General features: G+C 43.9%; 1 protein-coding gene and 2 long non-coding RNA genes across 4 annotated transcripts; all 3 read right to left on the bottom strand.

Moving 5' to 3' along the window:
• Positions 1 to 23,286: 23,286 nt before the first annotated feature.
• On the bottom strand, positions 23,287 to 58,099 carry LOC123069775 (ubiquitin-like-specific protease ESD4). 2 transcript variants are annotated; one of them, XM_044492717.1, is made up of 9 exons: positions 57,216 to 58,099; positions 55,357 to 55,433; positions 55,164 to 55,257; positions 54,957 to 55,055; positions 54,437 to 54,523; positions 54,242 to 54,361; positions 54,049 to 54,152; positions 53,716 to 53,788; positions 23,287 to 23,418 (listed from the first exon to the last, which is right to left on the bottom strand). In XM_044492717.1, the coding sequence occupies exons 1-9, from the start codon at positions 57,954 to 57,956 to the stop codon at positions 23,356 to 23,358; spliced, it is 1,458 nt and encodes a 485-aa protein (XP_044348652.1). In that variant the 5' UTR covers positions 57,957 to 58,099; the 3' UTR covers positions 23,287 to 23,355. The 2 variants fall into 2 exon arrangements, with proteins under 2 accessions (XP_044348652.1, XP_044348651.1); XM_044492716.1 differs by lacking the exon at positions 23,287 to 23,418 and adding an exon at positions 52,969 to 53,574 and having other exon boundaries at positions 57,216 to 58,092.
• LOC123069778 (uncharacterized) lies at positions 36,758 to 38,196 on the bottom strand. The gene is made up of 2 exons (XR_006432956.1): positions 37,440 to 38,196; positions 36,758 to 37,344 (listed from the first exon to the last, which is right to left on the bottom strand). It is a non-coding gene; the product is annotated as an uncharacterized lncRNA (long non-coding RNA).
• Positions 38,776 to 40,255, bottom strand: LOC123069777 (uncharacterized). Its single transcript, XR_006432955.1, has 4 exons — positions 39,908 to 40,255; positions 39,645 to 39,765; positions 39,414 to 39,562; positions 38,776 to 39,207 (listed from the first exon to the last, which is right to left on the bottom strand). It is a non-coding gene; the product is annotated as an uncharacterized lncRNA (long non-coding RNA).
• Positions 58,100 to 72,089: the final 13,990 nt, after the last annotated feature.

Below are 72,089 nucleotides of genomic sequence, written 5' to 3'. Positions count from 1 at the left end.
GGCTTTAATCCAGGGCCATGGAACCCTCATCCCGGCCTCTCCATTTGGTGTGTACCAGGAAAACGATTTGCAACTTACTATGCCATATTCCTTTCGGAAAACATGTGACAGTATAGGAAGGAATGAATGGAAATGTGATTTGTTTCACGATGACACGGAAGTCAAATAATCTGGCATAAGACTGGCATGTCACAACACTGCCATCTTACCCATCCTCATGCCAACATATGGCTATGCAAATATGTATCCAACAACATAATGCTTTCCGAAACTTACTTTCCGCTTATGTGCATGAAATATAACATTCAAAGTGATGTTCATAAACATGCCATGACTATACAAAAATGCAAACATGCAACAACACTCATCATATCAAGAGTTCAAACATGCTTGCCTGGTTCGGAGTAGTCGGAGTTTAACTGTGTGAAATTTGCAGCTCCGTCACCTCCTCCGGTATCTACGGTATAAAAAAATACGTACGCAACGTAAATACCGTGAGTGTACAGAAAAGTGTTCCAAATATTTTTCAAATAAATATAAAAAACTAGACAGAAAAACAAAGATGACAGAAAAGGAATCAATCAAAAATCATTTTATGTTTAAAAGTTATAGGAGTTTTGGTCCAAGGACCCATCTGTAATGAAACAGAAAGTTTCCAGGGGGCTCTGTGGAAAAGTCCAGGATAACGTTTCGTTTAAAAGAAACGGCTGTGAGGCTGACAGGCGGGCTCCACCTGTCGGGTTTGAAATTTCAAACGGAGAAACAAAGCGCGACGGCGCCCGAGAGGTGCGGTGGTCGCCGCCGGCGATCCACGGCGAGGCAAGGTGATCGGGGGTTACCTTCGAGATCAGTGCACTGTTCCGCGTCTGTGGGTGGTGGTGGTGGTCGCCGGCGAGCACTGTGTCGACGGTGGCACTTGTCCGGCGGACGGCGGTTCGGGCAGTCGTGGATCTCGCCGGAGGGAGCTGCGGGGATCAAATAGGAGTGGGGGTTAGTCTCCTAGTTGCTCGAGAGGGTTGCTGACGAAGTTAGGGCGTTGGAGATGGCCTCACCGGAGGGAATCGAGGTGGAGGCCGAGGCGGAACGGGGCGGCCGGAGTCGGGGAAGAAGGGCCCCTCGAGGCTCTCCCAGTGGCTGGGCGGGGTCTAGTGAGGTGGTGGAGTCGTGCGGGGGCGAGAGCAGGCTCGGGGGTGCTATATATAGCCGGCCTGAGTCAGTTGCCGTGAACGGATAAGTCCGGCGAGTTGATTACGGTGGTGTTATGGCTGGACGGTCGGCTTAGGGGCTTGAGCATCGCCTAAGTGGAGTAGTGGTGCCATTTTAGGGTCCAGCTCAGCACGGGAGGGAGGTTTACGGCCTGCCCTCGACGGAACGGCCGCACGGCCCGTCGACGGCAGAGAGCGCGCTCTGCGCGTGCCAAGCCACGGCGACGGTGCTGCATGCGTGCGCTGGCAAGGAGATGGCCACGCGGAGCCACCAGGAGGTTTGGGCGGCGCCGAACGGCGTTGAGCCGCCGTTTTGCTCCCTGTCTGCCGTTACGGTGTTTCGGCCGCCGCAAAGCACGCCGGCGCAGGCGGGCCAGGGCGCCACCGACGCCAGGAAGGCGCCAAGCGCGCGTGTGGAGCTCCGGACAAGCAGGCCAGGCTGCGAGCATCGAGCCAAACGCACAGTGAGCATGTGACTGAAGTTCTGTCGGAGAAACGACACTGAACTTTCTGAATTTACTGAATATGAACAAAACAGTGCATGCCAGGTGTTCGACAGAATGATTCTGGTATCTAGGGATTTTTCCTTGAGCTGATTTTTGGTGGAGTGGTCTCTCATTGCAACTAGAGGTTGCCTGAATTTTGGTGGAATTTTTGGAGAAGTGTAGATATGAATTTCACCAAATTTGGAAAATCTGGTCCAAACTTTCAGTGAGTGTAATTTGAAATATTTGAAAAGAAGAAGAGTGGATCAAGATGGTTCTGGGTTGAGGGTACAAAGGACTATCCAGGGGTGTTGGGTTGAGGTCAAAAATCAAAAGCATTATGGTACTTGCTTTGCAAATCATCTAGGCTCAAAAGAAAAGACAGAATTATTTTGGGAGGAGAAATAATTGGAATAAAATCCAAAAATGGATTTTATTAGTTTGGACAGAATGTTTGGGTTGTACCAAAGTGGGAGGAGGGGTTTTTTTGGGGGGGGGGTTTACCATAGGAGGCATGGTAAACCAGAGTGGATCAAAATCAAATGAAAGACCAAAACTCAAAAGGTTTTCTTTTTAAAGGAAACTAAATTCAAGAAAAAAGATTTTTGAGAGGGCAAACTTAGAAGATGGTTTTTAGGAAGGGTTTAAATGACCTTCTTTCAAACCAAGCAAGGCTCTCTCTGAAAACAAAAATCACAAAATTTTGGAGTGTCACAGCACCTACCCCCTTAGGAAAAATCTCGTCCCCGAGATTTCAGCTGATCCTTAAACAGGTGTGGGTGCTCTGTCCGAAGAAAATCCTCGCTCTCCCAAGTTGCTTCATTCTCGGTGTGATTACTCCACTGAACTCTGAAAAACTTAATGGTTTTCTGTCGGGTCCTCCTCTCAGACTCTTCTAATATTTTTATTGGGTGCTCCCGGTAAGTGAGGTCTGGTTGCACGTCAATATTCTCATGTGAAACTTGCTTCTCTGGGTTGCTCACGTATTTTCTCAACTGTGAGATGTGAAACACGTTGTGGATACCGGATAAGTCTCCGGGTAGGTCTAGCTGGTAGGCTACTGTGCCTCTTCGGGCCACTATATGAAATGGTCCGATGAACCTTGGTGCTAGTTTCCCCTTAATCTTGAATCGTTGCAGACCCTTCATAGGAGAAACTCTCAGGTATACCAATTCTCCGGGTTCAAAACTGATTTCCCGATGCTTTCGGTCATAATAACTCTTTTGCCGACTTTGAGCTGTTTTGAGTCGTTCTCTAATTGTCTTAACTTTCTCCTCGGCCTCCTTGAGCATATCTGGGCCAAAGATATGGCTGTCTCCGGTCTCTGACCAATTTAGCGGGGTACGACATCTTCTCCCATATAGAGCTTCAAAGGGTGCCATTTGCAAGCTGGCTTGATAGCTGTTGTTGTATGCGAACTCTGCATATGGCAAACTTTCTTCCCAACTGTTCCCGTAGGTGAGGACACAGGCTCTTAGCATGTCTTCTAGGATTTGGTTTACGCGTTCCGTCTGCCCATCAGTCTGGGGATGGTATGCGGTACTGAAGGCTAGTTGGGTTCCCAGTGCCTGTTGTAGGTGATCCCAAAATATAGAGACGAACTGTGTGCCTCTATCGGACTCCATGCAGGCAGACGATACGGGCAAGATAAAGTCTGGCCAATCTCTGAGTGGTGTAAGTTGTCTTTACCGGAATAAAATGTGCCACCTTGGTTAATCTGTCGGTTATGACCCATATGGCATCGTTTCCGTGTCGTGACCGTGGCAGTCCAACGATAAACTCCATTCCAATCTCATCCCATTTCCACTCGGGTATCTTATTTGGCTGTAACAGTCCGGCTGGTTTCTGGTGCTCGGCCTTGATACGTTGACAAGAGTCACAGCATGCAATGAACGTGGCTATATCTCTCTTCATACCGTGCCACCAAAAATTTTCCTAAATGTCTTTGTACATTTTTGTACCTCCAGCATGGATTGAATACGGAGCTGTGTGACTTTCCGTCAATATCTGCTGTTTGAGGTCCTTGACATTTGGTACGCATAGCCTTTCTCTGTACCACAATGTTCCTTGCTCATCTACGTTGAATTCTGAGGCTCTTCCCAAACTCACTTTTCTTTTTATGCCCTCAATGCTGGGGTGTCCGTGGTGGGCTTCCTTGATCCTTTCCATCAGGGTAGGCTGTATTTCTATATTTGACACACTGCCTTCGGTAACCATTATTAGATTGAGTCGGGAAAATTCCTACTGAAATTCTGGCCTCAACTTTGGTATACTGTCGTCGTCCGTGCTAGGATTTCGACTAAGTGCATCTGCCACAACATTTGCTTTTCCGGGATGATAGTGGATTCCAACATCATAATCCTTCACCAACTCTAACCAGCGTCGTTGCCGTAAATTTAACTCTGGCTGTGTGAAAATATACTTAAGACTCTTATGGTCTGTGTATATCTCACAACGATTCCCAAGTAGGAAGTGTCTCCATTCCTTGAGTGCATGGATGACCGCTGCTAATTCCAAGTCATGAGTGGGATAATTTTCCTCATGCTTGCGTAGTTGTCTAGAGACATACGCAACTACCTTGCCTTCTTGCATCAATACGCATCCGAGGCCTTTCCGGGATGCGTCACAATATACCTCAAAATTTTGTGTATATCTGGCACAATTAGTACTGGTGCCGTTGTTAATTTGCTTTTTAGCTCTTGGAAGCTTTTCTCACATGCTTCTGTCCATTCAAACTTCTTGCCTTTCTTGAGCAATTGTGTCATGGGCTTTGCTATAGTGGAGAATCCTTCAATAAATCTCCGATAATAGCCTGCCATTCCCAAGAAACTCCGTACGTCCGTTACGTTAGCTGGTGGTTTCCAGCCAAGTACGGCCTTGACTTTTTCCGGGTCTACTGCAATACCTTCTTGGGTTAGCACGTGGCCCAGAAAACCCACCTGCCTTAGCCAAAATTCACATTTGCTGAATTTGGCGTACAGTTGATGTTTCCTGAGTTCTCCGAGTACAATCCTGAGATGTTCGGCGTGCTCTTCTGGTGTTTTGGAATATATCAGAATATCATCGATGAATACCACAACAAACTTGTCCATATACTTCATAAATACTTTGTTCATGAGGTGAACAAAATATGCGGGGGCGTTGGTTAGCCCGAATGGCATCACTGTGAACTCATACAGCCCATATCTGGAGGTGAAGGCGGTCTTGGGAATATCTTCTGTTCGTACTTTTAATTGGTGGTATCCTGATCTCAAGTCAATTTTTGAGAAGACTTTGGCCTGTGCGAGCTGATCGAATAAATCATTTATTCGGGGCATTGGGTATTTGTTCTTGATTGTGACCATGTTGAGAGCTCGATAATCAATACACAACCTCATTGTTCCATCCTTCTTCTTGGCAAATAAAATTGGAGAACCCCAAGGTGAGGAGCTGGCTCGTATGTATCCTTTCTCCAACAATTCTTTTATTTGCTTCTTCAACTCTACTAATTCGGATGGTGCCATTCTGTAAGGTTTCTTGTAAATAGGAGCGGTTCCGGGTGCTAGCTCAATGCTGAATTCTATCTCTCGGTCCGGTGGCATGCCTGGTAGTTCTTCTGGAAATACGTCTGGGAATTCACATACTACTGGAACCTTGTTCAGCTCAGAAACGTCCACCTTGTTTAATCTAGGTTGCCGAGGTATTTGTCTCTCTTTGGCTGAAACTTTTATTTTCTTCCCATGATGGTGTGTGAGAATCACGGTACGGTTGAAGCAGTCAATAAAACCTTTGTTGGTGGTTAACCAATCCATTCCTAGGATGACATCCAGTCCTTTGCTTTCCAATACAATAAGGTTGGCGTAAAACTTCAATCCTTCAAATTCAATAACCACACCTTGACAGTAACTCTGGGTCACTTGCTTAATTCCAGGGGACTTGATGATCATTGATTTTTCCAAGGGAAGCATCGAAAAATTATTTTGCAAAGCAAAACTTTTCGAAACGAATGAGTGAGAAGCTCCAGAATCAAACAAAACCATGGCAGGTATTGTGTTGACGGGGTATGTACCGAGTACGATATCTGGGGCGTTCTGTGCTTCCTCTCGGGTCACGTGGTTCAAGTGACCTTTCCGGTGGTTGTTGTTGGGGTTGAAATTGCTTCGCTTTGGTGCTGAATTATTGCCACCATTATTGAGCTTCGGGGTTGAGCTCCTTGGCTTGGGGCACTGCTTGGCATAGTGCCCTTCTTCTCCACAAGCATAACAGGTAACGCCTGGGCGATAGGTGAACTCTTTGTCTCTTGCATGGAAATTCTTGATTGGACGTGAATTTTCCGTCGGGGTTTTGTGTGTTCTACCCTTCTGAATTTCCGTCTTGTTTCTGGGGTTGCGAGCAAAAGTAGTCTGGTCCCTTTTGCGTTTGCGGAAATCTTCCAGGCTACGTCGCTCATTTTCCAGAGTAATGGCCTTATCCACCAGTGTTTTAAAATCTGGAAAGGTATGCACAACTAGCTGGCACTTAAGGGCGGGTGCCAGGCCTTCCAAGAATTTTTCCATCTTCTTGCTCTCGGTCATGCGTTCTTCATTGGCGTAGCGAGATAGCAGAGTGAATTGGCTGTTGTATTCTGACACTGTCATGGCCCTTTGCTTGAGTTCATCAAATTCTTTCTTCTTGATTTTCATGACGCTCTTAGGAATATGTGCCCCACGAAAACCTTCTTTGAAATTTTCCCAGGTGATTTCATTTTCGTTGGGGTGCATGTGCAGGAAGTTTTCCCACCACGATGCAGCTGCTCCTGTGAGATAATGTGGTGCATACAATACTTTTTCACGGTCTGAACACTGTGCGATAATTAATTTTCTCTCCATGTCTCGAAGCCAGTCATCGGCCTCAAGAGGCTTGTCAGTATGAGAAAATGTTGGAGGACGCGTCTTTTGTAACTCAGATAATTTGGATTGCGGTTGATACTGACCACGGTTACTTCCCATATTGATGAATTGGTTCATCATTTCCTGGTGTTGCTGCTGACTCTGTTCATACAAACGACAAACTTGTGTAAAAGCTGTTTCACTGTCCTGTTGACTTGTCTGACCCTGAGTGAAATTGTGGTTCTGCGGTGTGCCATAATTTTCTTCTGGCTGAGTTGGCATGGAGCGCGTCCAAGGACGAGACATCTTTCACTCTGGGGATATATTTTGTGAACTCGTAAGATAAGAAAGAGAGTCGCAAAAGTCAATAAAATCACACACAAAGAACATTTTTAAACTCCAGGATATTTTTGGAAACACACGATTGCGCGCGGAGAAGGACTATTACATATCTTACACGCGGGCATAATTATACATACATCACTCAGGATATGCGTACATAATCCTGACATGTTATTTAAGCTAGTGCACTCCTCCAGATCCTACATGATGCGCAAACAGGCTACTTCTCACAACCTATGTACAAATAAACATATTACACAAGTCGATACATCGCATGGCGTCTACGCGTACTCAGTCGGAGATGGTGAGGATCTCCCTTGGCCTGCCGAGGGTGAGACGCAGTGACGTTGGGGAATCAACTTCCTCCTCGCTAATAGGTTCCAGACGAGGAACGCTGCGCTGAGCTGATGGAGCAGGTGCCGTAGGCGGAGTACCCTGAATAAGAGTGGGCGGAATAGGTGGAGTAGCACGTATGGGAGTGGGTGCAAAAAGTGGTGCCGCGCGAACGGGAGTGGGTGCAATAGCCTGGTTGAATTCCTCAGTGGTAGGCAGACGACGTGCAGTAGCGAGAATAGTAGGCGAATGAGAAGCTGAGGACGAGATAAAAGTCAGCGGTGGAGCGGTGTGTAGGAGTTCCCTCCTATTAGCAGCACAGCCATGAACTGAGTCCATGCGGGCAGCTACGAGGTCGTCCACCATGCTGTCAAAGGCTGCCTCCAGGGCTCGGAGGTACTCGACAAGCATCTCAAAGGCCTCGTCTTGCTCTCCTCTGGGGCAAGAGAATGAGTAGTGACAGGTGTAAGGCACATGGCATGGAAGGTAGCGATAGCGACGGGTCTTCATTGCAGGAAGGACATCCCGAAGACGGGCTATCGCCTCGCGGGCTGCCATCTGCATAGCATGCCTCTCTGTAGGCATGGCTCTCCCCAAGAAACGGAAGCGGCGCATCTCAACACGCCCTCCCCTGAATTGCACCGCGGCTTGGTGCATGGTCAGACTGTCGTTGATCTTGTGTGGATAAAGCGTGAAGACTGGGCGCACGGATGGCCCCATCGCGACCTGAACGATGAAGGAGAGGAGTTTGACGAACCCCTCTGGCACGTTGGCGAACATTTGAGACTCGCAGTCGCTGCCGGCCATCTACAAAAGTAGGCAAAAATTCTGAGTGATCAGATCATAAATTTTTTATGCTGACTGTCAGAAAGATGACTACATTTTGTAAAAACAAGAATAAACACTGTCATGCTAATAATTAAATTAGCGATCGCACCTAGTGGCTTCCTACAGTCAGCCTGGCTCTGGTTACCAAGTCTGTCACGACCGACTTTTTCAATAAATAAATATTGAGAAAATCGATCTTTAAATCCCAGTATAGGAAAAAGTCATCCTTTCTGGTAGACAAATGCTTGATAAACAGAGAACAAGTATCATCAAATATATTACAGGGTTGAGCTGAGGCTGCTCAACAATTTATTACAAACCCGCCAATATCTTACATATGGGCGGTTATGACACAGGGGTGTGGTGGCATGCTACTAGTTCGAGGAAAAGTGGTGGATAACTTGACTCCTAACTGGCAGCTCATCGAGCGTCAGGGGAGGCTCGATGAATTTATTCGGGGTTGCGGAAGCGGATAATACAATGACCAAAACAGGATCGCACGGGACTGACTGGGACTCCTCTAGGCGTCGGACTCGCTATCAAACTCTTCATCCATGAGATCGCCTTCATCAGCATCTGGCCAAATCAACAAGCCAGGTGAGTACTTTGAAAGTACTCGCAAGACAGTTCGGACAAAAGATATAATCAATGAATGCATGAATGCGTCATGAATAAGGATGATGCTCATATAACAACGATAATATTGCAGGACTTGATAAAATAAATAACTGAAAACCGATCGGGTGTCTGGAGCGACGCCTCAAAAGGTAAATAAATAAAATGCATGCCGCAGTCGGGCGTCTAAGCGACACCACATAAAGGGCTCTAAAACAAATGCCACAGTCGGACGTCTGAGCGACATCACATAAAGGGCTTTAAAAGAAATGCCACGGTCGGATGTCTGAGCGACATCGCAGACAGGGCTTGCAACAAATGTAAATAACAGATATGCCACCATCGGACGTTTGAGTGACATCACATACAGGGCCTATAACAAAAGTAAATAACAGGTATGCCACCGTCGGACGTCTGAGCGACATCACAGACAGGGCTTGCAACAAATGTAAATAATAGATATGCCACCGTCGGACGTCTGAGCGACATCACAGACAGGGCCTATAACAAAAGTAAATAACAGGTATGCCACCGTCGGACGTTTGAGCGACATCGCAGATAGGGCTTGTAATAAATGTACATAACAAGATTAGTCCATCCACAAGAATAATGTTTTAACCGGGTTTATCACACATAAATCCCACCGGTGTTTTGTCACTGAGGCTGATACCTGACAAGATAAGATGAATATAGTACTTGAACAAAGTACAAGATAATTGAAAGATTTGAGACTCTGCAGAGTTTGGATGAACTGACCACAGCCAACGGATTTCCGTAGTCACGAAGGACTAGTTCCGTTTACGGTATTTCAGTAGAAACACATTTAACTAGTACACACCCATTTCACCTCACGATGCCAAGAATCACCCTGGACAACGTCCAAGAAAAACTTTGAGACGGGGAGGCCACAACCTCGAATAGCATGGGATCAAATTTCTATACGTGCGCTCTAAGGGGTGCCCCCCTCTCGGTCCCAAGCGGAAACACCCATGCCCCCTGACCGGATGACGGGCTTTAATCCAGGGCCATGGAACCCTCATCCCGGCCTCTCCATTTGGTGTGTACCAGGAAAAATATTTGCAACTTACTATGCCATATTCCTTTCGGAAAACATGTGACAGTATAGGAAGTAATGAATGGAAATGTGATTTGTTTCACGATGACACGGATGTCAAATAATCTGGCATAAGACTGGCATGTCACAACACTGCCATCTTACCCATCCTCATGCCAACATATGGGTATGCAAATATGTATCCAACAACATAATGCTTTCCGAAACTTACTTTCCGCTTATGTGCATGAAATATAACATTCAAAGTGATGTACATAAACATGCCATGACTATACAAAAATGCAAACATGCAACAACACTCATCATATCAAGAGTTCAAACATGCTTTCCTGGTGCAGAGTAGTCGGAGTTTAACTGTGTGAAATTTGCAGCTCCGTCACCTCCTCTGGTATCTACGGTATAAAAAAAATACGTACGCAACGTAAATACCATGAGTGTACAGAAAAGTGTTCCAAATATTTTTCAAATAAATATGACAAAAAACTAGACAGAAAAACAAAGATGACAGAAAAGGAATCAATCAAAAATCATTTTCTGTTTAAAAGTTATAGGAGTTTTGGTCCAAGGACCCATCTGTAATGAAACAGAAAGTTTCCAGGGGGCTCTGTAGAAAAGTCCAGGATAACGTTTCGTTTAAAAGAAACGGCTGTGAGGCTGACAGGCGGGCTCCACCTGTCGGGTTTGAAATTTCAAACGGAGAAACAGAGCGCGACGGCGGCCGAGAGGTGCGGTGGTCGCCGGCGGCGATCCACGGCGAGGCAAGGTGATCGGGGGTTACCTTCGAGATCACTGCACCATTCCGCGTCTGTGGGTGGGGGTGGTGGTCGCCGGCGAGCACTGTGTCGATGGCGGCCCTTGCTCCGGAGGACGACGGTTCGGGCAGTCGTGGATCTCGCCGGAGGGAGCTGCGGGGATCAAATAGGAGTGGGGGTTAGTCTCCTAGTTGCTCGAGAGGGTTGCTGACGAAGTTAGGACGTCGGAGACGGCCTCACCGGAGCGAATCAAGGTGGAGGCTGAGGCGGAACGGGGCGGCCGGAGTCGGGGAAGAAGGGCCCCTCGAGGCTCTCGCAGTGGCTGGGCGGGGTCTAGTGAGGTGGTGGAGTCGTGCGGGGGCGAGAGCAGGCTCGGGGGTGCTATATATAGCCGGCCTGAGTCGGTTGCCGTGAACGGATAAGTCCGGCGAGTTGATTACGGCGGCACTGTGGCTGGACGATCGGCTTAGGGGCTTGAGCATCGCCTAGGTGGAGTAGTGGTGCCATTTTAGGGTCCAGCTCAGCACGGGAGGGAGGTTTACGGCCTGCCCTCGACGGAACGGCCGCATGGCCCGTCGACAGCAGAGAGCGCGCTCTGCGCGTGTCAAGCCACGGCGACGGTGCTGCATGCATGCGCTGGCAAGGAGATGGCCACGCGGAGCCACCAGGAGGTTTGGGTGGCGCCGAACGGAGTTGAGCCGTCGTTTTGCTCCCTGTCGGCCGTTACGGTGTTTCGGCCGCCACAAAGCACGCCAGCGCAGGCGGGCCAGGGCGCCACCGATGCCAGGAAGGCGCCAAGCGCGCGTGTGGAGCTCCGGACAAGCAGGCCAGGCTGCGAGCATCGAGCCAAACGCACAGTGAGCATGTGACTGAAGTTCTGTCGGAGAAACGACACTGAACTTTCTGAATTTACTGAATATGAACAAAATAGTGCATGCCAGGTGTTCGACAGAATGATTCTGGTATCTAGGGATTTTTCCTTGAGCTGATTTTTGGTGGAGTGGTCTCTCATTGCAACTAGAGGTTGCCTGAATTTTGGTGGAATTTTTGGAGAAGTGTAGATATGAATTTCACCAAATTTGGCAAATCTGGTCCAAACTTGCAGTGAGTGTAATTTGAAATATTTGAAAAGAAGAAGAGTGGATCAAGAAGGTTCTGGGTTGAGGGTACAAAGGACTATCCAGGGGTGTTGGGTTGAGGTCAAAAATCAAAAGCATTATGGTACTTGCTTTGCAAATCATCTAGGCTCAAAAGAAAAGACAGAATTATTTTGGGAGGAGAAATAATTGGAATAAAATCCAAAAATGGATTTTATTAGTTTGGACAGAATGTTTGGGTTGTACCAAAGTGGGAGGAGGGGTTTTGGGGGGGGTTACCATAGGAGGCATGGTAAACCAGAGTGGATCAAAATCAAATGAAAGACCAAAACTCAAAAGGTTTTCTTTTTGAAGGAAACTAAATTCAAGAAAAAAGATTTTTGAGAGGGCAAACTTAGAAGATGGTTTTTAGGAAGGGTTTAAATGACCTTCTTTCAAACCAAGCAAGGCTCTCTCTGAAAACAAAAATCACAAAAAATTTGGAGTGTCACAGTAATGTAGGCATGTATTCCGTAAATAGTCATACGTGCTTATCGAAAAGAACTTGCATGACATCTTTTGTCCTACCCTCCTGTGGCAGTGGGGTCCTAGTGGAAACTAAGGGATATTAAGGCCTCCTTTTAATAGAGAAACGGAACAAAGCATTAGCACATAGTGAATACATGAACTCCTCAAACTATGGTCATCACCGAGAAGTATCCCAATTATTGTCACTTCGGGGTTGTCGGATCATAACACATAATAGGTTACTATAGACTTGCAAGATAGGATCAAGAACACACATATATTCATGAAAACATAATAGGTTCAGATCTGAAATCATGGCACTCGGGCCCTACTGACAAGCATTAAGCATAGCAAAGTCATAGCAACATCAATCTCAGAACATAGTGGATACTAGGGATCAAACCGTAACAAAACTAACTTGATTACATGGTAAATCTCATCCAACCCATCACCGTCCAGCAAGCCTACGATGGAATTACTCACGCATGGTGGTGAGCATCATGAAATTGGTGATGGAGGATGGTTGGTGATGACGACGGCGACGAATCCCCCACTCCGGAGCCCCAAACGGACTCCAGATCAGCCCTCCCGAGAGAGATTAGGGCTTGGCGGCGGCTCCATGTCTTAAAACGGGATGAAACTTTCTCTCTGATTTTTTCTCCCTGAACGTGAATATATGGAGTTGGAGTTGAGGTCGGTGGAGGTCCAGGGGGCCCACGAGATAGGAGGGCGCGCCCTATAGGGGGGCGCCCCCTGTCTCGTGGACAGGCCGTGGGCCCCCTGGTGTATTTCTTTCGCCGAGAAATTCTTATTAATTCCAAAAAGTGCCTCCGTGGATTTTTCAGGACATTCTGAGAACTTTTCTTTTCTACACAAAAAACAACATCATGGTAGTTCTACTGAAAACAGCGTCAGTCCGGGTTAGTTTCATTCAAATCATGCAAGTTAGAGTCCAAAACAAGGGCAAAAGTGTTTGGAAAAGTAGATACGTTGGAGACATATCACCCCCGACCCCGGCGCTCGCCCCAGTCTCCCCCGACCCCGGCGACCCTCGGTGTCGTGCCGTCTCCCCCGACCCCGCCTCGCCTCGGTGCCGTGCCGTCTCCCCTGACCCCATCTCTCTCTCTCTCTCTCACACTCTCTCTCTCTCTATCTCTCTCTCTCTCTCTCTCTCTGCCCTCTATAAGCCCTCTCCCCTCCCCTCTTCTCTACTATTTAGTGCTAGTTAGTATGAAAGAACCCTAGGCTATTTTTTAGTGTAAGAAAAATAGAATTGATTATATAGGCTTCTTGCATTTTTTAGTTAAAGCAATTGTTATTATTTAAATTTTATGGTGCTAGTTAGTTAATTAGAATTAGTATGAAACCTAAGACAGATTAGTTAAAGCAATTGTTGTTAAGTTTTTTAGTTAAAGCAATTGTTGCTATTTAAAAAAATAGAATTTGAAGTGGACAAATTAGTTAAAGCAACTGTTGCTATTGTTTAGTTCTATATTTTTCTTCCTTTTATATGCAAATTTGAAGTGGACATGTGATATGTGGACATGTGAGTTGGACATCTCATATTTGGAATTTGGACATGTCATTTTGACATGTGATGTTTTGGACATGTCATATATGGAAAATAATGATTATGTGTAGGGTAAATGATCCGACTGGCCTATGTTTTGCGGGAATGTTGATTCATTTCTGTTCCGGTGAATTTCAGGTGCTCGATATGTCCACTTTTTAGCAAAGGTCATGCCGAAATTTTCCGTGAATTTTGGCATGACTTGAGCTAGAAAGTAGGCATATCGAGTGTCGGGAGTTGCTGGGAAACGGCATTCTGGCAAACATAGATCTTTTCTTATGTCATTTCTCTTTTTTTATAGTTTTAGAATTAAACGAGGAGGCTTAATCATAGGAAACATGTCGAACAACGAAGAAACCAGGCCTTCTGACCAAGATGCAGACGAGATGGATTATGATGGTAAACAATAGTACCTCGACTTTTTGTCTGCTAAGCACAGTCAAGGTTTGCAGGTCGGCCTCAATGATGGTACTGATTCCGACATCGACACCGACAGCGCCGGCACCGCTGGCGGCACCGAGACCGGCGGGGAAGGTACCGGCGAAAGAAGCAGAGGATACGAAAACCTAACAAACTCGGCATTGGACGACTGTTGATCACAAAGATGGCACCTGGCAAGTTTGAGCCATTAGAGCCGGAAGAACCTTGCAAGTGCTATGGGAACCAAGTAGGATGCATCCTACGGGAATGTGTGAGCATCAACGACAATGACTTAAGGAGTAAAGAACATTTGAGGTAGTTGCTCCTGACAAAGTTGCAGAAGAGATTCAAGTTCCCCGACCGGGATGATAGCATAGAACAATCGTGGGATGATCCGAAGATGAAAAATATTAACAATCATGCCATGGGCATGTTCAGCAATGATTTGGCCTCTTGTAAAGGGAGGGTGAAATGAGCTATTGAGGCTGAGGAACCCCTGTCCAAGATTTTGGAGGAAAATCCGACACTCACTTGAGAGGAGTTCGAGAAGTTCAAAGACACTTGCACTACCGAGGTAGCTAAGGCTAAGGCTACGAAATTCAAGAGCCTTCAGCAAAGGAACACGGGGAAGCATCGCCTCAGAAGTCGTGGCTACCTCGGTAAAAGGCCCATATGGGATAAGGAGGACGCGGAATGTGAAGCCGCGGGTCTCCTAGATCCCTTTGCGAAGTTCACCAACCCCTTGGAGCATGACTTCAACAGGTCCCGCTACAAGTGGGACAAGGAAAATAAGGTTTTTTACACGGACCAGATGAGGAGATTGATTAGAATACTAGTAATTATTCTTTTACCTCCTTACATTTAGCTCCTGATCAAGTCAACTACACATTCGTAAACGATTCACGTTCCTTCTGTAGGAGAAGCAACACCAGCTTGCAGCCGAAAGCCCTACTTCGCCGATGAGGCCCAAGTGGGACACCCCTCTCAACCGGGCCTTGAACAAACTTAAGGGACTTCCTTTGGGCCAGCGGCCACAACATGTGGCATGTGCATAGTGCTGGAGATGGCGCCACGTGGAAGGTGTTTTACAATAAGGGCCCGGAGGCCAAGAAGCAGCAAAATAAGTTTCGTTAGGCGGACATCAACGAGAAGGTGAAGCTTGCGATCAAGAAAAAAGCAGTTGAGGACACGCAAAAAGCAGCCGAGGAGAGAAATGAGTTGCTACAGCAGGCAGTCGATGTAGCCGCAAATGCCTGTAGAAATGATTTTGCTACTAACTTGGTCCCGACTATCATCAACTGGACGAAGGAAAATCCAGACAAGATGGTACATGATTTCCCCATGCCCAGTTTCGTCACGAGAAACTCTGTGAACAACACCACCGCACCATCACCTGCTCACGCAACCGGGCCTGCTCTCGCACACGCACCCGCACCCGCTCATAGAAGCCCGTCCTCAGTCTCTAGTGCGCTAGGAGGGCCTTCTTCTTTGGCTGAGCTCGATGCACTCACGGTAATTACATGTCGCACCAACATATATATCTAGAATATTCCATTTTCATTGCCTTTCGGATGTTTTACGCTGCAGACATGTGTTTGCAGGCCGACGAAACCCCGTGCACCATACTCAACTTGATCAAAGGCCATAAGGTGGACGTGGGAAAGGGGGTGATAACGAAGCCCTCGCAACTCACGTTCCACAGCCAGCCAATGCCCGCTTGTCGAGTGTGAAATCGGGGCCCAAGGATTTTCCTCCTCCATTACGGCTAGTGGGAGAGGACGACGAGACCCCGCTGCGGATTGGAAGTTGCAAGGGTTGCGTGCTGCTATGGCCGAAGAATCTTCTTCGTCTGGAGCCGGTCGTGAGCACACCAATAACCACACATCAACAAGCATGTATGGAGACCACCACCCCACCTACGCAATTACCAGCTCCTGTAGTGTCGGGTGAGAGTGACGGACGACGTGATGAAGGGGGTCCAATAGTGGCTGATGTAATCGGACCCATAGAACAAAGAATGGATGAAGAGATGGAGGAGACGGAGGACGCAATGGGTTTCCTCAATACATGCACCTATGACGGTGACTTAGATATGATGAGTCAGCCATATGACGAATCGGGCTATCAGCATGCTGATGAGGATATGGATGATATGCCCGGGCAGGAATGTCCTAGCAGGTATTGCAAGAAGTCTCTCGTCATGAAATCCTCACAGGACACGCCTAAAGATGCTGCCTCAACACAGGCTCAACTCGCCGGTGGTCGTACAGTGCTTAGCCCGGCAACACTGGGGAAGGGGTTAAGGAAGGGTCTGGAAGGTGTGCCCAAGAAAAAGGAGAGGAAGAGACCGGGGAAGATAGGCTCAGCTACCTACAAACTAGCCAGATCACATAGCAGCCATACGGTGGATTTTGGAGAGTGTGTACCCGTCAAAGGTGCGGCCATATTCCATGTCACGGGCGAGCCGATGCTACCGCCAAAATCGCTGGAGGCACTATCAGGGGATCTTAGGAGACTGCACAACCATGTGCTGTCGACTGAGAAAAGCCTACTAGCCTCAAAGGATCCAAGATATCCAACATACGTGGCTCGTGTGCCTGAGGGGAAGATCTACGTCAACACACGGCCCACGGAGGTGTTCTTCCTACGGTTTAACCATATCTTTGAGATGTTTCTGACAAGGTGACTCGATTTTACAATCGTCCGCCTTTTGCACTGCATATGAGCTCCATCATGAAGAGAGAAGAAGTCTTGCAAATCTGTGTGGCGGATCTGTACTACATGCACGAGTCCTTCTTGAGTCTCGGCGACTTTGAGCGTGAAACTGATAGGGAGTACCTCCAAAACTTCATGGTGCACACTAAGGACCAGGAAATTGTCCTCCTGCCTTATCATCCAAAGTAAGTCAGTTCCGGACAACCCTTTTGTACATTTCAATCATTCCTTCTCGCTCATATGGATAATAATTTGAGGTGCCTTTTTCCCTGCAGCAACGGGCGCACTGTCCTTATCGTTCTTTACTCGCGAGTCTCCCACGCTGTGTATTTCGTCCCTACCAGAAACTACGAGAAGAAGGACTACACCCACATAATGAATATTCTAGATGATGCTCTCCAGGGATTCAGCATTAGGGGTGGCCACCTGCAGATCAGGAAACAAAGGAACAAGAAGACGGGTTTCTTGCCTAAAACTAACTTCTGCTGCAGCCATGTCCCAAAACCAAGCAACAAAGATGGATTCTACCTCCTCCATCTCATGATTGAGTTCAGCACGGATCACCAAAAGCTTCGCATGACAAGCAGAAATGATGATCATATCCGCAAGTGGGTAGAATCTCATGGAGAAGCGGATTAAAAACTTAGAGATGACTTCTTTCGCATCCAAAGGGACATTGCGACGATCATTATGAAAGAAGTCGTCGATGAGAAGGGGATGTTCCACCATGGCCCTATATTGTGAGCTGACGCCCGAACTCGCATAGGCATGCAACGTCATGACCTCACGATGTTCAAGTAGCTAGGGACCATCCTTGATGATATGGAAGGATGGAACTTCTAGTGATTTACGATGCCGATGATGATGATATGTGTCGGTTGAACGTGTATACTTTCTGTAGCGATGAAACTTTGTGATGTCCACAGTCCCTATCGAACTTGCGTAACGCTACTTTTTTAGTTTGGGTACGATAACCTGTGTACCTCTAGTTAAATAGTTTGCGTACTATATGTTGCATGTAGTTGCTAACCCTTTCTTTTTTGTGTTGCTCTAATATATTTTGTTGCATATGATTGTACATTCTCTTGATAAAGATGCATCTCTAACAGGTACCTAGATTCTTGATGGCGAAGAAGCAGTTCTATGTCGTGTACAAAGGGAAGGTTCCGGGAGTGTATGACGGACGAGTGGCCTGAGTGTCAGGTGCAAGTGGATGGGGTCTCGGGCGCCGGCCATAAAGGCTTCAAAAGCAGACAAGAAGCAGAAGCTTGTTACTTGAGGTTCACGCTAGCGCGAGAGAGGACTCGTAACCGCCGCCTCATGTACTGCATAGTTCCGCTCTCACTCGTAGTGATAGCTCTTCTCGCGTATATCATTGTTTAGATGGATGATGATGTAGTAGCAAGTATTCGAGACTTGTATCGCTATTTTCGAAATGATGACGAGAGACCACTTTATGTTGGATGATGATTATGATGATGACCACCTTGTACCGCTATGTATATGCTATGATTACATTTGTATGTGTATGATATGCTAGAGATTATTGTATAAAGCCCTAAACAAAAGTCAGCAGCACAAAGTATGGAGCAAAAAATATATTCAAATACTAACAATAGTAGCGCGGGGTATGGCATTAGCAACAGCGAGTTCTTAGTAGTAGCGCTCTTTTTACAAGGGCGCTGCTGCTATTATCAACAGCACTTGTTTGCAGACCAGCGTTGTTGCTATCCCTAGGTAGCTGTAGCACTGGCCAGGCCGCGCTACTGATAAGCATTAGTTGTAGTGTCGTATCAGTAGTGCGGCCACCTGTGCTACTGATAAGCATTTAACCTGCGCTACTGCTAGGCTTTTCCCTAGTAGCGAGGCAACTAGCAAAGGGTTTGAATTTTAGATCCCCCAACACTTGTACACACACGCTGCTCCCTCGAGGCACTCTTGCCGGGCTAGAGCATGTTGTGTCTTCGTGTTCCTCGAGATCAATCCACCATAGTAGGAGGAGGGTTTTAAACTGCAAAGCGGCCCAAACTTAGGTAAAAAGAGAGATGTCCATCATCGTATTGTCCCCTATTGTTTCTGCTCTTTGTGCAATGTGACTTTCCCCTTGCCAAACCACAAAGGGGCACCCCTGCCCCATAGATGATCGTGCTTCCACGCCGACAGCAGGTGGGAAGTACATCTCAAACTCATTTAGTATCACAACGATCTCTTCTTGTAGCCTTCGGAGCTGCTTCACACGAATTGACTTTCAAGAGATAACGTCAAAAATGTTGCAGAGACCAATAAGTGTGTCATAGACGTGCTTGTCCATTATCCCTCTAAGGGAAACAGGTAGTATCTGCATCATCATCACATGACAGTCATGAGACTTCATCCGCTGAACCTTATCTTCTTCGTGTCTAGAAATCTACTTATCTTCCCAAAGTAACCGGAACTAACTTTGATTCTGTTAAGGCACTTGAAGAATTGATCGATCTCCTTCGGACTTAAGGTAAAGCAAGAAGGGGGCGATAATTCTCTTCCTTCTTCTTCACTTTTTTGCCCTTGTCCCGCGCCTCCGTCTCCGTCTCTAACTCCATCTCCTCTGACTTTTTATAGGACGGCATTTGGAGATCTGCCATGATGTTCAAATCTTCCAAGTGTCTTCTTGCCTTCGGCCCATCCTTGGTCTTATCTGGCATGTTCATTAGTATTGCAAGCAAGCTCTCAAGGGCATTCTTCATGATATACATTTGATCAAGGCAATGAGGCAAGTCGAGTTTTGGCCAATTCTCCAAGTCCGAGAAAACAGACATCGTCTTACATTCCTTCAGCAGCGGCTTTGGCGCCTTTTTCATCGTCATTCCTAGCGCGGGGCACCGTTCCTAGTTTTTCAACAGCTCATTGGTTTTGGCACTGCTCCACTTACGTGGAGGTCCTCGATGCTCAGCCTCACCATTGAATAGATCTCCATGGTTTCTCCATGGGTCATCCTTCTGAGCCATCTTCGATGCCCCATGTACATGATTTTCCTAGACCCGCCATCTTTCTTTAGCTACTGAGATGTTGTAACATCCATGCACCACGTGCATCCGCAAAATCCATGGCACACCTGTCCTACGACATATCTATAACTGATATAGTCGTGCTACGTCATTTTCAGCGCAGCTCTCATATAGAAATACTCGCCTTTGCTGGCATCTCATGTCTTCGCCGGTGTTTTCCACAACATGTCTAAGGAATACTAAACTCCTCTCGGTAATGGTGCTAGAAAAAGGTCTTGATACCTCCTTTTATTGATCCGATATTGGGACAGAAAAGTGTATCCCGCACCTATTTCCCCATAGGTGACCCTGGGTTATCAAACCCATGAGAGGAAGATTCCCATGAAGCAATATTCCCGAGCAACTTATGTTAAAGTGTCAATTCCAGCTTTTGACCGGATCAGGCAAGCAAATAGTGATTCAAACACTTATAATAAAAAGGGGTACATGTATGAGGTCTTAATGCATATAACCATGTATTTGTGTTAGGACCAGATATGATCTCAACTTGTGCGCTAGAAGTCATCCATCGATATGTGCTTGTGACAGACCGAAGTGGGATGTGTCCAAATAACATCTTGACCGGCACAAGTCCTGCATCAAGAATCAATTGTCCTACCACAGGAGCTATCCGTTGCATGGGGTTGCCTCGATAATTAAGATAATGAAATCATACAAGAGCTTTGGGTGTTCAATGACTACACCTCATGTGTCCCCAAGGATATGATCCATGTTACCCTACTAAACCTTACTGTCGGTATAACACTTCACGGTCTCCTTGCTCCTAGCCTCACCAGTGCTCAACCTCCATGATCCTAGGTACCTGCAGGGATGAAGATCACGGACAAGACAAGAGACATCTACAGAACAATTTTATTTCATATATATGAAACATTATTCAAAGCCCTTCCATTGATCCCCACAACAAATACATAGGGTTGCAAGGCTCATGCCTCAATCCATTCCTCAACGAACTACTCACACATGGAGATCAGATCCCGAGAAGAAAACATTGAAGAACACATCTTGAAGATTGATTGATTGCAAATATGTCTTGCAATGATTGCCTTGTGTGATGCACGATTACAAGTATGAACTAGATGAGGAAGCACTATGGGGGTGATGGTGGCTATGGAGATGGCGGTGGCTAGGGTTTGTGGATGAATATAATGATGTTCTGGCTGCTGTCGACGCTCTCCTCTGGCCTCCTCTATTGACATTTTGATAGGGTCCCATTATAAAAGTTGTTCAGGTGGACGATCTGCCTCGGTTTCCATGCCATACGATCGCTCATACGGACGCACTCACCCATATGAGAACGACATCTTTTGTGTTGTTTCCACATAAACGCTTCCTGTTGATTCCTTCTTCCTCCATTTTTCTTCCTTTCCATTTTCACACGTGATTTCTTCCCTTTTTAGCCCATTTCCTGTGGAAACGCATCAAGAGAGGATTTGTGGAATCCTTTGCATTCATTAGTCATTAGTAGCAATATCGGAGCGAATATCTTTTTTTGAATGAAATACCTCGGTTTAAACAAGGATGAATGAGTGTAAACATATCACTCATCATCTATTAAGTAGTATTAAGAAATTATGACGTTTTGTAGCACTGAGAGCACGCACAAAAAAGTAATCAATAGATTTTGATACGAGCACCTCAACCCTAAACCCTAAAAATTTGATTCTAGTATGGTATAAACTCTTCCATGGTAGAATTTACAATGTACTACACTCTAAACTACAACAAACCATTTTGTTATCCATTTTTTTAGGCCACCTAACATTGTTTGTGACACCAAACATTTTCTGTGAAACTACAAATTGTCTCGAAAAATGGGCATGCCTAGTGACACCCAAAAGCATCGCAGAGTTTCACGCCAGAACATCGCTGAAGTTGCCGAGGATGCTGCCCACAAAGGAAACACCTAGTGACGGTGGATCGTCACAGAAAATGATTTTAGGCGACATTTCCTGTTTCGTCACCGGGGGTTTTGTCACTGAATGGAGCAAATTTTGTAGTGGCCCTACTTCAAGTAATTTTGACCTTTTTTGTTTGTAAATATGTCATGCTGAGTAGTTTTTCTGAAACATACATACTTAGTCATAAATATGCATTTCTTTTACCACATTGTGAAACTACGGCTAGGGAGTCGTCTAGTTCATGGCAACTCTTGTTTGCTTCAGAGTGAAGCGTCGTTGTTTGCTCCGTAGTGAAGCACAAGCACTAGGAGACACCATTGTCGAAATCAATTAGGAGGAGGTAGGAGATAACAACATTCCTTGAATTAAGATGGTATTAGTTGAGAAATTCGTTAATCTCAGCCACTTCTTATGGGCACATGAGAACTTTAAATTTTTCACCAATTAAAATTTGTTTTTGTGACTGTTTGGATTAGATTGATTTATTGTGGCTTTATCAATGGCTATAGTATATTAAGATGTGGGCATTATGTGCATTGCTTAACATGGATGGATATTTTCTTAACAAATTTCTATTGAACTTGTAGTTATATCATGGTTGAAGACTGCAAAATAGAATTAATCATTTTAAACAAAATACCATTTAATCGTTGATTAATATTTATTCCCGTTGTAACGCACAGGCATGTTTCCTAGTGAATAAATAATAGAGAAGCCCCACTAATAAACAAAAACAAAAATCCCAAAAAAACAGTGGTAAATCGACTTATTGTGCCTCAAGTAGACCGTGCCCTTCTACTATGACTGAACTTGACCCCTTCTTAGTTAGCTCCTTGCATTCGAGCACTATAGCCACGGCAGAACCCACATGTCGGTCTCCTGAACTACCATCACTACAAAACTGCTATCAGATTCTATCATCAACTTGTTACACCCACATAATCACTTCAACTGTAGGCTATTCAAAATTAACACCATTTCTGTATTGCCATATTTTCAACTTCTTTCTACAAGCTTAACTGACATTGCTCCGTGGAAAAGAATGAGTTGATTTGCATCACACAAATTGTCACTGCACTAACCCGGGTCATAGAAAACATAACGCTCACAGGCAGGATGCAAACAATGAACTTACATCATGCTAAAATTATATACTCCCTCCGTCTCATAATATAAGAGAATTTTTTACAGCGTTTTAGACACTACAAAAAATGCTCTCATATTATGGGACGGAGGGAGTAGCATACTTCTCAAAGTCCGTAACCATTCATTAAATAGGCATGCCTATTAAATGAGTTCCAACCATACCCTCCTTTCAACACTCTGGCTCTGCAGTCTAACAGACGGACATAACACGACGATTGCAAGTTTGCAACGCCCTTTCCATCAGCCGATGGCTTTCTGCGCCAAGAACGTCCACTGTGGTAGCCAATTCACATGATTTAATGCAAGCTATTCTGAAGGCTTGATCCTTGCAAGATGCCTGGTTTGAACCAGAGCTTCAGAAATCCTTGCGTTTGGTACTCCAGGGAAAGCATAGATGCATTCTACTATTAAGTACATACACTTGCCTCCAGTTTGCACATTCCTTTTGTTTATACCTATGATGCGCCTCTTCATTATCCAGCCCTCAAATTCAATATTTCCTTGGCAGTCCTCTGACGAAAATAAGGCATGTGTTTCTACAAAACACAACCCATTCAAAACACCATATTAGTTTATTTAGCATATAGTAAAAAGGTTATTCAGATCATGTTGAATACATGTTAAAAAGGTTATTCAGATCATGTTGAATACATATTAAAAAGGTTAAAAGTAGTACCTGCCCAAAAGTAGTGCTAGACCGGCAACACCTTCATCTTGAGTATATTCGGAGTCGGAGTGATAACTTCTCTCGAGTGGTGGTCGGAGTCGGAGCCGGATACCATTCACCAACATGAGCTTCATGTCTTCATTTTGTGTAGCTCCTTGATGACTTGTCCTTCCTTTCCGAATCCTTGCTCCTTCGAGAGGTTCTTCATTCATAGTGATCATCTCTACTCCTTCTCTCTCTTGGTGGTGATTCTTCCCTTTTGCTTCTTATTTTAGGTGAGTCTTCTCTTCTTTTGTATTGAGCCGTACACTCATTGAAGTAGTGTTCGGGTCTTCCACAATTGTATCAGTTTCGCTCACGACTGGAAGATCTTTTGTCATTATAGGACCTTGACTTGGAACTTCTTTCCTTGCTTCTACTCTTGTAGAATTTGTTCAAGTTCTTCACCATTAATCTCAATTCTTCATTAAAGGCTTGTTTCTCATTTGATGATGTAGGAGCATCACATGAGGCTTTGTAAGCACCACTAGACTTGTTGTGAAGCTCTTATTTGTCCTTGAGTGACATCTCATGAGCAACAATTCTTCCAATGACTTCGGTTGGCTTGAGATCTTTGTAATTTCGCATCATTTGAATCAATGTGCACACGGTATCATATTTTCCATCCAAGGCTCTCAAGATTTTCTTGATGACGAATTTTTTGGTCATCTCTTCACTTCCTAAGCCGGCAATCTCATTTTTGATAAGTGCAAGCCTAGAGTACATTTCGGCGACACCTTCACCATCCTTCATTTTGAACTTGTCAAGTTGACTTTGAAGCACATCCAACTTGGATTCCTTGACGGAGTCAGTACCTTCATGCATATCAATCAAAGTATCCCAAATTTCCTTTGCATTCTCAAGTCGGCTGATTTTGTTGAATTCTTCGGGGCATAATCCATTGAAGAAGATATCGCAAGCTTGAGCATTGTATTGCAACATCTTCAATTCTTTCGCGGTAGCTTCATGGTTTGGTTCTCTCCCATTAAAGAATCCACCTTGCAAGCCAATACACACAATATCCCAAATGGCAGGGTTATGTCCAATAATATGCATTTTCATCTTAAGTTTCCAACTAGCAAAATTAGTACCATCAAAGTAAGGATCTCTATGGTGGTAATTTCCCTTGCTAGACTCCATACTCTCCTAGGTTGTGAAACCAAGGCTATGATCACCAAAACTATGGAAATCAAGGCAAATGGAGACCAAAGCTCTGATACCACTGGTAGGATCGAAAGTATGTCTAGAGGGGGGGTGATTAGACTACTTGACCAAATAAAAACTTAACCTTTTCCCAATTTTAGTTCCTGGCAGATTTTAGCAACTTAGCACAAGTCAAGAAATCACAATACAATTCAAGCAAGCATGCAAAGAGTATATGAGTAGTGTAAAGTAAAGCATGCAATTAGCAAGAAAGTAAATGGAGGAGTTTCGAGGGAGCAAACGCAATGTTGACACGGAGATTTTTGGCGTGGTTCCGATAGGTGGTGCTATCATACATCCACATTGATGGAGACTTCAACCCACGGAGGGTAACGGTTGCGCGAGTCCACGGAGGGCTCCACCCACTAACGGTCCACGAAGAAGCAACATTGTCTATCCCATCATGGCCATCGCCCACGAAGGACTTGCCTCACTAGGGTAGATCTTCACGAAGTAGGCAATCTCCTTGCCCTTACAAACTCCTTGGTTCAACTCCACAATCTTTACGAAGGCTCCCAAGTGACACGTAACCAATCTAGGAGACACTACTCTCCAAACGGTAATAGATGGTGTGTTGTTGATGAACTCCTTGCTCTTGTGCTTCAAATGATAGTCTCCCCAACACTCAACTCTCTCTCATAGATTTGGCTATGGTGGAAAGATCATTTGAGTGGAAAGCAACTTGGGGAAGGCTAGAGATCAAGATTCATATGGTAGGATTGGAATATCTTGGCCTCAACACATGAGTAGGTGGTTCTCTCTTAGAAAATGAGTAGTGGAAGTTTAGGTTTCTTCTGATGGCTCTCTCCATGAATTAATAGTGGGTGAAGGGATATATATAGCCTCCACACAAAATCTAACCGTTACACACAGATTCCCAAACTCGGTGGGACCGAATTAGCAAACTTGGTCAAACCGATCCAGGCAAAAATGTGAACGTTAGGATTTTCAGTGGGACTGATATAGTCATCTCGGTGGGACCAATATGCTAGGGTTAGGGCATAATGTAATCTCGGTGTGACCGATCGCATAAACTCTGTGGGACCGATTTCAGCAATAGGTACACAGAGGGTTGGTCAGGCAAACTCGGTGGCACCGATTTGCTCACTTTGGTGGGACTGAAGTGTTATTAAAAGGAAATAGGGAGTTTGCAATGAAGACTTGGTGGGACCGATTTGCTCATTTTGGTGAGACCAAAATGTTATAAAATGGAAATAGAGAGTTTGCAATCCCATCTCGGTGAGACCGAGATCCCTATCGGTGAGACCGAATTAACTAGGATTTGTGGCGGTGGCTATGTAAAATGAAACTCGGTGGTGCCGGATAGATCAAATCGGTGGGGCCGAATTTGACTTTTAGGTTTAGGACAAATGTTGAAAGGAGAAAGTGGTTGAGGGTTTCTATAGCATATCACAAAGCATTTTGAGCAAGTAACCAATTGAGTAACACCTCATCCCCTTTTAATAGTATTGGCTTTCCTATGGACTCAATGTGATCTTGGATCATTAAAATGAAAATGTAGAGTTTTGAGCTTGTTGCCAATATATATCCTTTGCATTTTGAGGGGTCCACATCTCTAGTCCATTCCATGCCAATCATTGAACTTTCTGAAATGATTGTCTTGAAAGATCATTAGTTCAATGAACTATATGTTGTTAAGAATTACCAAAACCACCCAGGGATTAGTTGCACTTTCAGTGTGCCAAGATATTTTATATCGCATCCCACATGATTCTTTCTAGTAAACTGTTTGTGGTATACCTGATTTTTTTTCATTATGTTTTGAAAGACAAAATGGTGTTACGGAGGGAAAGGATGGTGTTTGAATTGCTAGGACATTTATGTACAGTGAACATGCACCTACATGAGTGTCGTGTTTAAATTTGGAATTATTCCGGGTTCGTTTGGCATTTTTATGGATTAATTGAGTTTCTCGGCATTTAATGTGCATAATTCAACTTTTAACTACAAGCACATGCTCCAGTGCCCCAAAGTTTGTTTACAAATCACATGTGTGTATTTGGGTGAATTTATAGGTCCCATGCAAGAAATGGGAATGAAATTCAAACATATGGGCATCGCGGCTCGGTCAGGAACATTGAGAAACTTGGTTTTTAAGTTCCTGAAAATCATGAAACTTGGCATGGTGTCATTTCATGGCACCAACATGTTGTGGTAAAAAAGTTGGCCGCATTTGGACAAGTTTTTCGTATAAGCTTCTTGCAAACCGGAGCTTCTCTCGAGAAGACTCGTGGTTCCCGAGGGGGGACGTGTCACCTTTGTGTTCGAAATGATATACGCTGCCTCCCTCCCCCCCCCTTATTTTTTACAGAGGCAACATACAACTATATGAGTGTCGTATGAGAATTTGTAATTATTCCGGGTCCGTTTGGACTTTCTACATTAATTGAATTGCTGGTCATTTAATATGCATAATTCAAATTTGAACTACAAGCACATGCACCAATGCACCAAAGCTGGTTGAAAAATCACATGTGTGTCCTTGGGTGAATTTCTAGGTCCCATGCAAGAAATGGGAATGAAATTCAAACATCTGCGCGTCGTGGCTCCGCCGGAAAGATTGAGAAACCTGGTTTTTTAATTGATGTAAATCCAAAATACGCCTGAAAATCATGAAACTTGGCATGGTGTCACACTACTGCATGTCCTGCTAACGCGGCACTATGATCAGAGACCCTTCGACAAACTGTGTGCGATGCAATAATCGCAAACGGTGGTGTAAGAGAACCGTCAAAAATGTGCAAAACGTTTGTGATGATGGATGCATCAAATACGATTAATATTTTAGTTGCGTCTGTGATGCAGGGCATACGGTTCAGTTCAATTAACTGTTTGCGTTGAGGAGGAACAAAAGAAACGGGCAGCCAGATGAAGGCGCGTGCGATACACAGCATACAGTTCATTCAGATGAACTGTTTGTGATTAGGCAACACAAAAGAAACGGTCAGCCAGATCAATGTGTGTGTGATATACAGCATGCGGTTCACTCGGATGAACTATTTGTGTTGAGACAAGAGAACAGAAATGGTTCAATATAACAAGATGTGTGTGATACGCGGCAAACAGGTATGTAATCAGAAATGTGTGGGAAGACCGATAACAACACAGATGATTCCTGTTAACAAGATGTGTGTGTTGTGGGCAAACAATTGCTGGTATACAATTGTCAGTGATTGATGAAATCATCACCGACGGGTTCCCTTGTTTAGTCCGTGTGCGATGTGATTTGCTCTATCTACAGAGAATCAACATATATACTTAAAAGACAGCATTGCATAACCAAATTAAGCATACAACTAGACAAGTGACTACACAGATAACATTTTCACACACCAAAGTAAGCAACTACATGCATACTAAACTGGGAACAAGGATCTAATTAATCATCTACTTCTTGTTGTGACGATGCTTGCCATTGCTCTGTGCTACCTCTTGAGCATGTGTTGGTTTTCCCTTCAAGAGGAAAGGGTGATGCAGCAAAGTAGCGTAAGTATTTTCCTCAGTTTTTGAGAACCAAGGTATCAATCTAGTAGGAGGCTACACTCAAATCCCTCGTACCTGCACAAACAAATAAGAACCTTGCAACCAACGCGATAAAGGGGTTGTCAATCCCTTCACGGCCACTTGCAAAAGTGAGATCTGGTAGAGATAATAAAATATTTTTGGTATTTTTCTGATATAGATTGGAAAGTAAAGATTTTAAAATAAAATAGATTGGAAACTTATACGATGGAAAATAGACCCGGGGGCCAAAGGTTTCACTAGTGGCTTCTCTCAAGATAGCATAAGTATTACGGTGGGTGAACAAATTGCTGTCGAGCCATTGATAGAAAAGTGCATAGTTATGAGAATATCTAGGCATCACTACAGGAATCAGCTACTTTGCCGTCTGCCATGGCGGACGGCAAAGGCACGAATGGCGGACGGCAAAGGTCTTTGCCGTCCGCCACGGACGGCAAAAGTGGACGGCAAAGAAAGGGTCGGCAAACAGCTTCTTTGTCGTCCGCTTTTTGAGGCGGACGGCAATGAGTCCTTTGCCGTCAGTGGCAGACGGCAAAGAGGGGGGACGGCAAAATAACCCATGTTAGTCCGTTAGGTGGCTAACGGTAGCCTTTGCCATCCGCTCTCTTAACGTTTTCTTTGCCGTCATCCAAATGAAACTACAGACGGCAAAGAGTTTTTTTTATATAAAAAAATGACATGAGCGAAAACGTTCTGAGGTCGGCTGCAGCTCCGGTGAGCGTCGGTGGTCGTCGGACCTGCCAACTCCGGCAACTGCTGCCACAACCAGAGGAGTTCTAGCGCTCGGGGAGGCTTAGACATGACGGGTTCCGGCGAGGGACGACCAAGCGGGGTCTGGCGAGCGGCGGACTCGATCGGGACCGATGAGGGATGGCCGCGGCGGGGTCCGGCGAGTGGCCGAGAGGATGAGGCTGGGGAGACTCGGCCGCGGCGGGGTCGGGCGATGGGAGGCCACGACAGGGAACGGCGGGGTCGAGCAAGGGGAGGCCGCAGCAGGGAACGGCGGGGTCGGGCGAGGGGAGCCCGCGGCGGGCAACAGCGGGGTCGGGCGAGGGGAGGCCACGGTGGTGAATGGCGAGGAGTGACCGCGGCGGGGAATGGTGATAGGCAGAGAGGCGGAGTCCGGCGAGGGGTCCGGAGGGCGCCGTGGCGCCATGGCCGCGGGTGATGGGGCCTGAGGCGACGGGTGACGGTGTTGGGGCCGCCGGTGGCGGCGAGCTCGGGTGCACGGCCGGAGGAGCTCGATTGAGCACGAGCTCGCGGTTCCCTCCTATGCCAAATCCAGCGGCCGGCGTCGTTTGTTCGTTTGTTTGTCATACAGAGAGATATGAGAGATAGAGAGAGATATACGAGAGTGAGTGGGGGTGGGGCAGGATAAAGGAGAGAGAGAGTGATGGGCCAAGAGAAAGAACATGGTGGGGTGGGGCTTCGGGGTGAGCTGCGCGCCGTCCATGGGTTGGCTGCCCGTGCGATCTGATGATGCCACGTCATCAATCTGTGTGGTGTGCTTTCTCTTTGCCGTCCGCCAGCGGACGGCAAAGATCCATACGGCGGATGGCAAAGATAAAGCGGACGGCATCCAACACGTCCATTTGACCCACGTCTAGTGGGGCCTAGCTGAGCTCTTTGCCGTCTGCCTTTTTGGGCCTTTGTTGTCCGCTAGCGGACGGCAAAGAAGTGGCTGATGGCAATCTGGTAATTTGTCGTCTGCCTCTTCTTTGCCGTCTGCTTTTCGGAAGCAGATGGCAAAGACCCTCTTTGCCGTCCGCAAGCGGACGGCAAAGAAAAGGCGGATGGCAAATTCCCTGTTTCCAGTAGTGCATGATCATGTATATAGGCATCACGTCTGCGACAAGTAGATCGAAAAGATTCTGCATCTACTACTATTACTCCACATATCGACCGCTATCCAGCATGCATCTAGAGTATTAAGTTCATAAGAACAGAGTAACGCATTAGGCAAGATGACATGATGTAGAGGGATAAACTCAAGCAATATGATATAAACAACATATTTTTATCCTTGATGGCAACAATACAATATGTGCCTTGCTGCTCCTGCTGTCACTGGGAAAGGACACCGCAAGATTGAACCCAAAGCTAAGCACTTCTCCCATTGCAAGAAAAACCAATCTAATAGGCCAAACCAAACTGATAATTCGAAGAGACTTGCAAAGATAACAAATCATACATAAAAGAATCCAGAGGCAATTCAAATATTGCCCATAGATAATCTTTATCATAAACCCACAATTCATCAGATCTCGACAAACACACCGCAAAAAGTATTACATCAAATAGATCTCCAAGAAGATCGAGGAGAACATTGTATTGAGAATCAAAGAGAGAGAAGAAGCCATCTAGCTAATAACTATGGACCCGAAGGTCTGTGATAAACTACTCACACTTCATCGGAGAGGCTATGGTGTTGATGTAGAAGCCCTCCGTGATCGATTCCCCCTCTGGCGGAGCGCCGGAAAAGGCCCCAAGATGGGATCTCGCGGGTACAGAAGGTTGCGGCGGTGGAAATAGGGTTTTGTGGTGCTCTCGGATGTTTTCAGGGTATATGAGTATATATAGGCGAAAGAAGTCGGTCAGGGGAGCCACGAGGGGCCCACGAGGGTGGGGGCGCGCCTACCCCCCCCCCCCCTGGGCGCGCCCTCCTGCCTCGTGGCCTCCTTGTTTCTTTCTTAACGTCCACTCCAAGTGTCCTGGATTGCGTTTGTTCCAAAAATAACTCTCCCGGAGGTTTCATTCCGTTTGGACTCCGTTTGATATTCCTTTTCTGCGAAACACTAAAATAGGCAATAAAATAGCAATTTGCACTGGGCCTCCAGTTAACAGGTTAATCCCAAAAAAATATAAAAGTGCATAGTAAAGCCCATTAAACATCCAAAACGGATAATATAATAGCATGGAACAATCAAAAATTATAGATACCTTGGAGACGTATCAAGCATCCCCGTGCTTAATTACTGCTCGTCCTCGAGTAGGTAAATGGTAAAAACAGAATTTTTGATGTGGAATGCTACCTAACATAATTCTAAATGTAATTCTCTTTATTGTGGCATGAATGTTCAGATCCAAAAGATTCAAGATAAAAGTTTAATATTGACATAAGAATAGTAATACTTCAAGCATGCTAACCAAGCAGTTTATGTCTTATCAAAATAACATAGCCAAAGAAAGCTTATCCCTACAAAATCATATAGTTTGGCCATGCTTCATTTTCGTCACACAAAATGCTCCCATCATGCACAACCCCGGTTTCAGCCAAGCAATTGGTTCATACTTTTTAATGTGCTTCAGCCTTTTCAACCCTCACGCAACACATGAGCGTAAGCCATGGACATAGCACTATGGGTGGAGTAGAGTATGATGATAGGGATTATGTGAGAAAACAAAAAAGGAAAAATTCTCACATTGACGCGGCTAATCAACGGGCTATGGAGATGCCCATCAATTGATGTCAATACGAGGAGTAGGGATTGCCATGCAACGGATGCACTAGAGCTATAAATGTATGAAAGCTCATCAAAAAGAAACTAAGTGGGTGTGCATCCAACTTGCCTTCTCACGAAGACCTAGGAATTTTGAGGAAGCCCATCATTGGAATATACAAGCCAAGTTCTATAATGAAAAATTCCCAGTAGTTTATGAAAGTGACAAAATAAGAAACTCTCTATCATGAAGATCATGGTGCTATTTTGAAGCACAAGTGTGGAAAAAGGATAGTAACATTGTCCCTTCTCTCTTTTTCTCTCTTTTTTTATTTGGGCTTCTTTCGCCTCTTTTTTTCTTTTTTTTATTTGAGCTTCTTTGGCCTCTCTTTTTTTCGTCCGGAGTCTCATCCCGACTTGTGGGGGAATCATAGTCTCCATCATCCTTTCCTCACATGGGACAGTGCTCTAATAATGGAGATCATCACACTTCTATTTATTTACAACTCAAGAATTACAACTCAATACTTAGGACAAAATATGACTCTATGTGAATGCCTCCGGCGGTGTACCGGGATATGCAATGAATCAAGAGCGACATGTATGAAAGAATTATGAAGGTGGCTTTGCCACAAATACGATGTCAACTACATGATCATGCAAAGCAGTATGACAATGATGGAGCGTGTCATAATAAACGAAACGGTGGAAAGTTGCATGGCAATATATCTCGGAATGGCTATGGAAATGCCATAATAGGTAGGTATGGTGGCTGTTTTGAGGAAGATATAAGGAGGTTTATGTGTGATAGAGCGTATCGTATCATGGGGTTTGGATGCACCGGCGAAGTTTGCGCCAACTCTCAAGGTGAGAAAGGGCAATGCACGGTAGCATAGAGGCTAGCAAATTGCAGAAGGGTAAGAGTGCGTATAATCCATGGACTCACATTAGTCATAAAGAACTCATATACTTATTGCAAAAGTTTATTAGCCCTTGAAGCAAAGTCCTACTATGCATGCTCCTAGGGGAAGGGTTGGTAGGAGTTAACCATCACGCGATCCCGACCCCCACTCATAAGGAAGGCAATCAAAGAACACCCCATGCTTCAAATTTGTCGCACAACGTTCACCATACGTGCATGCTACGGGACTTGCCAACTTTAACACAAGTATTTCTCAATTTCATAATTACCCAACTAGCATGACTCTAATATTACCACCTTTATATCTCAAAATAATTATCAAGTATCAAATTTATAACCCAAGAAAATTACCATGTTGTTCTAGAAGACTCTCAAAAAAATATAAGTGAAGCATGAGAGATTAATAATTTATACAAAATAAAACCACCACCGTGCTCTAAAAAGGTATACGTGAAGCACTAGAGCAAAATTATCTAGGCTCAAAAGATATAAGTGAAGCACATAGAGTATTCTAATAAATTCCGATTCATGTGTGTCTCTCCCAAAAGGTGTGTACAGCAAGGATGATTGTGGTAAACTAGAAATCAAAGACTCAAATCATACAAGACTCTCCAAGCAAAACACATATCATGTGGTGAATAAAAATATAGCATCAAGTAAAGTTACCGATGGACGAAGACGAAAGAGGGGATGCCTTCCGGCGCATCCCCAAGCTTAGGCTTTTGGTTGTCCTTCAATTTTACCTTGGGGTGCCTTGGGCATACCCAAACTTAGGCTCTTGCCACTCCTTATTCCATAATCCATCAAATCTTTACCCAAAAACTTGAAAACTTCACAACACAAAACTCAACAGAAAATCTCATGAGCTCCGTTAGCGAAATAAAACAAACCACCACTTTAAGGTAATGTAATGAACTCATTCTTTATTTATATTGGTGTTAAACCTACTGTATTCCAACTTTCATACCCCCCCCCCCGATACTAGCCATAGATTCATCAAAATAAGCAAACAACACACGAAAAACAGAATCTGTCAAAAACAGAACAGTCTGTAGCAATCTGTAACTTTCGAATACTTATGGAACCCCAAAAATTCTACCAAAATATTAAGTCCTATAAAAAAAATTATTAATCTTATGCAGAAAGAATCAACTTAAAATCACGTTTATGTGATTTATGAAAATTATCCTCGTGCGCAAACTTTTCTGTTTTTCAGCAAGATCAGATTAACTATCACCCAAGAAGATCCTATAGGTTTTACTTGGCACAAACACTAATTAAAACATAAATCCACATATAAATAGAGTCTAGATGAACTCTTTATTACTAAACATGAACAAAAAGCAAAGAACAAAAATAAAATTGGGTTGCCTCCCAACAAGCGCTATCGTTTAACGACCCTAGCTAGGCATAAAAGCGAGAATAGATCTAAGTATTGTCGTCCTTGGTATTCAATTCATAGGTGCTTCTCATAATAGATTCATAAGGTAATTTTATTTTCTTCCTAGGAAAGTATTCCGTGCCTTTCCTTAATGGAAATTGGAATCTAATATTTCCTTCTTTCATATCAATAATTGCACCAATCGTTCTAAGGAAAGCTCTAGCAAGAATAATAGGACATGAAGGATTGAAATCTATATCAAGAACAATAAAATCTATGGCCACATAATTCCTATTTGAAACAATAAGAACATCATTAATCCTTCCCATAGGTTTCTTAATGGTGGAATCCGCAAGGTGCAAGTTTAAAGAGCAATCATCAAATTCAAGGAAACCAAACACATCACACAAAGTTTTTGGAATCGTGGAAGCACTAGCACCCAAATCACACAAAGCATAGCATTCATGATATTTAATCTTAATTTTAATAGTAGGTTCCCACTCATCATAAAGTTTTCTAGGGATAGAAACTTCTAATTCAAGTTTTAGTTCATAAGATTGCATTAAAGCATCAACGATATGTTTATTAAAAGCTTTATTTTGACTATAAGCATGAGGAGAATTTAACACAGATCACAACAAGGAAATACAATCTATTAAAGAACAATTATCATAATTAAATTCCTTGAAATCCAAAATAGTGGGTTCATTGCTATGTAAAGTTTTGACCTCTTCAATCCCACTTTTACCAATTTTTGCATCAAGATCTAAAAACTCTGAATCATTGGGACGCCTCTTAACTAAAGTTGACTCATCTATAGTCCTATCATTATCAAGATTCATATTGCAAAACAAAGATTTAATAGGAGATACATCAATGACTTTTAGATCTTCATCCCTATTATCATGAAAACTAGAAGAACACGCTTTTACAAAGCAATCTTTCTTAGCACGCATCCTAGCGGTTCTTTCCTTGCACTCATCAATGGAGCACACTTATTAGCAAACAATTTCATAAGTTCATCCATCTTTCCACTCAAAACATTAATCTCTTCTATCGCATGAACCTTTTTACTAGTAGATCTTTCGGTGTGCCATTGAGAATAATTAACCATAATATTATCTAGGAGTTTAGTAGCTTCTCCTAAAGTGATTTCCATAAAAGTGCCTCCCGCGGCCGAATCTAAAAGATTTCTAAAAGCAAAATTCAATCCGGCATAAAAAAATTGTGTAATCATCAATAAATTTAATCCATGTGTAGGGCAATTGCGAATCATTAATTTCATCCTCTCCCAAGATTGTGCAACATGCTCATGATCAAGTTGCTTAAAATTCATAATATCGTTTCTAAGAGAGATGATCTTAGCAGGAGGAAAATACTTAGAGATAAAAGCATCTTTGCACTTATTCCAAGAATCAATACTATTTTTAGGCAAAGACAAAAACCAAGTTTTAGCACGATCTCTAAGTGAAAACGGAAATAGCTTCAATTTAACAATATCATTATCCACGTCTTTCTTATTTTGCATATCACACAAATCAACAAAGTTGTTTAGATGAGTAGCGGCATCTTCACTAGGAAGGCCAGAGAATTGATCTTTCATGGAAAGATTCAACAAAGCAACATTAATTTCACAAGATTCAGCATCGGTAAGAGGAGCAATCGGAGTGCTAAGAAAATCATTGTTATTGGTATTGGAGAAATCACATAATTTAGTATTATCTTGAGCCATCGTGACAAACAATCCAACACACAAGCACACAAGAGGCAAGTGAAAACGAGGTGAACGGGAAAAAGAGGGCGAATAAAACGGCAAGGGTGAAGTGGGGGAGAGGAATACGAGAGGAAATGGAAAATAATGTAATGTGAGGGATAAGAGTTTGTGATGGGTACTTGGTATGTCTTGACTTGTGCGTAGACTCCCCGGCAACGGTGCTAGAAATCCTTCTTGCTACCTCTTGAGCATGCGTTGGTTTTCCCTTGAAGAGGAAAGGGTGATGCAGCAAAGTAGCGTAAGTATTTCCCTCGGTTTTTGAGAACCAAGGTATCAATCCAGTAGGAAGCTACACTCAAATCCCTCGTACCTGCAGAAACTAATAAGAACCTTGCAACCAACGCGATAAAGGGGTTGTCAATCCCTTCACGGCCACTTGCAGAAGTGAGATCTAATAGAGATAATAAAATATTTTTGGTATTTTTATGATATAGATGGCAAAGTAAAGATTGCAAAATAAAATTAATCGGAAACTTATATGATGGAAAATAGACCCGGGGGCCATAGATTTCACTAGTGGCTTCTCTCAAAATAGCATAAGTATTACGGTGGGTGAACGAATTACTATCGAGCAATTGATAGAAAAGTGCATAGTTATGAGAATATACTAGATCATTGAGGGCGCGTGTTGCTGCACCCGTCTTTTTTTAATGTAGTATAAAGTGCTAGGAATTTATGTAAAAACGTAGAGTTCTTTTTCAGCAAAATTTATGTTTTCTTTCCAAACATGAGTCCAGAATGAAGGTTAATCATTTTCAATGGGCTGGTTATGCGTATTATTTGTAGATACTTTGAAGACATATAATAAAATGTGAACAATAGAAAACTGGTAGACACAGTGCATATTTCTCAATCCAACGCTTGATGTACCAAATGGTCGGTGTGCAAGGCGGTATCAGGCAAATCTGAATCTTAAAAAGAAATATATGTAAAGGAAATCGGTTACAGAGCCGACTATCATTGTTTGATTCAAGCTATAGTAAACAAAATCACAAAATACAAATCAAACTGAGAGCAAATTAGTATAGGTACTTCCCCTAGTCATAGATTAAACTTTAAGAAGCAATGTATCATCCTCAGTCAGCTACACTTAAAACTACATGCACTATCATCAGCTCAATCGTGCATTAGCGCCAATTCAGTCAGAAACAATAGGACAATACTTACACCTCTGTTCTCTGCTCAATTGGTAGCTCACAGACAACTTGCCAACTACTAAGTTATAAAATGGCAAGTATTTATTTCTTTGATACTAACAACATTCAAATTACAGGTGTGAGGTTTCAGATGATAATACTATTTGCTTTCAATTTGAAGGAAATAAATGAATTAGCGCTAATGCTAAATAAAACATCAGCATTGGTAATGAAAGTGAAATCCTCTAGTGAAAATGGAAACTATAATGCAGGAAGACCAGATTTCAACTTTATCAATCTGAATAGTGAAGTCTACTTTAATAACATCAAGAGTTAACAACCCCTCTTCCAGTATCCCTGAAACAAAAACATAAAACTACTTTATCTTTGTACTGCATGAAAAATGGATCACAAAGGCAGAGGAGGAAACAATATAAGACTCGGTAACTCACTCAGCCAGGAATATTTGGGGTTAGCACCAGCACCTAGTGAGCAATTAATCATACAAGGTAGGACAATGTTCGTCGCTGTCATCAAGTAAAGCCTATATAGGTAATTTTATTCACATCAAAAACCAGCATGTATAAATAAATTATAATTTATTTGAGCAAGTGCTTGAGATGCCATCTACAAATAATATATACACTAATGAATAAAGCAACATCTATAGACTACATACTAAAAGAACCTCCATAAATGATGATTAAGAAGTGATGATTCATAAAATAGCAGGAAGGATTCAAATAATATACGCACATATTAAGCAAAAACCAAGTTCTTCGTTTATTTCTTCAATCTATGGAAATAAAATTTCTAGGTGTAGATCCTCCTTTATGATGGGCTTGTTTCTAATTAGAATTTATTTATTTCAAGGAAAGATATATATGTAAAGCTTGGAATGGACATCAACATTTGAGAATTGCCGAAATGGCTGCTCTGTGATGTCTGATTCTAAGAGGCAAACAGGTTATGTGGTGTTTCCTGGGTTAGTGGATAACTGCAAACAAATTGACCTAGCATCCATACACACATCACGTGGAGACCACAGGAACCCATACACTGTAAAGCAAATCCAATAAGGAAGTTAGGTGCTACTACTAAAACACACATTCTTCTAATTAGATTTTACCTTTGCTTCTTGGAGAAGATATATACTCCCTGGACAGCTTTGTGTATGCTCACAAGACATAATAGAAAAAGGGAACCGGAACATGACTATCACGTCATGTGACCATCACGTCATGTGGTAAAGCTGCTGCCATGTGACCATCACGTCATGGGTTCCAAGTCTCAAACAGCCTCTTACAGAAATGTGTAGGGAAAGGTTGCATACTATAGACCCAAAGTGGTCAGACCCTTCCCCGGACCCTGCGCAAGCGGGAGCTACATGCAACGGGCTACCTTTTCTTAATGAAAAAACTGGATCAAAAAGTTAAGCAACATAATTCGGCTAATACAGTTCTATTTGGGAGATTCCCCCAATAAACATTTCAAAAACAACATTTTCCAAATAAGTTTTCTGCTGCAGACGTTCTCCGCTTAAGCCATGGAACTCTAAGAACAGAGCACTTCAGATTTTCATGGTTGATTTTATTACCTGTTGGCTGGAAAATAAAAGACCATTGCGGTACCTGATTTCAACAACTTCATGGCTTTTAAATTTCACTGCCAGTAGAGTGCCTTGTTCGAAAACACGTGAGTTATTATTAGAAAATTTACCTTCATATTAGTACAGATTTTTAATTCAAAACTTTGTGCAAACCAAACTATAATATAACTTACTATACAAAAAATAACTAATGGATATATTTTCATTGCATAGATCCAACAATGTTATGCTAACTTCCCCGTTTTTCTATATGGATGCGTACACTACAAGAGAAGCCACTCCCAAGATATAAAAAATCATCACAACTGGCACTCTAGCGTTGGTAATCATCTGCCTTGACCAATCCTCTACTTTAGAGAATCTGCACAAATCCATCTAACTTGGAGCATGATGGAAAACCAAATCAAATCAACAAATAGAGAATTTTATAACAAAATTAGCAGCCGCTATCCACCGGGGGTTGGAAACTTAAGAATTCCCCAAATGCGCTAGTAATAACCTGTCCAATGGCCATCTGAGATTCAAGACTAAAACATTCCCAAAATCAAAATGCCAGAATCAGTCTCCAAGATTTACCCAAAACAATTGATTACAACCAGTATGAACGCCACCTGCACAAAATAAGGATCGGTGAGATATTAGAACACTGTAGTCATTGCATTGAAGAGCGGTTGTGTAGGAAAGAAATAGAGGTGACCAAGCCAAGAACCATGTTGCTAAAGGTTCTGTTGCCTGAGTACTAAGGGTGACGGGAGAGTGCAAGGTGAGGTAGCTTATATGCACAGATGCTTGTACTAAAGAAAACAGAAAGTCACACCTGCTGCCTTAAGCGTCACCAGCAAGTGGCATACATCATCCACCATGAGTCAACCAGAAACTGAAGATTGATTACTTCCTTCAAACCACATCGGATCGGTTTTGTCCGTTGAATAGACAAACAGTCGCTCCGGTTTGTATCAACCATCTCTGCATACAAGAGAAGCCACTCTAGGACGTGTATATGGGGATGGGTTTGGGTAAAAAATCACATGAACTCAATAAAACTTACAGTATTCTCATCCGGATCAACCAAATTCAGGTACTAAAGTTTGACAACTTCCGGTTCAGATCACTTGAAGTCTCTAATATACTGATCACCTTGACACCTTCTGTTGACGTCTACAAAGGATCTATAAATAAGATGTAGATAATTAGAAGTTGCACACGAAGGAACCTATTTTAGAGCCATTTGAGCCCCTCGAACTAACGCACGCCCTGAACCCCTCCCAACCGAGAGGCCCCAATTGAAACCAGTCAGATGTCTGTACGTACCTCCGGCTAGTTGCTCGACGTGCTGGATCTGGGGACGGCGCGCCTGAGGACTCTAGATATGGCTTCAAAATCGGACTTGTACTTTAGGGATGTAGTGCGCCACTAATTTGGGGATAGAGATTGTCGCCGGCTCGAGAAAAAGATGCTCCCTGCTGCACCTTTTGGGAAGACATGATAAGGAGAACAGCGGCGACTAGGCATAGATGGAGGCGCCGCTCCGACGGGGCGGTTGAGGGGCTGCGAGATGAAGACCATGGTGGCGGCGGCACACCTAGGGTTGGCGAAGGTAGGTCGTGCGTGAGATGAGAGCGAGGAAGGAGTGTCATGGGGTATGGCTGCACAGATGGGGGCTCGTAGAAGCCCATTAGGCCCAATTTCACACGAGGTGTCTAAAATAGTCACCGGAGCAGCGGCCCGGCAAGGAAGCGCTCGGTTTTAGCTAAGACAACGAATCCAGGCGAGATTAAGAGTAAATCTGACGGCCGAAAACGACCTGGACTAATGATCCAAAGGCCGAAAATGCTAATAGCCTGAGAGGGCTGGAAAGGTGCTCAGTTATAATATATCTATATAGGCATGATCATGTATATAGGCATCACATCCGCAACAAGTAGATCAAAACGATTATGCATCTACTACTATTACTCCACACATCGACCGCTATCCAGCATGCATCTAGAGTATTAAGTTCATAAGAACAGAGTAACGCATTAGGCAAGATGACATGATGTAGAGGGATAAACTCAAGCAATATGATATAAACCCCATCTTTTTATCCTTGATGGCAACAATACAATACGTGCCTTGCTGCCCCTGCTGTCACCGGGAAAGGACACCGCAAGATTAAACCCAAAGCTAAGCACTTCTTCCATTGCAAGAAAGATCAATCTAGTAGGCCAAACCAAACTGATAATTTGAAGAGACTTTCAAAGATAACAAATCATAGATAAAAGAATTCAGAGGAGATTCAAATATTGCTCATAGGTAATATTTATCATAAACCCACAATTCACCGGATCTCGACGAACACACCGCAAAAAGTATTACATCGAATAGATCTCTAAGAAGATCAAGGAGAACGTTGTATTGAGAATCAAAGAGAGAGAAGAAGCCATCCAGCTAATAACTATGGACCCGAAGGTCTATGGTAAACTACTCACACTTCATCGGAGAGGCTATGGTGTTGATGTAGAAGCCCTCCGTGATCGATTCCCCCTCCGACGGAGCGCCAGAAAAGGCCCCAAGATGGGATCTCACGGGTACAGAAGGTTGCGGCGGTGGAAATAGGGTTTCGTGGTGCTCTCAGATATTTTCAAGGTATATGAGTATATATAGGCGAAAGAAGTCGGTCAAGGGAGCCACGAGGGGCCCACGAGGGTGGGGGCACGCCCTCCTGCCTCGTGGCCTCCTCATTTCTTTCTTGATGTCCACTCCAAGTCTCCTGGATTGTGTTTGTTCCAAAAATAACTCTCCCGAAGGTTTCACTCCGTTTGGACTCCGTTTGATATTCCTTTTCTGTGAAACACTAAAATAGACAAAAAACAGCAATTTGCACTGGGCCTCCGGTTAATAAGTTAGTCCCAAAAATAATATAAAAGTGCATAGTAAATCCCATTAAACATCCAAAATGGATAATATAATAGCATGGAACAATCAAAAATTATAGATACGTTGGAGACGTATCAATCTGCTTCCGGCTGGATCCCTGGCCGTTTTGGGGAAGGAGGCACTTCCTCATGTCAACGATCCACCTGTACATGTCGTAGCACGTGTATGCTTCCTTGGCCGCGTACACGACATGAGCTTTGTCAAGTTTCTCCATCCAGGCCGAGTGCCAGGCACGCATGTCCTTGTTGCAGGAATCCTTCAGGTCTCTCTCTCCACATAGGCAAAATTGCCATGTAAGCAGGCTATAAGCTCACTATTGTAGTACTTGCTCTTAGAGGCATGGCAGACCAACCATGTGGAGTGCGAAGTGGCTTCGCTCGTGTGAGCAATGGAGGCCATCCCGCACGGGCGCTAGGTCTGAGAGGACAGCCTTGTCGTCAGTGTGTGACCTCTCAGTGGCAACCGTTCGCTCCCCACTAGCATCTTCGTGTACCGTGGCAACCGTCCACCACCTCTTTGCCTTTCCCTCTAGATTTGGAACTACTGTCATGCTCTTCCTCCCTCCATTTGCCTTCACCCTTCCTTCTGCCATTGTTCGATCGTCTTCTCCATGGAGGTAACAGGCCGGAAACGACCCTGTTATTCTTGCCCCGGTCTGAAAGATGACATGGTGGAGGAACTCATTGATCGGTGCGACGTCATCACCTCGGCTAGCATGGCAGGTTCGTTCAAGTCCATTCTCGACTCAACAGATAGGCTTCAGGAGCGGTTTGATCTCTCCTATCTTCTTCGCCATGACGCTGGTCGCCGGCATGGGGACGACGGAAGCCTCGCCTTCTACAAGTTAATGCCACTTGATAATGATCCGTGTGATGTTAAGATGCCATCGCTTGAGGGTAAGGCTTGGACAGGCGCAAATGGAGATTAGCTTGTTTATATTGGGTATAACTGCGAGTGGTAACTTGTGAATGTGTACACTCATCACCAGGTTCCACTTTCAAAAATCACAGACTGCCCTGAGGTTGAGCACGCAGATGATCTACGTACATTCAAATACGATCATGCTGACTGTCGTTTACGAAAGATAGCAATTTTTTGAGTTCCCAACCGCTCTTGGGATGACAAGAACTATGAAGTTGTTGCTATCTTCAACAAGCTTGTTGCCGTCCTTACTTCCACGCCTTGATAGATATTGCTCAAAATCGATTTCTGTACACGGATGAGTACTGTGATGCAATTCAATATGAGGGTCTTGTGTTTGCTGCCACCACTCGAGGCACTATTTTTGCATGGAATCCTTATGATTTCGGTACGTTTGTCTTCCACCGTAATTATAATTGTTTCATCCACATGCATGCGGGTTAGCTAGTTTCCCTTTACTAATTAACCTGCTTGTTTCCAAGGTCCTGTGAACATTCCACCACCTATACTTGAAAAAAAATATAACCAAGGGGGAGATGACGATGGTGATGATCACGAGCATGTTGACGAGCATGACCTATATACTCAGTGGCGCCTGACAACTTATTCCGATGGATCACCTCTTCTTGTATGTATACAAGGCATTGCTGATGTTACAACAAAGCAGGTGCTTTCTCCCATGGTCGCACTCTTCGGACCTATTCCAACATCCGTTGCAGGGTATTCGGGATGGAAACTCGTGTGCTAGCGCCAACACCTTCTCCCTGGTTCAGTATTGAAAGTCTTGGAGAAAACTCGCTCTTCCTTGGACAAAACTATCCAATGATGGTGAAAGGCGATCCAGCTGTTGTTGACACAACGTTACTACCGTTTATGAGAAGCAATTGTATCTATACCTCGGACATTGCTATGGTTCCCTATCGTGGCTATCATTACATGTATCCTCGTTGTCGTTGAGTGTTGATGACTTGTTGTATATAATCCAAAGTATATTGTTTTTCTATTTGGATGATTAATGTTGCCACTTTATTGCTTAACTGAAGCATGGCACATATCCATTGTTGGTCTAACTCTCAAGGTTAGAATAAATAATCCGTTTGGGATATTGATTCCCAATTATTAATAATCTCCCATTTGTAATTAGATAAAGAGTAGCAAAAAGGCCCGTGCGTAGCATTAGTATTTACCATGGCATGTCGGGTGCCATTCCATGATAGCATGCCAAGTTTCATGAATTTCGGACGAGTTTTAGATTTACTAGAATTTAAAAACCAGGTATCTCAATGTTTGCGGCCGAGTGACGGGGGTGGACTGTTTGACATTCATTCCCATTTCTTGCATGGGACCTAAACATGCAACCAAGGACACAAACTTGAATTTTTAACCAACTTATATGCATTAGAGCATGTGCATGTAGTTCAAATTTGAATTATGCGCATAAATGCATTGAAACTCTCTCTCTCTCTCTCTCTCTCTCTCTCTCTCTGCCCTCTATAAGCCCTCTCCCCTCCCCTCTTCTCTGCTATTTAGTGCTAGTTAGTATGAAATAGTATGAACCCTAGGCTATTTTTTAGTGTAAGAAAAAATAGAATTGATTATATAGGTTTCTTGCATTTTTTAGTTAAAGTAATTGTTATTATTTAAATTTTATAGTGCTAGTTAGTTACTTAGAATTAGTATGAAACCTAGGACAAATTAGTTAAAGCAGCTATTGTTATTTAATTTTTTTAGTTAAAGCAATTGTTGCTATTTAAAAAAACAAAATTTGAAGTGGAAAAATTAGTTAAAGCAACTGTTGCTATTGTTTAGTTCTATATTTTTCTTCCTTTTATATGCAAATTTGAAGTGGACATGTGATATGTGGACTTGTGAGTTGGACATGTCATATTTGGAATTTGGACATGTCATTTCGACATGTGATGTTTTGGACATGTCATATATGGAAAATGATGATTATGTGTAGGGTAAATGATCCGAGTGGCCTATGTTTCGCGGGAATGTTGATTCATTTCCGTTCCGGTGAATTTCAGGTGCTCAATATGTCCACTTTTTAGCAAAGGTCATGCCGAAATTTTCCGTGAATTTTGGCATGACTTGTGCTAGAAAGTAGGCATATCGAGTGCCGGGAGTTGCTGGGAAACGGCATTCTGGAAAACATAGATCTTTTTTATGTCATTTCTCATTTTTTATAGTTTTAGAATTAAACGAGGAGGCTTAATTATAGGAAACATGTCGAACAACGAAGAAACCGGGCCTTCTGACCAAGATGCAGACAAGATGGATTATGATGGTGAACAACAGAACCTCGACTTTTTGTTTGCTAAGCACAGTCAAGGTTTGCAGGTCGGCCTCGATGATGGTACTGATGCCGACATCGACACCGACCGCGCCGGCACCGATGGCGGCGCCGAGACCGGCGGGGAACGTACCGGCGGAAGAAGCAGAGGATACGAAAACCTAACAAACTCGGCATTGGACGACTGGTGATCACAAAGATGGCACCTGGCAAGTTTGAGCCATTAGAGCCAGAAGAACCTTGCAAGTGCTATGGGAACCAAGTAGGATGCATCCTATGAGAATGCGCGAGCATCAACGACGATGACTTAAGGAGTAAAGAACATTTGAGGCAGTTGCTCCTGGCGAAGTTGCACAAGAGATTCAAGTTCTCCGACCGGGATGATAGCATAGAACAACCGTGGGACGATCCGAAGATGAAAAAGATTAACAATCACGCCATGGGAATGTTCAGCAATGATTTGGCCTCTTGGAAAGGGAGGGTGAAACGAGCTATTGAGGCTGAGGAACCCCTGTCCAAGATTCTGGAGAAAAATCCAACACTCACTTGAGAGGAGTTCAAAAAGTTCAAAGACACTTGCGCTACCGAGGCAGCTAAGGCTGAGGCTACTAAATTCAAGAGCCTTCAGCAAAGGAACACGGGGAAGCATCGCCTCGAAAGTCGTGGCTACCTCGGTAAAAGGCCCATATGGTATAAGGAGGACGCAGAACGTGAAGCCGTGGGTCTCCCAGATCCCTTCGCGGAGTTCACCAACCCCTTGGAGCATGACTTCATCAGGGTCCGCTACAAGTGGGACAAGGAAAAGAAGGTTTTTTACACAGACGAGATGAGGAAATTGATTATAATACTAGTAATTATTCTTTTATCACCTTACATTTAGCTCTTGATCAAGTCGACTACACATTCATAAATGGTTCACGTTCCTTCTGTAGGAGAAGCAACACCAGCTTGCAGCCGAAATCCCTACTCCATCGATGAGGCCCAAGTGGGACACCCCTCTCAACCGGGCCCTGAACGAACTTAAGGGACTCCCTTTGGGCCAGTGGCCGCAATATGGACGTGTGCACGGCGCCGGAGACGGCGCCACGTGGAAGGTGTTTTACAATGAGGGCCTAGAGGCCAAGGAGCAGAAAAAGAAGTTTCGTTAGGCGGACATCAACGAGAAGGTGAAGCTTGCGTTCGAGAAAAAAGCAGCCGAGGACGCGCAAAAAGCAGCCGAGGAGAGAAATGAGTTGCTACAGCAGGCAGTCGATGCAGCTGCAAATGCCTGTAGAAATGATTTCGCTACTAACTTGGTCCCGGCTATCATCAACTGGACGAAGGAAAATCCAGACAAGATGGTACATGATTTCCCCATGCCCAGTTTCATCGCAAGCAACTCTGTGAACAACACCACCACACCATCACCTGCTCACACAACCGGGCCTGCTCTCACACCCACACCCGCTCATAGCAGCCCGTCCTCAGTCTCTAGCGCGCTAGGCGGGCCTTCTTCTTTGGTTGAGCTCGACGCACTCACGGTAATTACATGTCGCACCAACATATATATCTAGAATATTGCATTTTCATTGCCTTTCGGATGTTTTACGCCGCAGACATGTATTTGCAGGCCGACGAAACCCCGTGCACCATACTCAACTTGATCAAAGGCCAAAAGGTGGACGTGGGAAAGGGAGTGATAACAAAGCCCTTGCAAATCACGTTCCATAGCCAGCCGATGCCGGTGGGCACTTCAGGGTTAACTTGTTGAGTGTGAAATCGAGGCACGAGGATTTGCCTCCTCCATTACGGCTAGGGGGAGAGGACGACGAGACCCTGATGTGGATTGGAACCTGCAAGGGTTGGTGCTGCTATGGCCGAAGAATCTTCTTCGTCTGGAGCTGGTCGTGAGCACACCAATAACCACATCAACAAGCATGTATGGAGACCACCACCCCACCTATGCAATTACCAGCTCCTATAGTGCCTGGTGAGAGCGACGGACGACGTGATGAGAGGGTCCAATAGTGGCTGATGTAATCGGCCTCGTAGAACAAAGAATGGATGATGAGATGGAGGAGACGGAGGACCCAATGGGTTTCCTCAATACATGCACCTATCACGGTGACTTAGATATGATGAGTCAGCCATATGACGAATCGGGCTATCAGCATGCTGATGAGGATATGGATGATATGCCCAGGAAGGAACGTCCTAGCAGGTATTGCAAGAAGTCTCTCTTCATGAAATCCTCACATGACACGCCTGAAGATGCCGCCTCAACACAGGCTCAACTAGCCGGTGGTCATACAGTGCTTAGCCCGGCAACACTGGGGCAGGGGTTAAGGAAGGGTCTGGAAGGTGTGCCCAAGAAAAAGGAGAGGAAGAGACCGGGGAAGATAGGCTCGGCTGCCTACAAACAAGCCAGAGCACATAGTAGACAGATGATGGATTTTGAAGAGTGTGTACCCGTCAAAGGTGCGTACATATTCCATGTCACGGGTGAGCCGATGCTACCACCAAAACCGTTGGAGGCACTATCAGGGGATCTTAGGAGACTGCACGACCATGTGTTTTCGACTGAGAAAAGCCTACTGGCCTCAAAGGATCCAAGATATCCGACATACGCGGCTCGTGTGCCCGAGGGGAAGTGCTACATCGACACACGACCCGCGGAGGTGTTCTTTCTGTGGTTTGACCATATCTTCGAGATGTTTCTCACAAGGCGGCTCGATTTTACAATTGTTCGCCTTTTTGCACTACATATGAGCTCCATCATGAAGAGAGAAGAAGTCTTGCAAATCTGTGTGGCGGATCCGTACTACATGCACGAGTCCTTGAGTCTCGGCGACTTTGAGCGTGAAACTGCTAGGGAGTACCTCCAAAACTTCATGGTACAGAATAAGGACCAGGAAATTGTCCTCCTGCCTTATCATCCAAAGTAAGTCAGTTTCGAATAACCCTTTTGTACATTTCAATCATTCCTTCTCACTCATATGGAGAATAATTTGAGATGTCTTTTTCCCCGCAGCAACGGGCGCGTTGTCCTTATCGTTATTTACCCGCGAGTCTCCCACACCATGTATTTCGACCCTACCAGAAACTACGAGAAGAAGAACTACACCCACATAATGAATATTCTAGATTATGCTCTCCAGAGCTTCAGCATTAGGGGTGGCCACCTGCAGATCAGGAAATAAAGGAACAAGAAGACGGGTTTCTCGCATAAAACTAACTTCTGCTGCAGCCATGTCCCAAAACCAAGCAAGAAAGATGGATTCTACCTCCTACATCTCATGATTGAATTCAACACGGATCACCAAAAGCTTCGCATGACAAGCAGAAACGATGATCATATCCGCAAGTGGGTAGAATCTCATGGAGAAGCGGATTGTAAACTTAGAGATGACTTCTTTAGCATCCAAAGGGACATTGCGGCGATCATTATGAAAGAAGTCGTCGATGAGAAGGGGATGTTCCACCATGGCCCTATATCGTGAGCTAACACCCGAACTCGCATAGGCATGCAACGTCATGAACTCACACCGTTCAAGTAGCTAGGGACCATCCTTGATGATATGGAAGGATGGAACTTCTAGTGATTTACGATGCCGATGATGATATGTGTCGGTTGAACTTGTATACTTTCTATAGCAATGAAACTTTGTGATGTCCACGGTCCCTGCCGAACTTGCGTAACGCTACTTTGTTAGTTTGGGCACGATGACCTGTGTACTCTAGTTAATTAGTTTGCGTACTATATGTTGCATCTAGTTGCTAACCCTTTCTTTTTCGTGTTGATCTAGTATATTTTGTTGCACACGATTGTACATTCTCTTGATGAAGATGCATCTCTAACAGGTACCTAGATTCTTGATGGTGATGAAGCAGTGCTATGTTGTGTACAAAGGGAAGGTTTCGGGAGTGTACGACGAGTGTCCTGAGTGTCAGGCGCAAGTGGATGGGGTCTCGGGCGCCAGCCATAAAGGCTTTGAAAGCAGACAAGAAGCAGAAGCTAGTTACTTGAGGTTCACGCTAGCGCGAGAGAGGACTCGTAAACGCCGCCTCATGTACTGCATAGTTCCGCCCTCACTCGTAGTGATAGCTCTTCTCGCGTATATCATTGTTTAGATGGATGACGGTGTAGTTGCAAGTATTCGAGACTTGTATCGCTATTTTCAAAATGATGATGAGAGACCACTTTGTGTTGGATGATGATTATGATGATGACCACCTTGTATCGCTATGTATATGCTATGATTACATTTGTATGTGTATGATATGCTAAAGATTATTGTATAAAGCCCTAAACAAAATTCAGCAGCACAAAATATGGAGCAAAAAGAATATTCAAAAACTAATAGTAGCGCGGGACATGGCATTAGCAACAGCTATTTCTTAGCAGTAGCGCTCTTTTTACAAGGGCGCTGCAGATATTATCAGCAGCGCTTGTTGCAGACCAACGTTGTTGCTATCGCTAGGTAGCAGTAGTGTTGGTCAGGCTGCGCTACTGATAAGCATTAGCTGTAGTGTCGTATCAATAGTGCGGCCACCCGCGCTACTGATAAGCATTTAACTTGCGCTACTACTAGGTTTTTCCCTAGTAGCGAGGCAGCCTAGCAAAGGGTTTGAATTTTAGATCCCCCAACACTTGTACACACACGCTGCTCCCCCCGAGGCACTCTTGCCGGGCTAGAGCATGTTGTGTCTTCGTGTTCCTCCAGATCAATCCACCATAGCAGGAGTAGGGTTTTACGCTGCAAAGTGGCCCAAACCTAGGTAAAAATAGAGATGTCCATCATCGTATTATCCCCTGTTGTTTCTGCTCTTTGTGCAATGTGACTGTCCCCTTGCCGAACCACAAAGGGGCACCCCTACCCCATAGATGATCGTGCTTCCACGCCAACAGCAGGTGGAAAGTACATCTCAAGCTCATTTAGTATCACAACGATCTCTTCCTGTAGCCTTCGGAGCTGCTTCGCACTAATCGACTTTCGAGAGATAATGTCGAAAATGTTGCAGAGACCAATAAGCGTGTCATAGACGTGCTTATCCATTATCCCTCTAAGGGCAACAGGTAGTATCTGTGTCATCATCACATGACAGTCATGAGACTTCATCCCGCTGAACCTTATCTTCTTCGTGTCTAGAAATCTTCTTATCTTCCCAAAGTAACCGGAACTAACTTTGATTCCGTTAAGGCACTTGAAGAATTGATCGATCTCCTTCGGACTTAAGGTAAAGTAATAAGGGGGGCAATAATTCTCTTCCTTCTTGTTCACTTTTTTCCCCTTGTCCCGCGCTTCCATCTCCGTCTCTGTCTCTGTCTCCTCTAACTTTTTATGGGACGGCATTTGGATATCTGCCCTGATGTTCAAATCTTCCAAGTCTCTTCTTGCCTTCGGCCCATCCTTGGTCTTATCCGGCATGTTCATTAGTATTGCAAGCAAGCTCTCAAGGGCATTCTTCATGATATGCATTTGATCAAGGCAATGAGGCAAGTCGAGTTTGGGCCAATACTCCAAGTCCTAGAAAACAGACCTCGTCTTCCATACCTTCAGCAGCGGCTCTGGTGCCTTTTTCATTGTCATTCCTAGCGCGGGGCACCGTTCCCAGTTTTTCAACAGCTCATTGATTTCGGCACCGCTCCACTTACATGGAGGTCCTCGATGCTCAGCCTCACCATTGAATAGATCTCCATGGTTTCACCACGGGTCATCCTTCTGAGCCATCTTCGATGCCCCATGTACATGATTTTCCCAGACCCGCCATCTTTCTTTAGCTACTGAGACGTTGTATCATCCATGCACCGCGTGCATCCACAATATACATGGCACACCTGGCCTGCGACATATCTGTAACCGATATAGTCGTGCACCGTCATTTTCAGCGCAGCTCTCATATAGAAATACTCGCCTTTGCTGGCATCTCATGTCTTCACCGGTGTTTTGCATAACATGTCTAAGGAATACTAAACTCCTCCCGGTAGCGTTTCCAGAAAAAGGGCTTGATACCTCCTTTCATTGATCCGGTATTGGGACAGAAAAGTGTATCATGCACCTATTTCCCCATAGGTGACCCTGGGTTATCAAACCCATGAGAGGAAGATACCCATGAAGCAATATTCCCTAGCAACTTATGTTAAAGTGTCAATTCCAGCTTTTGACCGGATCAGGCAAGCAAATAGTGATTCAAACACTTATAATAAAAAGAGGTACATTTATGAGGTCTTAATGCATACAACCATGTATTTGTGTTAGGACTAGATATGATCTCAACTTGTGCGCTGGAAGTCACCCATCGATATGTGCTTGTTACAGACCGAAAGTAGGGATGTGTCCAAATAACATCTTGACCGGCACAAGTCCTACATCAAGAATCAATTGTCCTACCGCATGCCCTATCCATCGCGCGGGGTTGCCTCGATAATTAAGATAATGGAATCATACAAGAGCTTTGGGCGTTCAATGACTACACCTCATGTGTCCCCAAGGATATGATCCATGTTACCGTACTGAACCTTACTGTCGGTATAACACTTCACGGTCTCCTTGCTCCTAGCCTCACCGGTGCTCGATCTCCATGATCCTGGGTACCTGCAGGGATGAAGATCACGGACCAGACAAGAGACATCTACAGAACAATTTTATTTCACATATATGGAACATTATTCAAAGCCCTTCCATTGATCCCCACAACAAATACATAGGATTGCAAGGCTCATGCCTCAATCCATTCCTCGCCGAACTACTCACACATGGAGATCAGATCCCAAGAAGAAAACATTGAAGATCACATCTTGAAGATTGATTGATTGCAAATATGTCTTGCAATGATTGCCTTGTGTGATGCACGATTACAAGTATGAACTAGATGAGGAAGCACTATGGGGGTGATGGTGGCTATGGAGATGGCGGTGGCTAGGGTTTGTGGATGAAGATGATGATGTTCTGGCTATTGTCGACGCTCTCCTCTGGCCTCCTCTATTGACATTTCGATAGGGTCCCATTATAAAAGTTGTTCAGGTGGACGATTTGCCTCGGTTTCCACGCCATACGGTCGCTCATACGGGCGCACGCACCCATATGAGAACGCCGTCTTTTGTGTTGTTTCCGCATAAACGCTTCCTGTTAATTCCTTCTTCCTCCATTTTTCTTCCTTCCCATTTTCACACGTGATTTCTTCCCTTTTTAACCCATTTCCTGTGGAAACGCATCGAGAGGATTTGTGAAATCCTTTGCATTCATTAGTCATTAGTAGCAATATCGGAGCGAATATCTTTTTTTGAATGAAATACCTCAGTTTAAACAAGGTTGAATGAGTGTAAAAATATCACTCATCATTTATTAAGTAGTATTAAGAAATTATGACGTTTTGTAGTACTGAGAGCACGCACGGAAAAGTAATCAATGGATTTCGATACGAGCATCTAAACCCTAAACCCTAAAAATTTGATTCTAGTATGGTATAAACTCTTCCATGGTAGAATTTACAAGGTACTACGCTCTAAACACCAACAAACCATTTTGTTATCCATTTTTTAGCCCAGCTAACATTGTTTGTGACACCAAACATTTTCTGTGACACTACAAATTGTCCCGAAAAATGGGCATATGCCTAGTGACGCCCAAAAGCATCACAGAGTTTCACGCCAGAACGTCGCCGAAGTTGCTGCCCTCGAAGGAAACACGTGACCGTCCCAGAAAATGATTTTAGGCGACATTTCCTGTTTCGTCACCGGGGGGTTTTGTCACTGAATGGAGCAAATTTTGTAGTGGCCCTACTTCAAGTAATTTTGACCTTTTTTGTTTGTAAATGTGTCATGCTGAGTAGTTTTTCTGAAACATGCAGGGTCATAAATATGCCTTTCTTTTACCACATCGTAAAACTACGGCCAAGGAGTCGTCAGTTCATGGCAACTATCATTTGCTTCAGAGTGAAGCGTCGTTGTTTGCTCCGTAGTGAAGCACAAGCACTAGGCGACACCATTGTCGAAATCAATTAGGAGGAGGCAGGAGCTAACAACATGCCTTGAATTAAGATGGTATTAGTCAAGAAATTCGTTAATCTCAGCCGCTTCTTATGGGCACATGAGAACTTAAATTTTTCACCAATTAAAATTTGTTTTTGTGACTGTTTTGATTAGATTGATTTATTGTGGATTTATCAACGGCTATAGTATATTAAGATGTGGGCATTATATGCATTGCTTAACATGGATGGACATTTTCTTAAATTTCTATTGAACTTGTAGATATATCATGGATGGACATTTTCATAACGCTCACAGGCAGGATGCAAACAATGAACTTACATCGTCCTAAAATTATATACTCCCTCCGTCCCATAATATAAGAGCATTTTTTGTAGTGTCTAAAACGCTGTAAAAAACGCTCTTATATTATGGGACGGAGGAAGTAGCATACTTCTCAAAGTCTGTAACCAGTCATTAAATAGGCATGCCCATTAAATGAGTTCCAACCATACCCTCCTTTCAACACTCTGGCTCTGCAGTCTAACAGACGGACATAACACGACTATTGCAAGTTTGCAACGCCCTTTCCGTCAACCGATGGCTTTCTGCGCCAAGAACGTCCACTGTGGCAGCCAATTCACCTGATTTAATGCAAGCTATTCTGAAGGCTTGATCCTTGCAAGATGACTGGTTTGAACCCCTGAGCTTCGGAAATCCTTGCATTTGGTACTCCAGGGAAGGCATAGCTGCATTCTACTATTAAGTACATACACTTTCCTCCAGTTTGCACATTTCTTTTGTTTATACCTATGATGCGCCTCTTCATTATCCAGCCCTCAAATTCAATATTTCCTTGGCAGTCCTCTGACGAAAATAAGGCATGTGTTTCTACAAAATACAACCCATTCAAAACACCATTTTAGTTTATTTAGCATATAGTAAAAAGGTTATTCAGATCCTGCTGAATACATATTAAAAAGGTTATTCAGATCCTGCTGAATACATATTAAAAAGGTTAACAAGTAGTACCTGCCCAAAAGTAAGGCCCATATCTCTGCTGTGGAAGTCAATGTATTTGAGCATGAACATGCCACAATCCCATCTACAACCACAAACAACTCAGTACAAGGTACATTATGTGGGTTTTAGAATATTGGTAGAGTAATGCTGTGAGAAATTAAAATTTTGTGTAACACCAAAGAATATTGGTAGAGTGATGCTGTGAGAAATTAAAATTTTGTCTGACACCAAAGAACTGTCATGAAGCCGTTTTAATAGGCTTCAATATTTACACCACCTTAGTCTAAAAAAGTCGAGCAGAACAACAATGATAGCACTTCTATGACCAAAGATAAGAAATACCCATTCTCCTGCAGAGGAAGGTTTTGGACTCCTTCGTGCTTCCATGAAAGAACATCAATCTGTTTGCCATTCTTGTCTTTTACCTCATCTACAAGATATCTGGCCTGGTAGAGGAAGAAAATGCTAAAATTAGACCCTCACGTCCTTCACAGACAAAGAAAAGGAAAGAGGGAGGATGGGAGATATCACTTACTATGATTTTCAGGGCCTTCATGTCCATGCTGCCAAGTGAATCCAGATACTGAAACTTTTTGTCCCTTATGTTGATGATAGCTAAACACCAATGCACTTCCTTGTGAATAGGAACGAAAATCTGGACACAGTAAGGTAGTTCCAATTAGAAGGATAGAAAATCACATGAGGATTAAAGCTTGGAAATAGCATTTACCTTATCACAGTCAATTAGGTTGTACCCTAACTTCCTTTTCATTGTCCATCTCCTTACGGCTTTATAATCATACCCACCATTAATCAGCTGACAACAGAAACATAAGAAAATTATGAGGTTGACTAATTTGTTCTGGCGCCATAAACTACCTATTATGTGTTATCGTTAATGAGAAAGTGAACTAGGTGTGATGTATCAATATGGCAAGCTACTCTGCCAGAAAATGCAATGAGGGAACAAGGAATGGTTATAATAATTAAACAGTACTGCACCATCACCAAACCATACCACTTAAATAGCATATGCAGAAGTGCAAAATGTTCATGTAATGACAGAAATATGATGATCAAACAAGCTAGTGGAAATCTGGAGAGAAAAATTAGGATCCGGCATGCATGCACTAAGCAGTCACGCAAAAAATCCCGGATGTAACTCTACAGGGATTCAAGTAAAGACGACTGCAAGCAAAAGCAAAGCGATGCCACAATGGTGTAATAAAACATTGAATATAGTAGTGGACCTTCTTGTAGAAAAAGGTGTTGAAGAAGTGGCATTTTATAAATTTGCTAGGCTCTCTCAGTTCCCGCTCCTTCAGAAGCTCAAGATACAAATTTATGACCTGAAAATAACCAGGAAAAGTCATATAGTAATGTCTAATTCTATATGCTTACAATGGAGTCTGGAAAAAGAGAACATCGGAGCATATATAGCAGAGGGAATAGAATACCTCATCATTTAGCCAGTGTTTATCATTCAAGCACTGCAAGATCTCTCTTGTTATGACAATGTTTGAAGCTTTATGCTCCGATAGAATCTCACGTCTGGAGACGAAAGGAGGACTTTAGACAGTGCTACGTACCAGAAGTGTGCATACAGCCTACTGTGTCTTAACTCTTAACAAGAGCAGAGAAGAGGAAAACCTATTCTTCCCACCAAGAGCACGACGAACACTGTCCTCATCCTTGTCCGTTAGAGGAACAAAAGGTTCCGGCACCACCTGAGACACATGTCGGCACAGATATTTAACATTAAACAGAGCAATAAGATGTCGTCAGAAGGAAGATTCCACTAGTTTGATTATAACACTTTATTCTTGCTTTCTGTCACAATAACTGCAGTGCAGTTTTTGTATTCAGAAACAAACACATGAAGCCGGGTTTTTTTCCCAGTTTCCACTTTCCAGTGTTAATGACGTTGCAAAATCTGAAGATACTATCCAAAAATACTTCGAAAAAAAATGGCTACCCCTTTAGCATGATGTAATACTTATGGGTGGTAGCAGTAAAAAATAACCCAAATTGACTAACACTGTGTTTGAAGGGGAGCCTTGGCGCAGTGGTAAAGCTGCTGCCTTGTGACCATGAGGTCATGGGTTCAAGTCCTGGAAACAGCCTCTTACAGAAATGTAGGGAAAGGCTGCGTACTATAGACCCAAAGTGGTCGGACCCTTCCCTGGACCCTGCGCAAGCGGGAGCTACATGCACCAGGTTGCCCTTTTTTTTTTTGACTAACACTGTCTTTGGATGTCTCCATTGGAGCCCAGGAAATGGATTTGGTAATCATCTGACATCAATACAGCTGTTTGGCTGGACACTGAATTCGTATTGGAAATGAAAAACCAATTCAGGCCTGTTTTGGCTACCACGTAAATGTCCCTCGCACGTTTCGGAGGGCTACCCCTTCGAATTGGACTGAAATGGCCAACCTCCCGCAAAACATACCCGTTCGAGCCCGCAACCAGAAAATAGAAGAAAGGAGGGGATGGCGACCTCGCGACAACCTAGCAGTCAGCAGGCGGGCGGCGGCGGCGACCTAGCGGGTAGGTGGCGGCGGCGGTAACCACCATGGAGTCCGGCGGCGGCTCAGGTGCCCTCCTCCCCGGTCCTTCCCCTCTTCCCCAACTCCTCTTCTCTGCCCCACTGAGCCACACCCCGCCGTGGTGGTCGGCGGCGGTGCAGGACTGGCGCTCCCCGCTCCCTTGTGGCATGCGCTGCCGTCTTCCCCGGCCACCGTGCCCCGCCCTCCTCGGCCACGCCCCGCCGTCCTCCCTGCCCGCCGTCCTCCGCCCTCTTCTGCTCCATGGCCAAAGGAGCTGCTGCTCCTCTTCTGCTCCATGGCCGAAGGAGATGCATTGCTAGAATATTTATTATTTTACTGCTATATACTCATTTAATTATAGTCACATGTGACGGATTTCATTTTTGAGTCATGTAGCACAAGATATAATTTTCATGGTAATATAGCTTTGCAATTCCAAAGTTTGTCATCCAAACAGGATGTGGTATTGAAACCTCAGAGGCATTTCAAGGGGCAATTCAGTGAACAACCAAACAGGCGAATTCGTATTCATGCCATTTCAGTTTCCTCAAAAAATCAGTACATACAGATAGTATAAAAAACGAAGAGCAACCTCCTCATTGCTTCACAAGGACCTAATCCTTTCCAGGAACTCAAACCAATTGTAAGCTGCCAGTATTTAGTTAAGAAATAACTTTGAAGTGAACATAATTAGTTGCTTCCGTAATCATATTCTAAAAAAAAAAACTCTTGTTCACAACAGCTATCTTGTTTCATGAGCATATGAAGGTTTACGGCTATGGTCTGAGCTCTAGCACTTGGGGACAAGAATCCACAAATTTGGTAAAGTGTCAGCCCCTTTACCTAATGCAAGTAAGTTTGAACAAATATATAGCAACAACTCTGTGCAAACTTTGCATTGTATTAAGTCATTATACAATTCATTTATGATAAACAGATAAAAGGATGATCGAGAGTGCACCTTTTTGTTGGGCGTGATTTGCGGCCGGGCCTCCTTGAGCCCCTCAAGTCCAAGTCGGCCCTTCTCGGCAAGACGCACCTCAAACTCAAGTATCCTGAGCCTATGGTCCCGCTGCCGGCTGGACGCCTCATACAGATCCTTGTACAGAGGCACCTTCCTCACTACCACCTCACCCTTCACCTCGTCCTCCTCATCTCGCTCCTCTTCGTCCTGCTTTATATCTCCCAGGTCATCGACGGCGACCACCTCGACGGTAGCTTTCGCCCCTCTCGGCACATAAGCGGGGGGAGTAAGCGGCGGGGGGTGCGTGACACTATTGACGAGGTCGACGTACTGGTCGAGGCCTAGAGGTTGTGGTGGCGGGGACGGAGAATACGAAGATGGATCGGAGTTGGAGTGGGTATTTCCGAGGCGGAAGGCACGGATGCGTCGCAGGGGGGCATGGATGGAGCGCTGGACCGGCGGTGGCGGGGGAAGGCGGCGGTGGCGGCTATGGGGCAACGAGGAAAATGAGGAGGAGGAGGTGGTGGAGGCGAAGGCGGTTGAGGAATTGGGCCCCGGCGCAGCCGAGGAAGTCGACGAGGGGATGTGAGAAGACGAGGGGAGAGGCGGGGGAGGGGCGGTGGGGAGAAGGGGTGCGAGCTTGGGTTTCTTGGAGGGAGATGGAGCGGAGGAAGGGAAGGAGGGAAGGAGGCGGTGGTCGGCGGAGACGCGCTTGCGGCTGTCGGTGAGAGCACCCATCGCCGCCGGCGGAAACCCTAGCCAGGCGAATTGGGGCTCCCTTCCTTCCCCCAGGCTGTCTCCGCTCGGGTGCACAGCAGCGCGGCCTTGCCGAAGCGGAGATCCCGTCGATTTTTCCTTCTCATATTTTATCTCCAAGCACAACGCTTGTGTTCTGCTACGGAGCCGATCGATCAAATGGCCGGGAGCTCCTATACGGCGCTGCAGGCGGCGAACCCTATTTGACGCTCGCGTGCGTCCATCTGTTGCGCTTCCGCTGAAGCACACGAGCGAGCAGTGCGAATGGGCTGGCCCATTTCGGGCGTTAAAGCAGGGGCAGGCAAACTGTTTTAGGAACCTTCTAGAGGGTTCCCTCGACCGTTTTTTTTTCATGTTCTTTTTATTTTACTGGTTTTCGGTTTTCTTGTTTTTTTTCTGTTTCTTCTGTTTCAGTTTTCTATTTCTTTTATTTTTTCCTTTCTTTTTCTTTTATCCTTTTTCGTTTTTATTTTTATTACTTGTTTTAAAAATTGTTCGACATTCCAAATTTTGTTCATGATTTCAAAACTTGTTCACAATTTTAAAAGAAGTTTTTATACAAAATTCACAATTGTTCAGCGTATAGTAACAAAATGTGCAATGTATATATAAAAATTGTTCAACATATATCACAAAAATGTTCAATGTCTATTTCAATAATGTTCAGCTTATATCACAAGAATGTTCAATGTGTAATTAAAAAATGTTCATCATATATTTACAAAAAATATTGAATGTATATTTAATAAAATATGCAGCCTACATCACAAAAATATTCAATGTGTATTTCAAAATTGTTCAGCATGTATCCAAAAATGTTCTTTGTCTATTCGAAAATTGAACGCCGTATATTTTACAAAAATGTTCAATGGTTGATTTTTTTTTCTGGATCTGTCACGGCATTTGCGCGATCAACTAACCACAAAAGCTTAGCAGCTCAACTGGTGGAGAACGCACACTCGCCGTCGCCAGGTTACGAGTTCGTATCCTCGGTAGAGCGGTTTTTTTGTACTTCTATTTTTAGTAGCGCTTCGCTATCACGCCACCGAATGGGCCGGCCCATTCAGTTCGCGCCTGCGCGAAAGCTCGTACTTCTGACGCTAGCGAGCATCAGATAGGGACTCCCGCTGCAGGCACCCGTTCGCGCTCCTGGCGCCTGCAGCGCCCCGTGCTGGGCTGGCCCACGAAAAAGGTAGACCAGCGAACGCAAAAAGCTCAACAAAAAAACGGAAAAACATTCCTCTCAACCGGTTTCGAACTCAACATATCAGGTTCACGTACAGGTGCCACCAGCCACACGAGCTACATTGTGATTAGTAACAGAGGCAAATACATAATATACAGAACAATTTATCTAATTGAAAGAAGTTCAATAATTCGAGAAAAAAGTTCATAAATTTGAAAAGGTTCACTAATTCCAGAAGAGTTTACAAATTTAAAAAAGTTCACAAGTTTGAAAAAGTTCATGAAAATTTTGAAAAATTCATGAAATAAAATAATTCAAGAAAATTTTAAAAAGTTCATCGATTTTCGAAAAGAGCTCATACATTTGAAAAAGTTCATTGATTTTCATGAAACTTCATGAGCTTTGAAAAAAAAGTTCACGAGTTTTTAAAAAATGTTCATTGATTTTGATAAAATTCATCAAACTAGAAAAAAATCATTGAATTTGAAAAAATAGTTCATCAAATTCAAAAAAGGTTCACGAATTAGAAAAAATAGTTCATCGATTTTACCAAAGAAATAGAAAAAATGACAAAAGTTCGTGCATTTATCATTTATCAAAAAGTGTACGAATAAAGAAAGAAAAAAGAAAAAACCAAACAAAATCGTTCAAAAAAACAGTAAGTAAATGAACTGAAAAGAAGGTAATCAGTCAAGCCTGAGGCAGGAGCTCCGTGGTTATCGCGATGTTCTCGAATCCAGCAGGTCGCTGGTTCGAATCCTGACTACATCACATCACTGTTTTTTGCGATTTATCAAAAATGAGAACACAGTTAAAATGGGTCGGCCCAGAACACAGTTAAAATAGGATTTGCCCAAATGGCCTGGCCTCCCCTCAAAAAAGAAACAGGCCAGGGCCGGCAGTGAAGTGCCAGGGAGTTCATTCGCCGCTCGCTGCGGCAAACAGACGCCGTTTCGCACAGACGGGTGTCCAACTGGGCCGGCCCATGAATACAGGGAACGAGAGCGCGCTGTAGCCAAAAAAATAACGCCGTTGCAGGAATTCGAAACCACGACCTCATTGTATACCACTCAGCGCAGATCAAAATTACATCTTGAATTTCAAAGGCACTTTTATATTGAAAAAAACGAAGGGATCTGTGAAAAACAAACAAATTGCTAATTTGCGGAGAAAATTTTAAAACTGAAATATTTTCAAAATCAGGAACTTTTTTTTTAATGGGAACATTTTTTAAATTCCAAGACATAATTTGAAAACGCGAACATATCTAGAAAAATGTGAAAACAAGAACATTTTTTTAATATTGTGAACAAAAATTTAAAACTGAAGAATTTCAAAACTCCTGAAAAAATGAAAACATTAACATTTTTATAATTTGCGAACAATTTTTGGAAACGGGAACATGTTTAGAACCCCCGAAGATTTTTTTTAAATCTGTGAAGAAAATTGAAACTGAACAATTTCGAAACTCCTGAAAAAAAATGAAAGCATGCACTTTTTTAAAAATTTGTGAACAATTGTTTTAAAACAGGAACATTTTTTGAAGCATGAACAATTTTTAAAAAAATTGAAAGTTTCCTGAATTTATGACCAAAATCTTAACTCACAAGCAATTTTTAATTTGAATATTTTTGAAATTTGAAAGAATTTTAACTCATGCTAAACATTTTAAAAAAATTGTGAACAATTTTTGAAAGAGGACTTTTTTGAAAACTCCTGGAAAAAATGAAAACATGAACATTTTTTAAACTTTGTGAACAATTTTTCTAAATGAGAACATTTTTACAACGTGAACATATTTGAAAATTTGAACAAAATTTTGAGAATGCTAACATTTTCTGAAATTGCGAACAAAATTTTGAAAACAAGAACATTTTTTGTATTTCCTGAACTTGTTTCGGAAAATTTGATCAAATTTTGAAAAAGAGAACACTTTTTGAAATTCCTAAACATTTTTTTGAAAATGTGAACAAATTTAGGAAAAGAGAACAATTTTTGAAATTCCAGACAAATTTTGAAATTTTTGAACAAAATAAACAGGAAAATGAAAAAAGAAAAAAAGAAACAGGAAAAATGAAAAAAAAAGAAAGAAAAAGGAAAAAAAGGAAAAAAGAAAACACGGAAAACACCAGAAGTAGAAAACCAGAAAAAAAAAGGGTTCAGGAACCTTCTAGAAGGTTCCCCAAACCGGTAGAAATACTCTACATAGAAAGATAACTCACCAACAATTGGGCCGGCCCACTGCATCGTTCGCTCTCGCAACCCTGTGCGAACCATCGACATTATGACGCAAAGAGCGGCACATAGGGTTTTCCATGTGCCAGCACCTACCTGTGCCTCACCTCGGTGGGCCAACATGGCACACGGTTGGCCGGCCCGCATGCTTTTTAGCCTTTTGGGTCATTTTTGGCTTTTGAGGCCAATAATTAATAAAGGGTCATGTCGGCCGTCGGGCCTTACCTCGATGGATGATCACGCACACAGTGTGTCATGAACCAAGCATGACTTGTTTAGTCATGTGATGGGTTGGGCACGCATGCTCACGAGTCGCCCGTTTGGGCGTGGACTGAGCTACGATGAATGTAACTGCATGAGATCATTGTCGGAGTGAAAAGGGAGCAGGGAGGACGAAGCTTGCACCAGCGTCCATGAGTGTGTCGATGTATCCCTTAAAACTCTAAGCTCCCTTGACGGGAGAGCTCCTAGTTAACCGTGGGTTGTGGGCAGCATGGGTGGGCCCCGCCTATACATGTCTGCACCATTGAGTTGTCTCTTGGGTCTGCTCGCGTGTACTCGTGGCCCTTTAGGATGCCGCCTTTGTGCACGTGTCAGCGTCATTCTGCTTTTCCTGGGTTGGTGTGGATCTGCCTTCCCAACGATTTCCGATCTTTTGTTCCTCCTGCACATTTGGGTGAGGGACTGAGGGGGCGACAACTCTGATTTCTCTTGGAAGAATGGGTGTTGGTGTTCTTGGTCGGAGGGGCGGATCTAGCGCTGCTCGCCCCTTCTTCCCTGCGTTGGCTGCTTTAGTGTTTCTCACCTCGGAGGGAACTCGCGGCCTTTCCTGCCTTGTGGGGTTGCAACATCTACCTCATCCTTCTTCTCCACGCTTGAAGGTTTGTTGTTCTCGCTATTCCCTATCAATTTTGGTCAGACCTATGTTGTCTTTTGGTGCGGTCGGTGGATCTTTCCGGGTGCTATGTGCATGCTGGGGCGGGTCGCACTGCCAGTCTGCATGTTTGATGTGGCCAATGTGTGCTAATTTTTTTGTTAGTATTTCTCTTCTTCTTTTTTCCAGTCTGGTTTTGTGTCTGGGCTGTGACATGCGGACATTTAGATTGGTAGCGCCACAAGTTTTTTTGTTATTATGTTGAGCAAAGTGGCCATTTAGGGAGTGTCTTTAGGGGTTAGCCATTAGATGATTATAGGGGGATTCAACCTCATTCCAAAGGGTGATGTGTGAGTTCATCATTATAGTGTGTTATTGGCTGCTATACTTCATGCCATTGTTTTTCTTTGCAGGGATATGGTATTCACAGCCTTATTCCAAAGGGTCGGGTAACAAGGTTCCAATCACTGCAGCAAGAGGGGCAAGTGTATTATGTGCAGTATGTGGAAGTACCTTTGGTGACATGGCTTGGACTAATGTCTCAAATGTGGATCATGTGTGGGTTACTTCCATTGTACGTCTATAGGCTTCGGTTTATGAAGGACATAGCGGACGGTGACAGACAAGACTTGCCTCGCCGGTAAATGTGGCCCATTTGTCGTCTTTGTTTCTCTTACTATTTTGCATTGCTTGTGCTTATTTTATGGTTTTTCTTATTTCATGGTTTTGTGTAGGCTTCACAAGATGTATCAATGGAGTCTCAACTCTCATATGGCTAGACATTAAAGGCAGGAATACTTCTGAGAGGAATCTTTGGATAACAGATGGAAGGTGTAGCCTTCTCCTTCTATTTGAGGTGGATGTCATATTTCAGGGCCCAGCGTGTGGTAGTATCTAGTCTTGGATAACATACACATAACAGTTCTTAAAGGACGAATGAGACAACCCACCATGCACTCCTACATGGCCTCTCATTGCTACCTTTACCAAATCATGTTCACACACTTAACTCTCAACATCAGAACATGATCACAACACTCCAATTCATCCCCGATGAATCAGACCTGACATAACTCTAAGCAATAGCAGGCATAACAAGCAAGCATGAATAAGTAGGCACATTATGGCTCAAACAACTCCTACTCATGCTAGTGGGTTTCAACTATTTACTGTGGCAAATACGGGTCATGCAGAGGAATGGGTTCAACTACCGCAACATGTAACAGTTGAATCATTGTTGTCCTAATGCGGTAAAAGAGAGAAGGAGTGAGAGAGTGGGATTGTATCAGAGTGATCAAGGGGGTTTGCTTGCCTGGCACCTCTGAAGATAGTACTGTTCTTCATCGGTGACAACGATCACAACGTCGGAAACATCGGCTAACAAGAAGGAACAACACCGACTAGCAAAGAAGGAACACAATCAATGCAATGCACATTCACATATGACATGTCATGTTAAGGTACTTAATTCACCTGATGCAATATTTAGCCAAGTTAATTGAAGTGGAATTCAAACATATTGTAAATTCCAACTCCAAAACTAATTACCATATATTCCATAATCAAGAATTGTACAATTTGGTGATGTTAACTTTCTCAAACATGCATGGACATGACATAAAAAGATTCTTCATATTTTTCTGATCATTTTTCATATATAAATTATTTTCATCTGAGTTACGGTTTAATTTCTATAGTTTCTGGAAGTTTGCATCATTTTCTGGAATTCATAAATCATTTTTTGATTTACTTTAATTCTAGAAACATTTATAACGTCATCCTGGTAAAAATGATGTTAGCAAGTCAATTTGGTTGACCACAGAGGCTAACCATGGGGGACAGTCAACTGCTCACTGGGCCAATTCAAACACTGAAAGTGGGATCGGGTCAACGGTGACATCAATAAGTCAATACTAACATGTGGGGTCCACTGGTATTAATACTAATCTAAATAGAAATAAAGCTGGGTTAATTTGCGGTGTGGGGCCTACTATCCGTGACTCATGCGCAAATTAACTACATCATTAGGCGGCTAATGATGATGCCATGTCATCATCGCCATAGTTAAGCTGGCGAGGACCAAACCGACGGTGTATGCCCATCGTGTGCTCATACAAGGCACCAAAACACATGAGGTTTGCGGCGTTGGGTTGCTAGATTGCGTGCCATCGAATGGTGGTGGAATCGAGGCCAGCGACATGGTTTGGCGGTGGCAGAGCCAGGGGCTCGGAGCAGGCGGCGGCTGCGGTGCACCAGACGGTGATCTGAGGGCCGGGTTAGGCTCCTAGGAGCATGGTGAGTACGAGGATCTTCTCGGAAGCAAGCGGCAGGAACTATGGCCGCGATAGTGACATGGCTGGTGGCAGTGAGCTCTCAGCCTTGGTGGCTAGCGTGGTTAGAGGTCGAAATCGACAAAGGGAAGAGAGGGGTTGGGAGCAGGAGCTCACGGCGAGTCTGATGGTGGTCTCAGCGGGCTCGGGAAGGCATCGGAGAGGAGGGATGGTGGTGGCCGAGGAAGAAGGCGACAATGGCGGCGCTACAGGGCATCCACGGTCTCGGGCTTCAGCTCAGAGATGAAGTGCTCGATGGCGAATCTGCCGGATACGATGGGTGGGAACGGGTACGACTGTGGGCACGACATTGGAAAGCGGTGGCGACATCGACTCTCGGGGACGCTCGATGGAGAGAGCTAGCTAAGTGCAGAGGTCCATGGAGAGAGTGGAAAGGCAGAGAGGGTTGAGGGCATTCCAACGGCGCGCTAGAAGGGTCGGGGGCGACTAGGACATGTCAAAGCACGAGGTGGCCGCCGACGACACTCGCTCTGCCACGGCTTGTCCTCTCGGCGAGTAGTTGAAGACAATCCTGCCCCTCGCTAGGCTGGGCTGACTGGCTACAGGTAAGTTTATTTTCTCTCTCTTTTCTGTTTCATGTTTTCTATTTTGCAACTTTGTTTGAATTTGGTTTCCAAACCAAACTATTTTACATGTTTCTGAAAATTAATATGTGGTCTGTTAGGATATATACAGATCCACTCACAGGTTTTCAGAGCCGCTGGAGCTATAAACTCATTTTATATCATTTATTAGCCCTAATTCAAATACAATATGAGTTAATTCAAAGACCAAAAATGTCCTGGAAAAATATGCATCATCCCTGGATAAGGTTTCCACCTTTTCCCTTAAATCATGAACATTTTTGAAGGGTATTTTGGGTTCATTGAAAAGATTTAAATTTGAACCTAGTTGAAAAATTATCTGCTAGTGTTTGATCATCCCCATTTCAAATTCATTTGAATTTAAACATGATGACATGATGCTCACTGATGCAACTATTTACAAACAAAATTCTAGGGCTGTGACAACTCTCCCCCACTATATAAGAATCTCATCCTGAGATTCAAGACGTGGAGTAAGAGGAAGGGGAACACCAAACTAACACGTTCTTCATGATCCAATTACACTTCTTGAGGACGTTGATCCATTGTATTGTCTTCAACTTAACACCTTTGCTTCTGAGATCTTTTTCCAGTACGACGACAAAAGGAATGAAAAACTCTACAATAATCGATCCCCACGAAGATCGTACAACTCCCGACCAACTCGGAAAATGAGATGTAGCAACATCTCTCGAGATGAGACACAAACACACATCACGAACGAGGTAAGGAAGTAGATGACAAAGGTTCAACTTGGTGGCAACAATTCCATGCTTAAATAAGATGGTGGATGGGTTTGAAAATAGCGAGGAGATATATTGCCCTTAACACCATAACGGGGCACCTTAGGGAAGGTGACTTGTATAATTATTCCCTTAAGTGGCAAAAAGAATTACTTTACAGAGATCATTGAAACTCTTCATACTAGGCTAAGGCAAATTTACAAGGAAAAAGGTGGTCTTGGCATAATCAATCTCAACATCCAGAACCAGGGGCTACTAATCAAGCACTTGCATAATTTTTATAATAAAGTGGATATCCCCTGGGTTTCTTTGATTTGGAATTCATACTATGATGGGGTAGTACCTCAAACTACTGTGTTGGCAAGCTCATTCGGGTGGAGAGATGTTTTCAAACTATCCGACACTTATAGATCAGTTGCTTCAGCACAGGTCAACATGGGGGATTCTGTCTTGTTCTGGTTGGATGCTTGGCAGGTGGGTGGGTCCACAGTTCCCCTCTTCAGACGACTCCCAAGGCTGTTCTCCTTTGTTAAGGATGATAAAACTTCTACTACTGATGTCCTTGGTTCCTCAGATCTTTTTTCTCTGTTCTATCTGCCTATCTCACAAGAAGCTGTTGAGGAACTGAGAATTCTTGAGGATTGGATTTTGAACCTTCAGAGGAATCCTCTCTCTTTTGATGTCTGGACTTGGGTGGGAAATCTGGTGTCTACTCTGCAAAGAGCTTCTATAACATAATGCACACACACATGCCTACAATACAGACTTGCCAATGGCTTTGGAGAAGCAAATTCACCATGAAGATTAAGGTTTTTGGATGGTTGTTGTTTTTCGATCGTCTAAACACACAGGATATGCTTGTCACAAGGCATTGGAGACAGCCAGAGGATGACAACTTACGTGTCATCTGCACTGTACAGGTTTATGAAGACAGGCTACACCTTTTCATCAACTGCACATTTAGTTTCAGGGTCTGGAACTACCTGAGAATTGACTGGATTGGTGGAAATGACTTGCAACATTGTATTGCCCATGCAAGGAAATCCTTTAGGCAGCCCTTCATCTTTGAAGTCATGCTGACTGCTGCTTGGAACATCTGGATCTTGCACAATGGAAGAACCTTTAGAGGAGAGAGGGCTTCTTTTGCTATGTGAAAATGTAATTTTGTACATGATGTAATCCTTTTATCTCATAGGATGCCTAGTTCTACCAGGGCCTCTCTTTTTGCTTGGGTTAACTCTCTTCCTTAGCCTTTAGGTAAGTTAGGGTAGGTTTATCTCACTCTTGTAAATATACTGACTTGTAACTCTTTTTGGTTTCTGAGTTTGGAATTAAAGACTATGGGGCTTTGCTCCACAGTAGATAGTTTCAATTTTTTTTACAAATGATCGTTTGAACGAAGTCGAGAGAGTGGTATATAAGGTTGGAGAGGAAACTATGGTTGTAGAACAACTCGGCAAACAGAAGGCACATTCCAATTGATACCGATGATATAACCCAGTGTCTGAGCGTGCTTTCAACAACTTGAGCATTCCCATATTCATTAGGATTTTACCAACATCTATGCCAAAGATCCTATTAAAAGTTCATACTACCATGATGAATAGCGATGGAGGATGCAGATGCAAAGAAAGACAACACTTTCTCAGATTTTACCCTAGCAATGCCAAGGAAACCAAATCTAGATGATCGATCGAGAGACATTTAGCACTCCGCTTCTAATGTTCTCCTTGATGTTTAAGATACCACGATCATGCTTCAAAGTGGCATCAACATGGTCATCAAGTAGAGGTCAAAATTCAGGAGCTCAAGAATCCATAAGGATCAACTTCTAGAATAATTCATGTGAAATCCTCATGGGGAGTGACCAAATGGATTAATAAAGATACTACAATAATAGTGCTTCCAGCTAGGTGCGTCCACTTCACCAGAACCTATATCATAGTTCTTGGAAGAAGTTCCAACCATCATATCTGCGTGAGATTCAGATCTGATTGGTGACAGGATGCTTCAGACTCAACATGTGTGAAAAGGAAAGTTTGCAACACAAATCGACGAGATGACATTGCGAGACTCTCAGGAAATGAACTACAATGGCAAGCTCCGAAACAGGAGCTTGTTCACAAGACACACATGAACACACTAGCCAAGACAACATGACCACATAGAAGTCTTACAACAAAACACTATCGAGTTCTGGTTGGGAACCATCGTCGAGGATAACGAAGTCCTTGCATAAGGCATGCTCTTAAGAAGGAACTTCCTTTCCTTGGACAAATCAATCAGTGGCTTGATGTGCTAGGGAATACATATGGAATGAAGATGATCAGCCTATCAGACCATAGAATACTTCGCACATGCATGACTGACTTGGGATGATTCCGTAGGAAGCAAAAACAAGCTTTCTCGAATTCACGACGGCAACTTGCACCAAATGCACGTGAATTATAGGAAGTCACTTCTTTCATCAAACATATACTTCATGAGCTAGCACGAAGCAAATGCCATAAAAAAATTCCAACACTATTTTAATGTTCAACATGAATCATGGAGAAGATAAAATGCTACTGATGGGCTCAACAACAAGTCATCGAGATTCCCATATAAATGGAATTCCATGGTTATGTGAACATGGTGATAGCATTTGTTAGACCAAAAGAATATATTGATGCGTGCTCAAGGAAAACAACCATGAGTAAGACACCATTACGAGCGTTGTTGCTTCTGATTTGATTTGACGATATCCCACACTCAAATCAAAGATTGGATAAGACAATAGCTCCAACAATTGATCACAAGGATCAATCGATGAAGATATTATCTTTCTTTAACACACACTGTCGGTGTCAAAACCGACGGATCTCGGGTAGGGGGTCCCGAACTGTGCGTCTTAGGATCAATGGTAACAGGAGACAAGGGACACGATGTTTTACCCAGGTTCGGGCCCTCTTGATGGAGGTAAAACCCTACGTCCTGCTTGATTGATATTGATGATGTGGGTATTACAAGAGTTGATCTACCACGAGATCATAGAGGCTAAACCCTAGAAGCTAGCCTATGGTATGATTGTTGTTATATATCTCTATCGATAGCCTGGCCCCAGTTTATATAATGCACCAGAGGCCTAGGATAACAAGAGTCCTAGACGAATACGTCGGCGGGGGAGGAGTCCTTGTCTTGATCGCCAAGTCTTGTTGATTCTTCCTTGTATGCGGCAGCTGTCCGGACTAGCCCATGAGTATACGACCATGGGGGTCCTCGGCCCAATCCAACTGATCGGGAGACGACGCGTTGAGTACCCCCTAGTCCAGGACACCATCAGTAGCCCCCTGAACCGGTCTTCAAGTTAGGGACGCTCCTCGATTCTTCCGAACTGTTCTTCATCTTCGGTTGCCGGTCTTGAAAACTGGTTCAACAAATCTTCTCATCTTCTATCTTGAGGATCGTCGAAATGCATTTGACGAGTTTACACGTCGGGTATCCGAGGAGCCCCTTTAAGTTTCCAGCCTTTATCAATGCCTTGTTATTTTTATGCCACACCTCGGGTTCGGAGTTGTTCCAGGGAGGCAGTGTCCTCTTGCGTCCGAGCTCTAACGCCGGACTGCATTCAAGGTATCTCTTGCAGCCGAGCATGAATGCCGGACTGCTTCCCAGCTCTAACGCCGGAATGTATCCGAGCTCCAACACCGGACTATGTATCCGAGCTCCAACGCCGGACTATGTATCCGAGCTCCAACGCCGGACTATATCCGAGGTGTCGTAAATCACCTTGGTTCAAAGAAGTTTGAAGGAGTTTAGCCGAGCTTAATGCCGGAAATGCCCTCTATGGAGCCAACCACTAGCGCCCGAGCTTTATGTCGGATTGCTTCCGAGGTGGTGCACCTCCCCGAATGTGGGCCGATTTTTGTCAATATTTTTGATTGGTGCAATTTATTCTCTGCCGAGATACATAGCCAGTAGCCCTCAAGGTGGGTATCGGTCTAAAACCCGAGATGCACATGAAGGATGACATAAGACCGTTGATCCCCGTAGTCGCTGAGACTCAGGTTGATTTGCAAAATCGGTCTGAGGATCAAGTCCTAGCTTGGCAGAATACTTCGGGACACAAAAAGCGGCGTGCTCAGTCCTCGAGACTCAGGTTGGGTGCGGCCGACCAACCTGAGGATCAAAATCTCCTCGGAAACTGTATTGCACTTAAATTTTTCTGCATAGAACAGGCAATGCAGTAGCCCCCGAGACACTGGTCGGGTGGCAACACCAGATCAGGGGATCGATGTGCCCCTTTAATATCTGTAAATAATAAGCCCGAAGCCCAGTAGCCCCCGAGCCTTAATGCGGGCACGGGAGGCCGAATTAAGGATCGAAATCCATAGTAAAATCACAAATTATGTGTAATGTCTCTATGTATCCAAGTACTTTACGTCATTAATGCTCGGATCCGCATTGTACAAAACTTTGTTGACCGACCATCAGCTTCCACCTCCTCAGCCAATAGCCGAGGAGTGTTTGTACTACTTTATAAAGCCTTTATGAGGGCAAAGATTTACAACAAACAAGGCAATCTGGCCATACGGTTTTATAAACAAAGGTACGCGGAGAGACATATTATATTACTGTTTAACAGAAGAAATGTCTTCCAAAGAAAATAGTCCCGCTATCGGTTCCTTTCTTTGGGTTGTCATGCTAAGCATGATCATGAAACCTCAGCTCCAATGTAAGAGCAAAATATCGAGGATTTAGTTTGGGAGGCCAGTTAATAGCCCCCGGTAGTGTTCAGCGACAGTCGAGGTCAAGCCGTAAACACTTCGGCCATTGTTATGAATGGACCGTCGTTTAACGCCGTCATCGGATCGCCGACTAGTTTACGCTTATTGTGACAGTCAGTTTTCGGCTTTCTCCACTGAGGTGCTTAACCATGTGAGCTGGAAGCACAATCGCAGTGGTTCTCCCTTTGCACACCTAGCCGAACAAAGCGGAACATAGGAGGCAAGCGTAGGAGCCGGGCAACCCAACTATTGACCGAAGACACAATTCGAAACCGATGCATATATGGCAATATCTGAGAATGTTTTTGCCGAATCTCTAAAGGTGTCCGGCGTTGCACTGTGAGACTTGTGCTAAAAACACACAAATAGTTTAAAAGTGCCATGGGCTCGAAAAGCCAAAAAACTTATTCAAAAGGTTAATGTCTGAACTAGATCAAGTGTTCGGTGCCAATCCGAAAATTGGACTTTAGAAAAAAAAGGTGCTTCTGCCGTGCTTTAACATGACACATCCTATCTCAAAACTTCAAGCGGGTCAGCCTACGGCTTCTTTGAGAGAGAAATTAGGCTCCCTGGCTAGTGACCGCACACTTGTGTCGAAAAAAGGAGTGATAAATAATAATAAAAACTTTGCAACGACTAAGAAGAAAAACACATATCATAAAACGGCTCATATAAATTTAAGAGCCCCCAAGTGACTTGGGTAAAAGAATGATTGCAGGTACCGAAGTACTTATATCATATCTATGTTCAACCGAACTTTAAACGCGTCTTAACCGACCGTCGGCTTCTCCCTCTTCGGTCAAGGACCGAAAAGTGTTATGTACTCCATCTGTCGAGAATATCGACGGTGTTTCCAATAACTAGGCAATCAGGCCATAAGGCTGTAACAGACAAAGCGCGCTCAGGGAACTTATGCTATATTACTGCGAAGAGTAAGAAGCATCTTCGACGAAAATAGTACCCCCACCGATACCTTTCTTTGGTGCTCATTGTTATTATGAGACTTGTGCAATAGATTTTTTGTACTCATGAGTTCCGTTGTGTGCCGACCATGATTGAAAACAATAAGAGCGCTAGCTTTTGGCCTCACCCAGTCTGAGGTCCGTCTCGGTTTACCCGATCGTGACAATCGCAGAGGTGCTCCCTTTACTCCCTAGCCAAACAATCGGGAACGTAGGGGTAAACACAGGAGCCAGGCAACCCAGCTTGCAAATCGCTTAAGTCAATATGGTGCATATTATGGCGTAATACACGAACAAGGAACGAAGCCGTACAAGTATAATCATATGCAAGAGGAAAAAGCTTCATGAAGGAAGCCCCCAAGTAAACGGGGTATTTGAATTTGCGCGTCACAAACCAAGTTTGGACAAGGAAAT

The sequence above is a fragment of the Triticum aestivum genome, chromosome 3B (assembly GCF_018294505.1).
Source record: "Triticum aestivum cultivar Chinese Spring chromosome 3B, IWGSC CS RefSeq v2.1, whole genome shotgun sequence".
Lineage (NCBI taxonomy): Eukaryota > Viridiplantae > Streptophyta > Magnoliopsida > Poales > Poaceae > Triticum > Triticum aestivum.
This window is presented reverse-complemented; position numbering and strand designations above follow the sequence as displayed.

Bases quoted from the DNA above. Each gene is read 5' to 3' on its own strand.
- LOC123069775 (XM_044492717.1), bottom strand. From the start codon at position 57,956: ATGGGTGCTCTCACCGACAGCCGCAAGCGCGTCTCCGCCGACCACCGC. The intron at 55,434-57,215 runs GTGCACTCTCGA...CATGTGTCTCAG, and splicing joins AAATCACGCCCAACAAAAAG to GTGGTGCCGGAACCTTTTGT. The intron at 23,419-53,715 runs GTACTACTTGTT...TGTGTTTTGTAG, and splicing joins TGGGCCTTACTTTTGGGCAG to AAACACATGCCTTATTTTCG.